Below are 72089 nucleotides of genomic sequence, written 5' to 3' on the forward strand. Positions count from 1 at the left end.
ATGTAAGTCTACAGTGAGGTGACTGGAGTTCCAGTGTGCTAAGGGGCCTGTAAAGATTCAGATGTAGATAATAGGTTTTGATTAGATATGTTGCAGAAAGGAGGACCCCTTCCAGGGCTGGAGAGTGGGCTCTTGTGCAACACTTGGAAATGAATTTTCTGAGAAGATACATGAGCTGACAAAGCAAGACACTTTATTGGGAAGGGGTGCCTAGGTGGAGAGAAGTAGGGTAAGGGAGCCCAGGGGGAACAGTTCTGCCACGTGGCTCGTAGTCTTGAGTTTTGTGGTGATAGGATGAGTTTCCCAGTTTTCTCTGGCCAGTCATTCTGACTCAGAGTCCTTTCTGGTGGCACATGCATTGCTCAGCCAAGATGGATGTCAGCAAGAAGGATTCTAGGAGCTGGTAAGACATGTGGCATCTCTTTTTAACCTTTCCTGAATTCTTCCAGTTGGTGGTGGCTTGTTAGTTCTGTGTTCCTTACTGAGACCTCCTTTTGTCATAAAATAATTCATGCAAATGATTACTATGGTTTCTGGCCACCGTGGGCAGTTTCAGCCCGTGTGCTTCCCCTAGCAGATGCAGATTTTGATAATTAGGTATGCAAGCACAAATGATTAGGGTAACCAATCAGAATACCAATATCACGTTTAATCTCCCAACAAATGGAAGACATGAGATAAGAAAGCAAGAAAAAATGACAAAAGAGGCATAGAAAAGGTGGGAGAAAAGAGTACAAAATAAGATGATAGTACTAATCCAAACACATACTTAATATAGCAGTAAGTACAAAAAGATGAAATATTCCAGCTAATTCATTGTTTTAGATTCAATATATAATAGCATCAGACATACAATTTCCTAGGAATAAATGTAGCAAAATATCTATAAAAGTTTTATAGAGAGATTTATGAAATTTTTCAAAATACATTAAATAAGGCTTTGTAAATGGAGAGATATACCTTGTTCATAGAATAAAATGAATATATGTGTATATATGTGTAAAAATTATATGTATATAATTACACATGTATATATAAAATGGGAGAATAACTATGGAATACAGCAGCTAAAAGCAACAATTTTTAATTTAATGTGACATCATAGATGACTCTCAACGCATAGGTTGAAAGAAAGACATAATTTATAGACATGTGGTGATATATTGTTTAGGGATACAAAAACATGTTCAAATACGTAAAGAAAGGTAGGAGGGAAAAACCAAAGCTTTTCAAGTGGTGATTAGCCTCTGAGAGGAAGGATGGAGATTGATGAGAAGGGTCCAAGAGACACCTCGAAGGAAATGGCAACATTCTGTACCTTAATCTGAATGGGAGCATACCAGAGCTCAATGTGTTATCTCCCTTCACTCCCTACATATATTTCATTAGCATTCTTTTTGCTTCTCAGTTGTCTTATTAAATAATAAAACAATGTCTTATGCACACGCACACATACACACCAGTCCTGCTAAGGACCAGTCACCTTATTGCATATATGCCTCCTCTGACTCATGTGAGATGCAGCATGACCAGAGTTCATCACCAGAGTCGTTTCAGTCATGTCCAACTCTTTGCAACCCTATGGACTGTGGCCTGTGGGGCTCCATGAAATTCTCCAGGCAGGAATACTGGAGAGGGTTTCCACGCCTTCCTCCAGGGGATCTTCCCAACCCAGGGATCAAATCCTCGTCTCTTATGTCTCTTGCATTGACAGGTGGGTTCTTTACCACTAGCGCCATCTAGGAAGCCCAGATTGGTATGAGGATTTGGGAAAACTGATAAAAGTCGTTACAGATCACCATCTTTTATCATCTACTGTTTCTTTTATGTTTTCTGTTGCTTACAATAACATCTTATAAAATCATATTTTCTGACTTACTCTGGAAATGGTACTGTTTTTTAAATTCATACCAAGGCCTATTTCATCAATGTGCATTGGACTCTTTGTTTTCCCATTACTGTAATTTTCAAGTACATTTTTATATTTAGTAGAGAAGAAATATCTTCATCATCAGCCTTAGATTCTATCATCTATACTATGAATACTTTCATATGATATTCAAAAATTTAAGAAGCACAATTATCACTATTATCATTAAGATACTATTAAATTTAAAAATAATATATTAACAGTATATTTCTAGTGTTTTCAACAAGAATTAAGAAATATCTCCCCATGTATTAAGATTTTCTGTTACATCTTTCTGTAAAGCTTCCTAACTTTCTCTCCCTATAGTTCTTTTTCTTAACAATTTAGTTAATTTATTTGGCTGCATCAGGTCTGAATCTGACATGTGGGATCTTTCCTTGTGGTACACTGGCTCTTCACTGTGGTGTGTGGGCGCCAGAACACCCAAGGATTGAGCTGGACTCCCCTGCATTGGAAGGCGTATTCTTAGTCATTGGACCATCAGGGAAGTACCCCATAATTATTTTAGAAGTTTTTTAAATATGTTTTCTGTTTTTATGTTGTTGCTGGTGGCATTTATGATGTTTTTTGTTGGTGGTTTTTCGTTTGTTTTTCTTTTTTTCTTTTTTTTTGGCACCTCATGGCTTGCGGGATCTTAGTTCCCTGGCCGGAGACTGAACTTGTGCTCTCAGCAGCGAAAGCAGTGGAGTCCTAACCCCTGGACCACCAGGGAATTCCTATGGAATGTAATATTCTTAAATCATCTATGCACTTCTGCAATAGAAGAAATGTTTGTACTTACTTTATGTCTGATCATTTTATTAATATTCTTATTATTTTTCAGAGTTTTTAATTCATTTTCTGTCTTTGCCAAGTGTGGTCTGAAGCAAAAATCATAAGTTCTGAATCACCTTTCTGGTTATATTTCATCTAATTTTCATATCTAATATCATAGATCTATATTTAGAGAAAAATTGAATATAACAATGACCATAAACACCAAATTCCTCATGCAAACAGGAATGTGTTTACTATCTCACCATTAACTATGGTACACCAAGGAAATACACTAGTTTTCCAACTTTCCTTTAAATACTTAAATCAGGAATGGATATTAAATGATATCAAATGCTTTCTCAAATATCTATTGAAATTATCTCATGGAAAATCTTATTCTATCCATTAATAGAATATACTAATAATTTTTTTTACTGCTAAGACATTTGGGCATTTCTAAGGAAAAACTTGATGGGTGGGAGTGACTGATTCTTTCATTTATAAATTCTAACATTTGCCACTCCTCTTAGGTAATGATAGTTTAGTATACAAATGGCTTTATGTTTGAAGCTATATTTATCAAATATTGTTATTAGGATTTTGCTAGCATTACAACATATAAACAATAGCTCTATCCTTTTATATTCATTGTAAGATATTAAAGAATATGAAAATTATTATTTCCTTCAGTAGTTTAGAATAATACACACTATCAGTTGAAAATAATTCTGGGCTGCTATATTTTTTTTCTTAGATAATTCCCTACCAGCTAGAATTTTCTTCATAGTTGGTGGTCTATTCAAATATTCTACTTCTATAATTAGTTAGAGTTCTAGAATAAGAACATTTACTTTATCAAGATTTTCAAATTGCTAAGTAGATCAAAGAGGTGGGTATATTTTCCTCCTATTTTATAAATATTCATTTGTCTCCTATTCCTGGAATATATTTGTCATATATTTTTCTATGTTGTTTCTGGCTTGTTGTCCATTTCTTTGTTAAAAAAAATCAGTTCTTGAAGTTTTTCAACATTTAGCCTGTGTAGAAATCAGTTCCTCCAAATTTTCCCACCCTGAAATATTTTTTAGCGCCTGGATAGTTATTAGTTCAGTTCAGTTCAGTTCAGTCGCTCAGTCGTGTCCGACTCTGCAACCCCATAGACTGCAGCATGCCAGGCCTCCCTGTCCATCACCAACTCCCAGAATTTACTCAAACTCATGTCCACTCAGTCGGTGATGCCATCCAACCATCTCATCCTCTGTTGTTCTTTTCTCTTCCTGCTCTCAATCTTTCCCAGCATCAGGGTCTTTTCAAATGAGTCAGCTCTTAGAATCAGGTGGCCAAAGTATTGGAGTTTCAGCTTCAGCATCAGTCCTTCCAATGAACATCCAGGACTGATCTCCTTTTGGATGGACTGGTTGGATCTCCTTGCAGTCCAAGGGACTCTCAAGAGTCTTCTCCAACACTACAGTTCAAAAGCATCAATTCTTCAGTGCTCAGCTTTCTTTATAGTCCAATTCTCACATCCATACATGACCACTGGAAAAACCATAGCCTTGAATAGACAGACCTTTGTTGGCAAAGTAATCTCTCTGCTTCTTAATATGATGTCTAGGCTGGTCATAACTTTGCTGCCAAAAGTAAGCTTTTTTAAATTTCATGGTTGCAGTCACCATCTGCAGTGATTTTTGAACCCCCCAAAATAAAGTCAGCCACTGTTTCCACTGTTTCCCCATCTATTTGCCATGAAGTGATGGGATTGGATGCCATGATCTTTGTTTTCTGAATGTTGAGCTTTAAGCCAACTTTTCACTCTCCTCTTTCACTTTCGTCAAGAGGCTCTTTAGTTCTTCTCTTTCTGCCATAAGGGTGGTGTCATCTGCATATCTGAGGTTATTGATATTTCTCCCAGCAATCTTGATTCCAGCTTGTGCTTCATTCAGCCCAGCGATTCTCGTGATGTCCTCTGCATACAGGATAAAATAAGCAGGTTGATGATATACAGCCTTGACTTATTCCTTTTCCAGTATGTCAGATTTGGAACCAATCTGTTGTTCCATGTCCAGTTCTAACTGTTGCTTCCTGACCTGCATACAGATTTCTCTAGAGGCAGGTCAGGTGGTCTGGTATTCCCATCTCTTTCAGAATTTTCCAGCTTATTGTGAGCCACACAGTCAAAGGCTTTGGCATAGTCAAAGTAGATGTTTTTCTGGAATTCCCTTGCTTTTTTGATGATCCAGCAGATGTTGGCAATTTGATCTCTGGTTCCTCTGCCTTTTCTAAAACCAGCTTGAACATCTGGAAGTTCACAGTTCATGTGTTGTTGAAGCCTGGCTTGGAGAATTTTGAGCGTTACTTTACTAGAGTGTGAGATGAGTGCAGTTGTGTGGTAGTTTGAGTATTCTTTGGCATTGTCTTTCTTAGGGATTGTGCTTCCCTGGTGGCTCAGACAGTAAAGCGTCTGTCTACAATGCGGGAGACCCGGGTTCGATCCCTGGGTTGGGAAGATCCTCTGGAGAAGGAAATGGCAATCCACTCCAGTACTATTGCCTGGAAAATCCCATGGACAGAGGAGCCTGGTAAGCTACAGTCCATGGGGTCGCAAAGATTCAGACACGACTGTGCGATTTCACTTTCACTTTCTTAAGGATTGGAATGAAAATTGACCTTTTCTAGTCCTGTGGCCACTGCTGAGTTTTCCAAATTTGCTGGCATATTGACTGCAGCACTTTCACAGCATCATCTTTTAGGATTTGAAATAGCTCAACTGGAATTCCATTCCCTCCACTAGCTTTGTTTGTAGTGATGCTCAGGATGGTAAAATTGATGAGATATTTTAATTGCTCAATTTGTATAACCTGTAATTAACCTAAGTTTACAAATAGTTATTAGCTAACCAATCTGGAGTAACTGTACTCTCTGGGACAATTAATCCACTGCTGTTTATAAACAACATATTCATTAACTTTATAACAACCCATAGACCAACTAACCTGTCAGATGTCATAGATCAATATTTTGGATTGTCGAAAATAAAAGCAATAGCTGGAAACACTGTTATTAAAACAGACACTAATAATTTAGGTATAATGTTAAAACAATCAAAATTATTCACCATGTAAACCACATATATAACACATCAGGTCTGAAATGGTTGGCCTGTCATAAATTTCTGTGCAGGAGGCCACAAGGGGCCCAGAGCTAGCAACCAGAATCAGCTAACATTTTACAAATGCTTATGTACCAGACTTTTTATGAAGTATTATTGAACTGCAACAAAAATTCTATGATAAAGATAACATTGTCATAGATGAAGAGATCCAGGCTCTTATTTATTAACTCAAGGTCAGAAAGTTCTAAGTGACAGAATTTAGGTTTGAATTCAAATTTACCTTTCAATAACATTCATTAGTACCTACTGTGTACCAAGATGTATACTAGGTACAGGGGATCCAGAGGAGCATAAGACACACAAAGCTTCTGTGAGATCATTTTTGTTTTAGTAGAGGGAAACAGATACTGAGTAACAGGCAACAGTTAGAACCGGACATGAAACAAGGACTGGTTCCAAAGTGAGAAAGGAGTACATCAAGGCTGTATATTGTTACCCTGTTAATTTAACTTATATGCAAAGTACATCATGCAAAATGCCAGGCTGGAGGAAGTACAAGCTGGAATCAAGGTTGCCCAGAGAAATATCAGCAACCTCAGATATGCAGATGACACCACTCTAGTGGTAGAAAGTGCAGAGGAACTAGAGCGGAAAAGTTGGCTTAAAACTCAACATTCAAAAAACGAAGATCATGGCATCATTTCCCATCACTTCACAGCAAATAGATGGGGAAACAATGGAAACTGTGACAGACTTTATTTCCTTCTGCTCCAAAATCACTGTGGATGGTGACTGTAGCCATGAAATTAAAAGATGCTTGCTCCTTGGAAGAAAAGCTATGATAAATTTAGCATATTAAAAAGCAGAGACATCATTTTGCTGACAAAGGTCCGTGGAGTCAAAGCTATGGTTTTTCCAGTAGTCATATATGGATGTGAAAATGAAAGTTACTCAGTAGTGTTCAACTGTTTGCAGTCATGTGGAGGCCCACCAGCCTCCTCTGTCCATGGAATTCTCCAGGCTAGAATACTGGAGTGGGTAGCCATTCCATTCTCCAGGGAATCTTCTCAATCCAGGGTTTGAACCCAGGTCTCCTGAATTGCAGGATTCTTTACTGTCTGAGCCACAAGAGAAGCCCAAGAATACTAGAGTGGGTATAGTCTATCCCATATCCAGTGGATCTTCCCAACCCATGAATCAAACCGGGGTCTCCTGCATTGCAGGCTGGACCATAAAGAAGGCTGAGCTCCAAAGAATTGATGCTTTTGAACTGTGGTGCTGGAGAAGATTGTTGAGAGTCCCTTGGACTGCAAGGAGATCAAACCAGTCAATCTTAAAGGAAATCAACCCTGAATATTCAATGAAAGGACTGATGCTGAAACTGAAGCTCCAATACTTTGGCCTCCTTATGTGAAGAGCTGACTCATTGGAAAAGACCTTGATGCTGGAAAGATTGAGGGCAGGAGGAGAAGGGGATGACAGAAGATAAGATGGTTGGAGGGCATCACCAATTCAATGGATATGAGTTTGAGCAAAGTCTGAGAGACAATGGAGGACAGAGAAATCCGGTGTGCTGCCAGTCCATGGGGTCACAAAGAGTCAGACATGACCTAGTAACTGAACAACGAACAGCAGGTAAATATTTCTATATATTTATATATAATTATTATATATATTTACCTATTAATAATGTAAATAATTTTATATATTTATATAATTCTTTCAGAAACTAAGAGAGTTATGAATAACTATCTCAGACATATTCCTTTAAAATGTAGGGAGAGAACCGGAATACAAATCCTTGACTAAACTAATACTTCTGGAGAGTTTAAAGGAACAGAGCTACTGAGCACAGAGGTTCTACTGCTTAAAAAACAAAAAAGAGACTGAAAGTATTTTGAGGTAGCAATATTAATTTAAATCACCTCCCAGAAACTGCTAACATTGTTACCAAACAAAAAGATACCAGCATGTCCTCTCAAAACTTCCAACCCAAAGCCTGAGGGACTTAGGAAAGCCTATGTAGTCTGTTCTGTTCATCTGTGGCTGCTTCCCTTCCCCGACCCCACTCCCTGTCTCTGCACCCCATTCATCACTTCACTATTGTTCAGCCAAAAGATACTGAGAGCAAAGATGGTTCTGGCAGGCTTTCCTGGCAAGGTGAGGGTAGGAAAATAATTCAACCATTGATGCTAACAGAAGTCAGGAGCTGGGAATGACTGGTAAAAATGTAAGGAACTTAAGTTTTCCATCTCAGCCTCATAATTTGGGGGTAAACTTCCTCAATCCACAATGACGTCCTTTTTCTTGCCAGCTAAAGTTTTTTCCCTTGTCAATCAATATCACTTTGGTAGACAGTAAAGCATGTGGATTTCATCAGGACGTTTATTTAAATAGAATCTCAGGGAAAGAGTTTTCTTTGGGTTTAGAATATATACACAGCATGCTTCTTTATAGAGTAACCTTACGATAGAGGTATGTATAAGAGAAATTTATGATACTCTAATTCTTCCATTGTTAAAAGTGAAATGGTACAATTGCATCAATAAGCTTTACAGTGAAAACAATTTCTGATTGTGATGCTCCTTTTACACCATTAAGACAGAAGCCACCACTGGCAGGGTCTAGCAAGAAGAGTGTGGTTTCCCCTCAAAGTAACTTTGCTTCTAGTAAGAGGTTGAAATTTACCGTATTTGGTTTTGAGAGTCTTTTCTTGTTTTAAATTTTATTGAAGTATAGTTGATTTACAATGTTGTGTTAATTTCTTCTGTACAGCAAAGTGACTCAGTTATACATATATATATTTTTTCATATTCTTTTCCTTTACAGTTTATCACAGGATACTGAAAATAGTGGTCTGTATAGTCAAAGGTCTATGTAGTCAAAACTATGGCTTCTCCAGTGGTTATGTACAGAGAATTGAGATCATAAAGAAGACTGAGTGTCAAGGAACTCATGATTTCCAATCGTGATTCTGGAGAAGACTCTTGAGAGTCCCTGGGACTGCAAGGATATCAAACAAATCAATCATAAAGGAATTTAATCCTGAATATTATTGGAAGGACTGTTGTTGGAGCTGAAGCTCCAATACTTTGGCTACCTGATGTGAAGAACTGACTCACTGGAAAAGACACTGATGCTGGAAAAAACTGAAGGCCAAAGGAGAAGGGAGCAACAGAAAACGAGATGGTTGGATGGCATTACTGACTCAACGGACATGAATTTGAGCAAACCCCAGGAGATAGTGGAAGACAGAGGAGCTTGGCGTGCTGTGTTCCGTGGGAGTCACAAAGAGTCAGACACAACTTAGCAATTAAACAACATTAACAATGACAACAACACTGAATATAGTTACCTGTGCTCTACAATAGGACCTTGTTGTTTATCCATCCTATTGATTCTTTTCTTGATGTATGGAATGACAGAATGCCTCCCACCTCTCTCTCACCAGATCACCCATGAACATCTCCTAAGAGAGGGCACAGCTAGGCCTTCTATGAGTCTCTGCGTAATTCTGAAGTGACACCCACTTCCCAACTTTAAGAAATTGTTGGTTTATCTAGATAAATCAAGACTGATCAATACAAATTAGCATAAACATACACAGTTCTTTGTTTGTTCTCTATTTCCAAAATTGATTTAAGGCAGCTTGAAATAAAAAGAACAGAAAACTTTGTGACGCTGACCTTGGTATCTTTCTTCTGTCCATGGAATTCTCCAGGCAAGAATACTGGAGTGGGTTGCCATTTCCTTTCCCAGGGGATATTCCTGACATAGGGATTGAACCTGAGTCTCCCACACCGCAGGCAGATTTTACCAGCTGAGTCCAGCTGAGTTTCTCATACTGCAGGCAGACTTTTTACCAACTGAGTCACAAGGGAAGCCCCTGGTATCCTAGCACTTTTATTCAATCCATGGCACTTGATTTCATCGAATGAACAGTTTCCTTTTTTCTGGATGATGTCATTATTTTTCCTCTTAAATTCAATTCATTTACTTAATTCATTAAATGTGTATTACTTTAACATCTTTCAGAAATAAAATAAACACTAAAAGGTCATACAGTGAAAAGTCTGTCTCTTACCTCTGTCCCATATGCACCTACTTCCACTTTCCTACTCTCAAACACCCTAGCAGGAGCCACTCCTGTGAATTTCTTTTGTATCCTTTGTGAGTTTCCTTAAGCATATTCAATGTACAGACAAACCTCAGAGATATTGTGAGTTCAGTTTCAGACCACTGCAATAAAGCCTCAATATTGAATAATGCAGTCAAATGAGTCACAGGAATTGTTTGTTTTCCCAGTGCATATAAAAGTCAGGTTTACCCTGTAACTCCTCTGTTAAATGTGCATAGCAGTTATCTTAAAAAATATGTACATATCTTGATTAAAAATACTTTATTGTTTAAAAATTGTAGCCATCATCTGTGTCTTCAGTAAGTCATATAATCTTTTTGCAATAGTTAACATCAAAGATTACTGATCACTGATCACAATAACAAGTATAATGGTAATGGAAAAGCTTAAAATACTGTGAGAATTGCCAAAAAATGACACAGAGACACAAAGTGAGCCACTGCTACTGGAAAAATGGTGCCAATAGTCTTGCTCCATGAAAGGTTGCCATAAGCCTTCAATTTGTAAAATACGCAGTATTTACAAAGAGCAGTAAAGTGAAGTGCAATAAAAGAGGTATGCCATGTAACACAGGGAGCCCAGCCTGGCTCTCTGTGATGATCTGGATGGGTGGGATGGGAGAGAGGAGAGAGGTTCTAGATGAAGGGGATATGTATACAACTGTGACTGATTCTCACTGTTGTATGGCAGAAACCAACACAAAGTTGTAAACGCTTATCTTCCGATAGAAAGAAAAGAGGTATGCCTGTACATGTAAATTATATACATGTATGTGTACATATATATGTATACACTCGAGTACACATACATACATACATACATACAATCTTTTTCACACTGTGCACTCAGTTTCATGCCTTACCTTTTTTTTTTTTAACAACAAATCAGAGCACACATCTTGCCTGTTTTTTACATAAGTATCTTAGAGATCTTCCTTCAGTACATAAGAAAGTGACATCATCCTTTTCTAAGCTGAGCAGTATTCCCATTATATGAATGTATTCTATTCATTGGACTAGTTTCTTTTATTTATTTACTTTTTTTGAACTAGTTTCTTTTAAATGAACATTAGGTCAGAAAGTCAATGTCCACAACTTTATATTTTCATATACTTAATATAATTTATGTCCTGAGAAATTTTAGATAGCTATTGCTGAGATGCTTTCCATAGGTGTTTATCAATTTACACCTCCACCAACAGGTGTGAGCATGCCTGTTCCCCACCCCCTCACCCCCAGCCTCCACAATAATGTAGTGTCGATTGCCTATTAGATTGTTGATCTTTTATTGATGATTTCTAGGAATTCTTGATATTTGGGGGAGATCAAGTGATAAGAAGTGTGTATATTTTTCCTGCTTTGGTTTTCTTTTCTTTTTTTGCTTAAGGGGTTGCTTTTGTTGTTGTTAATTCTTTTACCTTGCAGAATTCTGGTTTTTTTTTTTCTTTTCTAGGTACTCAGTCACTCAGTTGTGTCTGATTCTTTGGCGCCATTGCCTGTAGCCTGCCAGGCTCCTCTGTCTGTAAAATTTTCCTTTCAAGAATACTGGAGTGGGCTGCTATTCCCTACTTCAGGGTATCTTCCCGACCCAGAGATGGAACCAGCATCTCCTGTATTGGCAGATAGATTCTTTACCACTAGTGCACCCAGGAAGCCCTTTCTTTCTGTATGATCTAATTAGTTTATCAACCTTTCTTTTATGGCTTCTCGATCTTATCATAGTTACAAAGATCTTCCTTACTCTAAGGTCACAAATAACCTTCTATGCTTTCTTCTATTACTATTACAATTTCAGTTTTACATTTAAACTTTCTATCCATTTTGGAGTTTATACTGATATATGACATGAAATATGGATTCCACTTAATTTTTTTCCAGATGGTTACTCATATATCCCAATATCATTTAATGAAAAATTCTTCTTTTGTCTTTATTTGAGAGGCAACTTAGAATTTTTAATCTATTCCATTGGCCCATCTGTCTGTTCATGTGCCAGTACCATGTTTTAATGATTAAAGTTTTGATAATATATTATCTGGGAGGTATAATCCCCCTTATTTCTGTTTTCTTTTAAAATTTTCCAGGTTCTTCTTTTTTTTGTTTTATTTTCATTTAAACATTAGGATCACTTTTCAAATTAAAAAAAATCTACTGGCATAATTTTGGAAACATATTAAATATATGCATTAATTCAGTATGTGTTGATCTGTTTGTGTTTATTGAAGTTTTTCTGTCTAAGAACATGGCCTGCCTTTGCATTTATTTATGTCTTCTTTTGCACTTTTCAGAAGTATTTCAGTTTTCTTCATAGGTTTTTCATATTGATTTTTGAATTTATTCTTAAGGATTTTGTTCCTGTCTGTTGCTATAGAAAATGGGGTCTTTTATAGTAACTTCTAAATAGTTTTCATCAACTATTTTATGCCAGATACAGTGATAGGCACTAGAGTACAACACAGAACAAAAAAATCAAGATTCCTGCCCTCATGAATTCTAGAGGAGTGATCAAGCCATATAGTAAATAATCACACCAACAACCATAGCATTTCATAGTGATAAAGCCCATGAGGGAAAGGTACTATGATTGACTATAAATAGGAACATAATCTACACTGATCCAGAGAGGAAAATGACGACCCACTCAGTATTCTTGCCTGGGAAATTCCTTGGCCACAGGAGCCTGGCGGCTACAGTCCATGGGGACACAGAGGATGGACACAACTAAGCGTGCATGCACACAATCTAGACTGAAGGTCAGATAAGATTTCCCTAAAGACACATTAAGGGGAAAGGTTCAACCTGTACAATTAGTCAATCTTGAATAATATTGAGATCCACTGATGCTCAACATAGACCCAATTTGCTGTATGCTTTATATATTTAAGTCTGGGTGCTTAATACTGAGATCATCAGAGAAGAACAACCCTGCATTGTCAGTATTCTTCAATTTGCCAGTTTCCAGAAATAATAGTCTCAAAGGAAAGCGCCTCAATCCCTACTAGAGTTGCCAGATAAAATCCATATTTATACTAAAATAAGTAGTACCTGTTAATTATCACCCTATGCTGGTGGAGATAATCATAAAGAAAATTTCAATAATAGCTCGTAAGTTAAAAAGGAGATCCCTAAGATTTTGTTTTCTTTTGTGAAAGTATCAAGACTGGGGAGAAATATTCCATGATGAAAATGAGAATAAATTTCAAAGTAAGCAAATAAAAACACACTAAATTGATAAAAATTTGCTTCAGGTAGGTTCTTCTGTATTGAACCCTCACTAATTGTATCCAGGCTCATTAACAATACTTGCTGGAGATCGACACTGAGGGAAAGGCATGAGAATTAGATGTTTCAGGCTACTTCTGCTAAGGGCATGGTTACTTTCTGATTCATTTAGCGAAATGCCAATGTAGGCATCCTGAGAAATGGAGTGGAGGCTCCCCTGCTTCAAAGAAGTTAATGTTTCATTTGTAAAAGAGAAGATATGGAAGAGGAGAGGCAGAGACATTGATAAGGACAGAAGGTGAAGAAGGGAACAGAAGGGGACTAGATACAAGCTGGCTTAGAAAGGGGATTAGGGATCAGGCCTGTCAAACACAGAGAGCCTCAAGGATTATCTACAGCAAATGGGAAGTATTTTCTGCTAAGCCTGGAATGAGCCCTTTAAAGTTCTTCCAGGAAAAACAAATTCAGATCACCTGGGCAAAGGCTGGCATTAGTTATGGAAAAATCTGAATTAAAGCACATTTTTAATAAAATGCAATTTTTATGTTCTCAAGGATATGCAGTAACATGGGTTTCGATGTGTAAAACAATATGTTCTCTTATGCACAATAATCTTATTTGCCCTCCTAATTTACCTATAGTTTTTCATAGATAGGAGAGCAATGAGCTATAGTCCCTGCCTGGTCTAAACGATGAAAGGCATTTCATGAGTGAAATGCCATGAATGAGCTTTCCCTGCTGTGTGGCTCCTGCTTCCATTCCAAAAAGCAGCTCTAGTCTGTTTTGCTACCTCTCAGCAAATGATCCCCTTCTATAAACTCAGGTCATTATGGCAAGGGCATCCCAGGGCAGAGTTATATGTAGAGTCCTTCCAAGAGTGGAGAGAAGCGACGCTTAGTTAAACAAGAGTCTGTGCTAGTGTTACTGAATGGTGCGTGAGGGGTCCGGTTGCTCACCACTCTGAAGCCAATAAATAGGCCAGGTTGGTGGAAAGAAAAGTTTGCTTTATTTCAGATGCAGGCAACTGCAGAGGGTAGGGTGGCAGACAACTGTCCAAAGTCCATCTCTCCACCACTGGCAACCAATGGGACAAGAGCTTTTATAGACAGAAGGAGGGGGCTACAAGCAGAAACAGCACAGTCAGCAGCCATCTTCAAATTGGTCATTGGTGGTCTGATTAGCACCATCTTGGTTGTTTTAGATACAGTTAACCTTCAGTTCTAGGGTCCGTTTGTTCCCATTCCTTTGAGGCCAATTCTCAGAATTGTGGCAGCTTACGTCAAGGGTCTGGTCATCACGTAGTTAAATTCTCCCACCTGGGGTTACAGTATCTATAAGACAGCTCACAGGATATGACCCAGAATAGTATCTATAGGCCTTGAAAAGGAACTAAGGTCCTTGACTATGCTTAATGGCTACATTATTATTATTTGGTCTCCTTTTATTGTTTTCCTTTGTTTTTGCATGTTCTCATTTCTCTGGTTAAACTTATCCTTTGACTAAAGTTTTCCACAGGCAAAAGGCAGGCAGAGAACATGGGGCAGGGTTGGGGCAGGGGCAAGGACCAAAGGGTCCTGTGCTGTTTCAATAGCAACATCTACTGGGTTCTCATGCTGGTTATCTCCTCTTGGTTACTTAGAGTTGAAATTCCCTCTGGCTGGAAATGACTTCCCAGATGTTATTCTTACAAAATCCCTAAAGCCAGGTGCTGTTTTGATTCAGAAGGATCAGGAAAGAAATATTTTTGAAGTACCTTCCAGCAGGGGTTCACCTTGTTCCATCCATCAGAACTAGAGTAGAGCAAGTCTGCTGGGGCTGACAAGAATCACTGGAGCCAAAAACTGGCAAAGAAGAGTCCTTTCATGTACCAGCTCTGATTGATAGCGACTGTCTTGGCATGTCACTAAGAAAGATTCCGAAGGGCATGCAAAATCTGTGGGAAGGTGTACTACAATGGATTAGTCATGTCTGCAGTGGACAGTGAGGGAAAGTGGCAGAATATGACTGGTTCTGAGCAATTACAAGTCACAGCTGCCCCACAGATTACCTTCTGAAGAATACTTAACAAGCATCTAAGACTCTTCCGGTTGTAAAAATAATCAGGAGAATCTACAGTTCACACAGAAAATAGTAAGGAGCTACATCCTATTGAGATGGTATCTGCCCACCCTGAAAAGGGCCCTGCTTCTAAGGAAAGAAACACTGTGACTTGAGAGGAATATTCAATTAAAAGAGGAGAAAAAAAAATCCTTGTTTACAGATTCCTGGTGAAAAGAGGAAGAAAAGAAAACTAAGGAAGGGTGATTTTTTTTTTAGTTGCTAAAATTAAGGAAGCTTGCAGCAAGCCAAAGCATTTAAATCCTGCAGCAGTTTATGCTAATTATGTGTAGAAATCCACAATGGAAACCAGAATTCCCTAGTGGCCTATGTGTTGCCCTCCCTTGCCACCGCTGGAAGAAGAGTACAAATGTTTAGTTGTTGGTTTTTCACCTCTGTGGTATTTCCGTTCCTCTTGGTGCTGCTCCTTTTCTTATAACTCATATGACTTAATAAAAGAATCAATAAAATATTGAGAAAAATTTAAGAGTGGCAAACCTTAACAAAGGCAGATATTTCATCTCTGAAGGCAGTGCATTTTTTAATGAGGAATGGGGCCTCGGGTTTAGGAAGGATTTTATTTAAGTTCTGCGCTGCAATTTCAACACAAACTAGCTGCACAGGTCCAGCTGGTGTGATTTGTATTCCAACAATAATGCCAAGTACCAGACACTTCCCAGGAGCTCAGTGGTAAAGAATCCGCCTGCCAATGCAGGAGACTGGGATTTTGTCCCTGGGTCAGGAAGATCCCCTGGAGAAGGAAATGTCAACCCACTGCAGTATTCTTTCCTGGAGAATCCCACGGACAAAGGAGGTTGGTGGAGTACGGTCCATGGGGTTGCAAAGAGTCGGACCTCCGTACGCACCAGACACTTGGCCTGAATATTCTCACCACAGAGCATTGTGGCGTGAGGCATTTCTCTTGGCCAGTCAGGATGACTGACAAATCACTGCATCTTTTTTCCACCACAAGGTGCCAAATGGTACACTCAATGACTCAGAATTCATGTCCGTTTCCACACACTCTCTTACAAAAGGAAAATAAAGGCTATTAAGTGCCTTTTTTCATTTTAAGTCCTCCTTTGTTCTTTTGCATCCTTTTAGCATTTCAACATGTTTTGGGCTATGCGGCAGGAGACGGAACCAAGAGGAAGGGGCAGAAATTTCCCCTAGACACTGGAATCCATTATTGCTGAGTCAGCTACATGCTGCCAAAAGTGGGTTACACCAATCACAGTATGTTCCCTAGAGCCAAGACTGAGTTTGAAGCCTTGGACAGTGATCACTGCAAGACCCACTGCGCAGCAAGAAGGCTCTTCTGGGATCCACCCAGTAGGCTTAAGAGAGATGAGTGGAAACACGACAAGGTGCAACAAAGGATAAACGGGAAATACAGTCACCAATCCTGAACCATGTGTTTGTTTCACTGGATTGCTCCAAGTGTGTTGAGTGATTCTGGATGTTTGGGTTTTGCTGGTTACTTCTAAGGTTTCACAATTACCCAGTAATAATTTTCCAAGCCTAAAAAACCATAATTTTCCAAGCCTATTATTAAAGCATAATTTTCCAAGCCTACAGAAAAAAAATGCTTAAATACCTCAGATCTTTATGAACTCTAGGGGTTCAGGTTTCTTTAGGCTTGTAAATTAAATGTCGAATAGTGTCAAATGCCGATTCTCCATCAAAAAGCATGGGGGAGTGATCCTAACATCCACCACTCTTTCCACAGAGTAACTGATTCACTGAGGTGTCTGATTCACCAACTGTTCTTCAGATCATCAAACCAGAAATGGAATCCTGAACTTGACCTTATTGAAAGTAACACTTTTTGGCAACTTCAAAGATTTACCCAAGGCTTTATTCAACCATTACTTCCAGATTTCACTTAAAAATTTAGCAAGTGTGTTGCATAGCTCCATTCCCAATCAAATCAGAGAGAGTAAAAGGTATTTACCTGCCCTAAAGAAATGCTGAATATGGTTGTGATAGTATAAGACTGATTATTTTGTGAAAATGCTAGTATAGCTTGACAAGTCACCAGTACACCAGTTTCTTCATTGAGTTTTTTTTGTTGTTTTTTTTTTTTTGTTTGTTTGTTTTTAAGTCTGTTGTTCTTATAGTCTTGGCTCAAAAATAAATATTAGCCTACATGGCAGGGTGACCTATTCAGTGCTATTCAACCTCAGCAGTTGAAATTCATGTTACATTGTATGAAGTTGACTGATTCTACTGAACCAGAATCAGTGTTTGAAATGACAAGGCAGTGATAAGTGACCATACCAGCCCCTGGTGGCCCTCTCCCTAACCAAATGTGTCAGAATTGCTCAAGAATTCCTCTTGGCTATGGCTTCCCTGGTGGCTCAGCAGTAAAGAACCCACCTACCAATGCAGGAGACACAGATTTGATCCCTGGGTCAGGAAGATCTCTTGGAGTAGGAAATGGCAACCTACTTCAGTATTCTTGACTGGAAAACCCCATGGACAGAGGAGGCTCATGGAGTACAGTCCATGGGGTCGCACAGAGTCAGATATGACTTAGCTATTGAGCATCCACGCACCTCTTGGATAAGCACAAAATAAATAGAATTAGAATGGTGTCAGTGACTGCATCTATACAAACATGTCATCTGAATTTAAGAAAGCAGAATGACATCCAGATAGCAATGGAGTTGGGAGAGCCAGGGTACCTGAGGGCTGCCGCCTTACAGCAGAAGGCAACTTGCACATGAGCTGCCCTGCAGTGGAGCCGAAGGACAGGGCAGGGGGTCCCAAGTGTGGAGCCAGGCTCAGGCTCTCTGAAGGTGGGTGAACACGTCCACTAAAAGCACAGTCTCATTCTTAGTCACACCTTGGTCTCACTTTGCTTTAAGATATCTAAATGAAAACATAGATGGAGACTTTCTTCTCTTTACATTTGCCCAGAGCAGTCAGCAGGAATTCTCAGCCTGTCAAAGGAGCTCTGCTCGCAGAGACAATGCCACTCTGGCCAGCAGATTTCAGGCTTAGCTCACATTGAGAGCAGCAGAACTTCCTCTGAGCTGCGGCTGATAACGTGGCAACAGAGAGGAACAACTCAGACCAATTCTAGGCACTGAAGACCCTATCTGGGTCTCCGAGAAATACCGCGGAAAGTTTAGAGAAGGCAAAAGTTGTCATGCAATAGGATCTTTTAGATAGCAAGCGATAGAACTTGCGACTCAGTTCTAGTTCAAACTTGTTGAAGCAGGAGATTCATCAGCTCACAGTGATAAAGCCGGCAGTGATCCAAGCAGGGGGTGCTGACTTCCAGCGTGTTCCAGTGTCTTCAGTCTGTCTCTGCATGTCTGTCTCTATGCAGACTGGCTCTGGCTCTGTCTCCCTCTGTGTCCCTTTCCTTCTGGTTCTATCTTTTCATAAAAAATTAGTCTTTCCACATCAGGAAAATATCTACCTGACTCGTATCATTTTTGTAGCCAGTGTTTCTAAAAAAAAGAGTGTAATCTCCCAGCATCCACATCAGTTCTCAGAAGAACCCAGATCTGTTTGGACTGTGTAACTTGCCCATCCCAGAACCGATTACTGTGGCCAAGGGTCTGAAATACACTGATTCTCCTAACTGACTCATAGCCCCTACTCCAGGGTTGAAGGTAGTTGAGGCCTGTTGACTGAAGGTGCCCATGACAGGAAGTGCCCGTCCTCAGAAGGAAGAGAGAGAAAGTGACAGGGCCCCAAAGTAACAAATGACCTCTACACTGTATCACCAGACAGGGGCCTGGACTAAACAACTATAAGATAAACCACTAAGAGGATATCAATAAGAAATCTGAGTATATTTGGGATATATCTTATCATGATAATTGAGCCATTTTTACCATTTCATTGCTAATAGTCATCCTAGCTCAGCCTCTTCACCCCACCCTAAGTAACATCCATTTGGGTTTCTTGCTGTTGTTTCTACATCCAATACTCCTTTTTTTTTTTTTTTTTCTAAAATGTATGGACTTACCAAAGCACACCTGGATTGAACATATATAAGTCAATTTTCCTTTTCTGATTATCAGTAATGAAACAGCAAGCTGACCTTCCTGTCCTTAACATGAAGAGCAGTTTTTGCTGCAGGACCTTTGCACTGGCCACTCCCTCTGCCAGGCTCAGTCTTTCCCAGCTATCCATGTGGTAAGCTCCTCTCTTCTACAAGTCTTTGTTTATCCTGATAATCATATTTAAAATTGTAAACTATCCCCTTCAGCCCCTGCCTACCCACACTTCTGCTCGACTTTTTCTTCTTTTCCTCTATAGCACTTATTACCTTATAGAAGACTATAAAAATGACATACGTATTATTTTGCTTTTATACTGTTTGATCCTTATCCAAATTCAAGTTCCAAAGGACTGAGATCTCCGTTGTATCCCAAGCACCCAGCATGCCAGAATGGTACCTGGCACAGAGTAGATGCCAAGGGAACATCTGGTAAAGGACTGAATTCCCCTAAAGAAAAACATAAGCAGACTGTTGTTAAATTTTTGGAAGTTTTAGCACAAAACAAATAACAATGACTAATTAAATATTAAACATATGTTTTAAAAATTCATTAAGCAACTCCTGGCCACAGGCAATTTCTCTCCTTAGGCCCAAGTTTATTGCCCTCATCATGGACTTCTTTTTTTTTTTTTTAAGCCTTCTGTTTTTCCCTTTTTATCCTTTTCTCTACCTTAGGACCACCCCTGGAAAACTACAAAATTTCCTGTTTATTAGGAAAAACATTTAATTCCCCTCTTTTCTCATTTACTTGACTACGTTATGCCCAGAAAACCTCATCTCTATTAGCCAGAAGATCCCACTAAGAAACATGATGTGTTTTCCAGTAAGCTAATCCCCTACCTCTGAGATGACACTGCCCCTCCTCCAAACAGTGAAGTGAGTAGAGAGGTCTTTTATTGTTGTAAATAGGACTATTGTCTGTTACACATGTCAGTATATCAAGAATTTTCAATATTAGAATAGTAACCTTGCTTTATTCTTTCTGTTTATCTTACTTTCTACTTTTCCCAAAATAAACATATAGTACCTGTATAATATATGTCAAGGCTGTATATTGTCACCCTCCTTATTTAACTTATATGCAGAGTACACCATGAGAAATGCTGGACTGGAAGAAGCACAAGGTGGAATCAAGATTGCCGGGAGAAATATCAATAACCTCAGATATGCAGATGACACCACCCTTATGGCAGAAAATGAAGAGGAGCTAAAAAGCCTCTTGATGAAAGTGAAAGAGGAGAGTGAAAAAGTTGGCTTAAAGCTCAACAATCAGAAAACAAAGATCATGGTATCTGGTCCCATCAATTCATGGGAAATAGATGGGGAAACAGTGGAAACAGTGTCAGACTTTATTTTGGGGGGCTACAAAATCACTGCAGATGGTGATTGCAGCCATGAAATTAAAAGACGCTTACTCTTTAGAAGGAAAGTTATGACCAACCTAGATAGCATATTCAAAAGCAGAGACATTACTTTGCCAATAAAGGTCTGTCTAGTCAAGGCTATGGTTTTTCCTGTGGTCATGTAGGATGTGAGAGTTGGACTATGAAGAAAGCTGAGCACCGAAGAGTTGATGCTTTTCAACTGTGGTGTTGAAAAAGACTCTTGAGAGTCCCTTGGACTGCAAGGAGATCCATTCTGAAGGAGATCAGCCCTGGGATTTCTTTGGAAGGAATGATGCTAAAGCTGAAACTCCAGTACTTTGGCCATCTCACGCGAAGAGTTGACTCATTAGCAAAGACTCTGATGCTGGGAGGGATTGGGGGGAGGAGGAGAAGGGGACAACAGAGGATAAGATGGCTGGATGGCATCACTGACTCGATGGACGTGAGTCTGAGTGAACTCCTGGAGTTGGTGATGGACAGGGAGGCCTGGCATGCTGCAATTCAAGGGGTCACAAAGAGTCGGACACAACTGAGCGACTGAACTGAACTGAACTGAACTTGTATAATAAGAAAAACTTTTCAAAGTTTTCTGCTCTGGAATATGAGTTTCTACCTCTAGTAAGTAGGCAGGTAGTTCTTAAGACATCTTAATCACAGATTAAGTAAGTAGACGGAAGGAGCAAGTGACTACCCAAGATTAATGGACCAACTACCACTTCTGGTCAAGATGAAGGAACTAGACTTTCCTCTTTAAGCAATTAGAAGGCTGAACGAAACATGAATTAATGGTTTTCAGACACTGGACAACAGGCAGCACAGAGGAGTGATCCTTGGGTAAAAGAAATAAAATGTTGGACTTCCCTGGTGGTCCAGCGTTTAAGAATCTGTCTGCCTATGCAGGGGACACGGGTTCTACCCCTGTTTTGGGAAGATTCCAAGTGCTCTGGGGCAGCTAAGTCCATGGGCCACAACTACTGATGCCTTTACAGCCGAGAGCCCAAGATCTGCAACAGCCCTTGCAGTGAGAAGCGCACACACTGCAACTAGAGAATAGCTAGAGAGCAGTCCCAACTCTCCGCAACTAGGGGAAGCCCGCATGTAGCAATGAAGACCTAGCATAACAATTCATTAACTAATTAATTTTTTAAAAAGAAAGAAAGAAAATGTGGTAGGCCCTATACTGGATGGAATAACAGGAGACTGGAAGAGAGTTTATGGAGAGTTTTAGGCCACAGCGCCAGGAACTGAGGGAGATTCCTTAAGCTGAAGATACAGACTTGAAAACTGGGGGAAACCAAAGAAGCTCAGATTTTGAGGGCAGAGTACTAGCAAGGACAGAGCTTCAGGGAGAGGACTGAGTTTCATGAAGAAGAGAGAGTTAGGGAGAGGAAGAGGGAGAAAGAGAGAGAGAGAATGGGAGAGAGAATGACACAGAGTTCCTCTGCGCTTTCAGCTGAACTCTGGGCAGCATGCATGTGAGAAAGTTGCCTGATAATAGGGAAAGAACTTTAATAAAGAAACAGGCAAATAAATACTTAGAGCTCATCCAAGGTTAAGAAAAGTTTGTGTTCCAATCATTCATAGGGAAAAAGCTTCATAATATACAAGGAATCAGGTAGAGTACTCAGAAAGGAATTGCTTCATTAGTGGGTAAAAATTAGTTCTAGACTAAATGCTATTCTTTTCCCAACTAACAAAGCCTAAAAGCATGCTTTGAAAGGATCAGTTTCCAAGCAACTTAACTGCATCCTAGAACATAGCTCAAGAATATTCAGAGAGACAGAAAAATACCTAGGACCCAACAAAGTCACATTCACAATACCTGACATGGAACAAAAATTTACCAAACATGCAAAGAAGCAAAAGAATGTAACTCATAACTCAAAAAAAAAAAAAAACCCAAAAAACTATCAATAGAAAAAGACTCAGAAATTATACAAATGGCACAATTAGTAGGCAAAGACATTTAAAATATATTCCATTTGTTAAAGAAAATTGAGGAAAACATAGGCATGATAAGGACGGACATGGAAGATTTTTAAATTACCAAAATTGAAATTCTGAGTCTAAATGCCTGGATAGGATTAAAAGCAGATTAGACAGCGTAAAAGAAAAGGCTAGTAAACTTGAACACAAAGCAATAGAAACTATTCTAATTGAATTTTTTTAAAAAGAGAGAAACACGGACTATGGGACAGCAACCCAAAGTAGCCTAATATACATGTCATTGCAGCCCCCCCAAAAAGAGGAGAAACAGGAAAAGACAAAGATATTTGGAATAATAATGAATGAAATATTTCCAAAATTGACAAAATCTACAAATCCACACATCCAAAAGCTCAATGAACCACAAGCATAAAATGTTGATTAAAAACTATACCAATGAAAATAATAATAATCTAATTGCTTAAATAGTAATAAAGAGAACATCTTAAAAGCATTCAGAGGAAAAGGCATGTTATATAAAAAGTTGCAGCCACCATGGAAAACAGTGTGCCATGCGTGGGTGTGTGCTACGTCACTTCAGTTGTGTCCAACTCTTTGCGATGCTATGGACTGTAGCCTGCCAGCTCCTCTGTCCATGGGCTTCTCCAGGCAAGAATACTGGAGTGGGTTGCCATGCCCTCCTCCAGGGGAACTTGGAAACCCAGGGATGTAACTGGTGTCTCTTATATCTCCTGCATCAGCAGGAGCCCCACTAGTGCCACCTGGGAAGCCCTAGCAGATAATAACTAAACTTGAAATGTTCACTCTTTCTTCTTTCCTTCCCCCTGACTTTGCAACATTTCTGCTGAGTGGCTTTCCCTCTCTCTCATTTTAGCACTCCCAGCCTGCATTCCATCTGCATCATCTTCTGTCTCCAGTTAGCTGCCTCCTCCCCTCTGGGATGCTTTCATGGGTCACCCCACCCTTCACAGCCTCCAGCCAGGCAGGATGCTGCTTTTGTGGTCCAGACCCTTCTTTTCTAAGAGCACTAAGAAAGTGCACAGGCCCACCCTATCTGCTGGCTTCATTCCCACCCTCCTCTCCATCTATTGCTGAAGCAATTACAACTTGTGTTAAGGCAGGAATCATAGGTCTGTTACAGGCTCAGCCCAGAGGAACAACCATAGGAAAATAAATGATAGTTAAGGACCCTGATGTCAGTTCTTTCTGTATCACTCTGAGATGGTTTTCTCACAGATTCTCTAAAACTTCAGGTGTCCTGGAGTCACACACTTAGGATGTGTGACTCTCATTAAGTGAGAGAGAAATAAACTGAAGGAGAAATAGTAGGACAAAGTGGAGGAGGAGGAGGGGATAAGGGAAATTAAAAATATATGTGGAGGGAAACAATTGCCTTGGAAATCAGAGAAACATATTTTCAAGTTCTTTGGGCATTCTTTTAAATTTTCAGGCTACCTTTGGACACTTAAGCCCTCAAAGACCGTAACTGTCCACATACTAGAAAGCTATTTCTATACTGTTCTTTTCATTCATTGGATGAACCATTTACCTGAGCCTCTAGACTCAAAGTAAAAGGTTCCAAGTATTCTCGACATGATCAATCCAGTTCAGGTTGTGTATCAGAAAACTTTTTGAATACACACACACAGAGACACACACACATTTTTTCTATGTGGAAAATGACAGGTTTCCTAAGCTATGTAGTTTCTGATAAAAACTTGAGCAAAACCTGAAATACAAAAATTAGCATAATCATCTCTTTAAATACCTCCCTGTTTATATCAATTTAAATCAAAGTCAGAAAAATAAAATAATACATTATAAAGCAAACCTGTGAAACCTGTGCGTCATATTCTTTAACTTGTGGGTAATAAAACGATTTTACTTAATTTAACTTGACTATGTCCTTCCAGATGAACTGTGAAATATGTTTGGCAATCAGCTCTCAGATTAGGAAACTTGAAGTTTTTTTCACTTTTCCCACTTTTCACTTTTTTTCTTTTTCTTTCTCTTCAAGTAAGACTGTTTGCTGAGCTGCATTTCAGGACAGACTAAGTTGCCTCCGGCATGGGAATTAGATGAGCTAGGAATCCACTCCGATCTAGAGAAGTCTGCAGCGGATCTTCAGTTTCATATATCAGTGATGTAGAGTACAATGGTGATAGGGGCCAATGCTCCTGGGCTTAAATAGAAAGAAGTTACAGGAATAATGCTCTGTCTTTCAGTTGTCTACATCCACCCAGCTCTGTTCTTCCTTCCCTGAGCAGAGAGGAAGCAGGATCACAGAATGAAAACAAAGAGGACAACAGGGACCTGTGACAATAGTCTTTCCCCAGCCGACTGCAGACTTAGCATCCCAGAGTTTGGAAGCCAGACTGCATCAGTGAGCCATAAAATCAGATTATTGTTTTGGTAAACTGAATCCTTGAATTCCCACTACTGATTTCGGAGAGCCAGCAAGTCATGACAATCCTGATGTTATCAAGTTTAGCCCATTAGAGCTGGTATCTCTGTGGGGTTTTTTTTTGTTGTTGTTGTTGTTTGTTTTGCTTGTTTGTTTTAGATAGGCAGAGACTGAAATCTTTTTAAAGCTTTCTTTTTAAATTTTATTTTTGGTCGCGCTGGGTCTTCGTTACTGCCGCTGGGTTTTCTCTAGTTTTTCTAGGTGGGACTACTCTTCCATTACAGCATACGCGCTTCTCATTAGGGTGGCTTCCCTTGTGGCATAGGTTCTAGGCACTGGGGCTTCAGCAGTGGCTGAGAGTGGGCTCAGTAGTTCTAGCTCGTGGGCTGTAGAGCTCAGGCTCTGTAGTTGTGGAGCATGGGCTTTGTTGTTCTGCAGCAGGTGAAATCTTCCTGGACCAGGGATCGAAAACCGTGTCTCCTGCATTGGCAGGTGATTCTTATCCACTGTACCACCAGAGAAGTCCTGAAAAATTTTAAACTGTTAAAAAAATTAATACTCATGACTTTATCAAGGTGAGGGTACAACACTGTCAGAAAGATTGGATTAAAGGTGAGAAATCCATTGTGTAAGTGCATCCTTTATGTTTGATCGCCATTCTAGATGCCAACTGCTTTCAGTTACTTTTTGCTTTTTCCCCTAGGGAAAGTCCAGGGAAAGAATAGAGATCAGTGAAGGTACGCCCTGGGAATCACAAAAATTCATTGTTCTAGTTTGTTATTCGAAGGAAAAATGCCAACAGTGAGAAACACTGCATAATTGTAAAAACAAATAAAGTGATGTCTAAAATAATCTCAGCGTAGACTGCATTTTCCTATTTTATACACCCAGAGCAACTTTCTCTTAGCTTCCAACAATTGGAGGACAAGTTGAGAGAGACAAGTACAGCTGGCAAATATGATAAAGGACAATGAAGTATTTTAAAACTGTGATAAGACAAATGAAAAACTGCAATAAACCTGTGAAAGAGTAGTTATTTGAAAAACATAATTCAAAGGTTGAAACATGCATGGCACAGGGATTTACTTTTTCTCTTCTAAGTAATTTTAGTTTTTCTTAATTCTCTTGACAATTGAATAAAATTCTTAAAGCTGAGATGGGCTTAGGGGGAAAAAACCTGGAAAATGATGTGAAACACTCTTTCTGGTTGCTTGGAGGGATTTCATGAAAAATTAAAAACATAAGCCTATTTTCAACATACTGATTTTTATTTAGTATGTTTCTATATTACTTTTCGACACAAATAAAGGTACTTTCTCTTTTCTTGGAGTTAACTGACAGTCTTTTTAACACTTTCAGTGTATGTTAGGCACATTTTATATTCAAGCTCAATTTATATAAATTTTTAGAGGTTTTTAAAGGATTAACGTTTTAAAGGTGTCCATTCTTACAAATAATATTGATGACAAAAATAATTTTCACCAAATAATTTTCATCATTAATCTCAGACTGCTTTTGAGCACTTGAGAAAAAAGCATAACTTTGTAATAGGCTTAACAAATTTTTATTATTTCTAGCCACTTTTCAGGTCTTATTCACCTGGTGGCATTCATTCTTTCTAAACTCTTCCATTTCATTTTTAATGAATGTTGATTTGAATCCAAAGCACATTTCCTAAAGAAAGGATGTCATTTCAAGTGACTTCACCTCACTGCATCACACATCCTATCCTGTTTCAGCCTGCATTTCCCTGGGTGACTTCCTTCTATTGGGAGCCATGCCTTGGTTGTTCTGATTACCAAGCAGCATCTTAAGTGGGCTTCTCTTTAAGAAAATGTAAATTTCTTCAATTTTAAAGGAAAGACAAATTCAAGATTCCAAATTCTATTATGAGATTTCATTTCAAAAAATAAAACATGGTATTTCTTTGCTTTTATATGAGAAAAAAAAAGCTATTGAAAAAGTAAGCATATGACTAAAAGCAAGACAATTTTAGCCACTTAAAAATAACAAACTGTGCAATTATAATCAATAGAATGTCAGCTGTACTTGTGTTTGTGGGTAGATTTTCATTGTTAATTTGATGCTGCTTTCCAAATTGTTTTTAATATGTTAGCCCTACTCTTATGATGAAAAACACCCATAAGGATTCAAATAAACATTAACCTAACAAGTTAACTGTTAAACTTCCTTAAGTTTTTGCTATAACCTTTATTCATAATTCAGATCCAGTAAAACATATCAATTTATACTAATAAATGTGAAAACGCCCTTCTCTGAAAGGTTTTGTGGGTTTTCTTCAATTTAACTAAGATTTTTTAAAATAAAAACTTTATATAATCAGGAATACTAGCTTCTCAACATCATCGAGGAAAGTATGAGCTGTCTTGGAAGAAAATATCCTAGTGGAATCTGTAGAGTAGAGCTGGACACCGGAAATGCTCCCAGTTTCCACAGGAAATGCGTTCTCCCAAGAACACAGGCTGGATGGGGCGGGGGTGGGGCGGGGGTGGGGCGGGGGTGGGGCGGGGGTGGGGCGGGGGTGGGGCGGGGGTGGGGCGGGGGTGGGGCGGTGGGGCGGGGGTGGGGCGGTGGGGCTGGGGCTGCAAGTCATCCTGGCATTCTCCTAGCCTTCTATCACTGTTGGAAGTATCAGAAGCAGCACAGGCATTTTTCCCATTTCCCCCAGTGGTCTGCTCTAACGGGAGGCGGGAGATACAGTATCCATTATCCATGAGGATACACGGAGAAGGCAATGGCACCCCACTCCAGTACTCTTGCCTGGAAAATCCCATGGATGGAGGAGCCTAGTGGGCTGCAGTCCACGGGGTAGCTAAGAGTCGGACACGACTGAGCGACTTCACTTTCACTTTTCACTTTCATGCATTGGAGAAGGAAATGGCAACCCACTCCAGTGTTCTTGCCTGGAGAATCCCAGGGACGGGGGAGCCTGGCGGGCTGCCGTCTATGGGGTCGCACAGAGTCGGGTACGACTGAAGCGACTTAGCAGCAGCAGCAGCATGAGGATACAAGTTCCAGGACTGCTCTCACTGATGACCATAAAGTACTGGCATCAGTACTTTACAAATGTGTGTTGAATGAATACATGACATGGAAGAAAAATGCAATATTTCATTCAGGGTTTTTGGTTTCTGTTTTGTTTGTTTTTTTGTCTATCTGTGTCCCTTGCAAAGTAAACCTTCTCAGGGGCAAGAACACGGTCTTCTCAGTATCTAGTATAGTATCCATACATAACTAATTTTTTTGTTTTGTTTTCGTTTTAATTTATTCTGTGTAGTTTAAACTGAAAGTTAAACATCAGACAGACAAACCACAGAAGTTTTAGATATAGTAACAGTTTTAAAACAAGAACAGTGAATAATCATTTACACAGAACCTATTTATGAACCTATTTGTAGTGTCCAAAGTTCTTAAGTTACAGGATAACACTATGGAAACGGGAAGTACCATATAGTGGTTAAATGTTAAGCCACAGCAACCTAGTCTGCCTGGTTACAAATCTAGCTTCACCCTTATGTTCTGTATAATTTGGAGGCAGGTGACATGACTTTTAAAGTAGAGATAGTAATAGTACCTTATATAGTAGTTGCAGGAATTAAATAAATGGAAACACCAAAAATTCTTAGAACAAACCAAGTGCACAGTGAGTATGATATGTGTCTTCTGTTTTATTATTAATTTTAACATTTAGCCTAGGTTTGAAGTCTTCTAACCACCTCTAGCTTGTAGGTTTTTTAGTTCATTTACTCTCAGAAAAACACAACTTCCTGTTTCTAAGGAGGGAGAAAAGCTTTTAGAAGTTATAAAAAGACTCAAAGCCTCTTGGACATCAAATAGTTCTTACAAAACAACATTTTGATGAGTTAAGTGTAAAGGAATCAAAAACATACGGATTAAATTTCCTTTATAATACACATGGGCTTAAAATGAAGAGAAAAGTGCTTAGCAAAACACACTTTGGGTTTGCCAAACCCAAAACATTGAAAAACACTTCAAGACATTCTGCAGACCCACAACAGAATGAGATCCCCCACCATTCACAGTTAAAAATCCCCTCATCTGGACCCCTGAGCTCTAAACGGGTCCACAGCTTGTCACCTCTTGATCCATATTCTCAAAGGATAACCTTCCCCCAGTTTAAGAGGAAGTATGCTACACCTCAGAAGCAGTATAAGCAATTTATATATTAGAAGGTGCAAATAGGTTATCAGTGGCATATGATTCTCATTTTCATATTTTATTGAAGATCTCTACTGCATGTGAATGCAATAATATGTGTTGCATATACTAAAACTAAGATGTAGCCAAACATAATTTTTCTATTCCTTTTTCTATAATTTTTGCATCATAACCATGAGTAAGATATAACTTGGACATTTTGAAGTATTATTCAGGATCAAATAATATTCTAAAACTTGTCTTTTGCATAAAAGTAAGTTTTTTCTAGTTGATTTTCACTTTGAGAGTCTTTTAAAATTTGTACTTATTTATTTATTTATTTGGCTGTACCAGGTCATAACTGTGGCATGTGGGATCTAGTTCCCTGACCAGAAATCAAATCCAGACCCCTTGCATTGGGAGCACAGAGTCTTAACCACTGGACCACCTGAGAAGTCCCATTTGGAGAGTCTTGATTCCACTCTGCATGTTATCAGGATTGGAAAACGTTTAATTATCTAATCCAGTCTTTTCCTCATGTATTAAGTCCAGGAGATGTGCTGCAGCTCTAGTTTAAGAAAATAAAAAAGTTTCAGGTTTTAGATTTCTTCTGAAATACTTTCTTACACTGAACCCATTTACATGTTTTCATAGAGGAGTAAAGAAAAACAGCCTGGAAAACTAACTGATACCCTAGAAAAGTTGACAAGAATACAAAACAAAACAAAACAAAATGAAACAATGTTGTAATATTCATGAATTAATGACCTGGTCATATATAAAGAAGCAATTTTTTAATAACAGGCAGATATGATTATCTGTCATTTTTTCCTGCTAAGCCCTGCTACACAAAGTCTGTTCTGTAGTAAACTGGATCCAAAGACTTAATGCTTCAGTTAATATGTCTCTTGGAAAATAAAATATTAGGATAAAATAGAAGTTAATATTTCTGAATATATATCTTGAGAGATTGAGATTGGAGGGTGGCAAAACTAATGTAAAACACATTTATTTATTCTGAAATGTATTACTTTAATTTTTTCTATTTTTTTCTTAATGGCTTAACTAAAAAGGTCTCAAAAGTATGTTTTTCTGTTTAAAAGCAATGTGGGTGGCCCCTTCCTTAGGGACATCAGATTCTCTTTGAGTAGGAAGTTTGCCACTAAAAGAAGCCACTATCTTCAGCACAAAATGTTGATCTGATATGCACATGTAGTGTCTTCTTTTTAGAACTAATTTAAAAATTGATGACTAGCTTGCATTTCATTTGGTTTAAAGAAATATCACAGAAGATCTCTGTACAGAACCTATTTAATCTCCACCAATTCCCTACCCACTGGTCCAGTTTGCCTAAAAATCTTCCTTTTGATGACTTTATAATCAGATTTTCTGCAGACAGTTTATTGCGACTCACTAGAAACAGAGATGGGGAAGCCCTTGATCAGCCATGGAAAGTGTTTCTGCTATAAAATATGAATAATCACTCTGAAAATAAAATATTATGATGACCATTGTACTTTATTTACATTTGATATCTTTTGACCAAAAAGGATAAACTAACTCAGATATCTACAATTTTTGCTATTAGTAAAATGTCAAAATGTTGAAAAATTTCATCTTTAGACAGGAGGACCAGTCAAAATTAGTGAAAAGACTATATTATGGATTATTTTCAAGAATATGCATTTAAATTAATTTAAAGTGACTCAAATAGAGTCAAAGTCTGATAGAGTTACCAATATTTCAGTGATTGGTTTTTCTGTATTTATTATTATTGATATATAAATGAGAATTTCTGGAATAACTAATAATATATAATACAAAATGAATAATTAATAATGCAGGCTAATCATTAATAGTATAAACATTTCCCAGAAATCTTGATTATGACATCACTTAAGAAAGAAGTGGAAAAAAAATTCAGCCCAACCATAAACATCAAGCCATCAAAAATATCAAATAAATGAAAAATCAAATTAATGAAGCTTTAGTACAACTAACATACATTATACAAAATGAAATGACCCCAGGAGCTTACTACTTGACATATTTCATACCTCATGAACTGGACAGACTTTTAAAATCAATAGCTATAAGAACAACTGTGACCTCTAACTACTTATAGTCATTGAAATACGCAATTATAATGGTTATTTGATCACATAGAGATATTTAAAAAGCATGACAGCCCTCATTAAAATAAAATCTGTAGGAGTGGCGTGTCTGTTGAAAATACTCTAATTAACCTCATCGCTCTCATGGAAGCTAATGAAAAGGACTCTAGGTTCATTTATTCCTCAAATATGTATCAGTAGATACTAGGCACTGAGAAATCTAAGAGAAATAAGATGTCAAAGTGTAACCGTAGGTTAAAATTTAGTTAAAATTAAGACTTAAAGCCTGAAAAATTCAGATCTGAAGGACACCTTGGAGATCATCTCATTCTAACCTCTTGGTTTAATCTTCAGAGCAGTCAAAAGCTTTGTCCCCTTGGTGTGTTTAAAAGTTAGAAAAGAATGACGCTTAATTTATGCTCTTTTGAGATGCGTCTAAAGTCTGCTGCATTAATTTATGTAGCAACCATTTTATCACTTTATTGCCTCATAATGTCTGTGCCATTCTTTGACTCAAACCAGGTTTGTTTGCTGTTTCCTTGAAGTAATCTCTCTGACTGAACATACACTTGGAAAGAGTGCTAATTAAATCAAGACTATATGCTGATTCTTCTTTGGGCCAATTAATTTGGTTATGCATCGTGGTCTTAAATCTGATTAGGCATCTCATAAATACACTTGAGGTAATGTAGGCAAGACATCGCAATTAATCAAACGAAATCCATTAGTCTTGCTAGAAACATACTCAGCCTAAATATCCTATTGAAAATGAATCTGTTGGTGGAACATGGACCTTGTTGACAGCTAGGCAAAACTGTTCCATCATCATTCAAGGATTTCATTTTTCTGTCTCTCTCTAATCATCTCCATATCAGCTTGCCCTGAAGCAGCAGCTAAAGTCCATTCTCTGCTCACATTCAGCTGAGTGTAACTATTTTGAAAAAGACATTAGCCATGGTGACTAGAAAATCTTGTTAATCTTCTTCCAGAGAACCTCAGTTTCATTCAAATAGTCATTACTCAGTCAGGGTAATTCTATAAGCAGCTGAAGGAGAAATCTGAATTAGTTTAAGCCAATCATAGTTTTCCCATTCTCCTTTCCGATGATTAGTGTGGCCATAGCTGTGTAAGCTGAATTTTACAGGCATCTCTTTGGGAAGACTTTCTGTAGCTAGATGGCTAGCTGACCTCCAATGTTTAATTTTTCCCTTTCATGGCAGGTTTCTAGGAAACAGCTGCCCATCCAGGTACCCTATTTCCAATCTTCCTTTCATACACAGAATCACGTGATTAGTTCTAGCCAATGGGATGTGATCAGAAGATACTCACATATGCAGCCTGCCTTCCCCACCATCTCTTCATTCTGCTGCAACCTTGGATGTCATATCTGAAGACGGTGGCATTATCTAACTCTCCAGTTTGAGGTTTGGCCAGAAATGGATGCACCGGACTTTGCACAAGTGAGAAATACTATGTGAAGATACTTCTCTAAATCTTACTTATTCAAGGACCAGAGAAAAGCTGTGGCACAGAAGAAAGAGTAAAGATATCTAGTCTACATCTATATATACAAGCACTGTAGATATTTTAGTATAGGTATTTTTTTCACTTTGGGCTTTGGTTTCTTCATCAGACAGGGTAAAGGACAAGCCTTATAGTCCTGTAATTCAATTGAATTCTTCATCGGTAAAACGACCATTGATTCAGATCAATGGTCTTTAAACATCCTGTAGGCATCACACATAATCATCTAGGATGCCACTATATCGGTTATCCATTGCCACAATATCCATTGGTATTGACTATAATCTACTTCTATCCTTGTGAACTCTCAAAGGTGACCAGGCAGATCTTTTTTAGGACAAGGCTTCATGGTGAGCAGAAACTGCTGGGAGTGGTACAAAATTCAAGCAGAATGGGACAATGGAGACAAAGGAAAGAAGACACAGATAAAGTGCAGGAGAGGAAGAGAACCAAGAAATCTCAAACACCAAGGCACCACATTTTTAATACCGCATGAAAACAATAGAAGAGGGCACTCTGTAAAGTTAGAAAATCCATCTGAGCCAAGCCTCCTTCTGAAATTCGGGAAAACTAAATTCACATAATAAGCAAGAGAAAACTATGAAGGTTAAATCCCATGGTAAGTTACTATAAGGAAAAAAAGAAATAGAATCACAGTCCCTTAAATAATTATCGATTATTACAGGTTTAAAAAGATCAAAATTATAACGTAGCATTTTAAAATGAGATAACATTAAGAAAAGGATGGCGCAAGACATGAATAACTGACCTAAATCAGAATTCGAAAAATTCAGAAATGAGTGATATATTGAAAGAAAAATTGAAAATAAAAGAAAAAATCACTTTAGAAATGAAGACTCACAAAATAGAAGTGTCACCAAAGTAAATAAACACAATGAAAAAAATGCCTCAAGGAATAGATGAAAAGAATGAAATGTTTGAAAATCAAAACTAAATGAAGAGGCTTGCGAAAAGATGGCGGAGGAATAGGACGGGAAGACCACTTTCTCCCTCACAAATTCCTCAAAAGAACATTTCAACTCCGAGCAAACTCCACAAAACAACTTCGGTAGGCTGGCAGAGGTCATCAGGCATCCAGAAAAGCAGACCATTGTCTTCAAAAACAGGTAGGAAAAAATATAAAAGACGAAAAAGGAGACAAAGGAGGTGGGGAGGGAGCTCCGTCCCGGGAAGGGAAGCCCGTCCCGGGAAGGGAATTTTAAGAAGAGAGGTTTCCAAACACCAGGAAACACTCTCCCTGCCGAGTCAGTGGCGAATCTTGGAAACACAGAGGGCAACATAACAGGAAGGAAAAATAAAGAAATAATTAAGACCAAGAGATTACAAGCCCAACAGTAACTCCCCCAGCGGAAAAGCGGCACAAACGCCTGCATCCGCCATTGGGAAGTGGGGGCAGGGCAGGGACGCGCGGGAGGCGCGGGCTGCAGTGCTTTGTAAGAATCGGGCAGGAACGCCCCACGCGCAACCAGAACGATCTAACTTGCGTTAGCAAACCAGACTGTGGGATAGCTACCACGCGAAAAGCTCGAACATAAGACACCGCCAGGACCGCGCACAGAACAAAGGACGGAACGGAAAAAGCCGGCTGCAGACCATCCCCCGCCGGGGACAGGCAGCCAGAGCCATAAGGGCTGGAAAGGGGCAATTGCAGACCCGGAGAGACTTTACTTACCTAACTGCAAGCAGGCCTCTTTGCTAAGACTTCTGGGGGTGCTGGACACTCACAATCTGCCTCACGGGGGACGCCAGCGGTCCACCCAGAAAGCTGAGCAGCAGCAGCAGAAAAGGTGACACGCCACGGCGATCGCGCTCGCCAAACTCCTGAGCTACTCGGACCTGGGAAGGGCACAAAACGCAGTCCCAGCCGAATCTGTGCCTCTGAGGGCGGCCTGAGCGGCTTGGACCGGGGAAGTGCACGCAGCCTAGGGCCGGCCCCAGACGGTTCCCGGCAGAGCATCGTAGAGCCGGAGCGGTTTGTACGCCGCAAGAAGGGACAAGTCAGGCGGGGCTGAGACACTGTGCACACGACAGTGCTATTTGTTTGCAGCATCCCCCCTCCCCACAGCGCGACTGAACTAGTGAGCCTAAAAAACCAGCAAACAGAAGAAGTTAAACAGAGGGAACCACCTTGGAAGTGATCCCACACGGCCCAAAACATCAGAGAACGGCCAGATATATTTTTAATAATTTTAAAATCATTCCTTTTTTTTTTTCCTTTTTTTTCTTCTTTTTTTTTTCTAACTATTTTTTTAATTGTTAAGTCTTCTATTTATCCTCTAATTTTTATTTCTATAACCTACTATTAATATTTTAAAAAAAAAGACTTTTTTTTTTTTTTTTTTTAAGGCAAACACCATATATAGCCTTTGGATGGTTGTTGGTGGTTTTTTGTTTTTTTTTTGGTTTGTTTTGTTTTTTTGTTTGTTTGTTTTTTAAATAATTCTTGTGTGTTTTTTTTCTTTCTTCCTTTTTCCTTCTGCTTCTTTTCTTTAATATTGTATTTTTTAAAATCCAACCTCTACTCTAGATTTTTAATCTTTGCTCTTAGGTTTCTGTTGTCAATTTTGTACACCTAAAAACCCAAACTTCACTACCCAAATTTACCTGAGAGCGAGATTACTGGCTTGACCACTCTCTCCTCCTTTGGACTCTCCTTTTTCTCCACCAGGTGGCCTCTGCCTCTTTTCTCCCCCATCTCTTCTCTATCCAACTCTGTGAATCTCTGTGTGTTCCAGCCAGTGGAGAACACCTAAGGAACTGGTTACAGGCAGGATTTGTCTCTCTCCTTCTCATTCCTCTCTCTTATCCCCCTGGTCACCTCTGTCTACTTCCTCCCTCTCCTCTTCCCCGTATAACTCCGTAAATACCTCTGAGCGGTCCAGACTATAGAACACACATAAGGAAGTGACTACTGGCTAGCTTGCTCTCTCCTCTTTTGATCTCACCACATCTAATTCCAGTTACCTCTAACTACCCCCTCCATCTTCTCTTCTCCTTGTAACTCAGTGAACCTCTCTGAGTGTCCCTCAATGTGGAGAAACTTTTCATCTTTAACCTAGATGTTTTATCATCGGTGCTGTATAGTTGGAGAAGTCTAGAGGCTACTGTAAAAATAAAACTGAAAACCAGAAGCAGGAGGCTTATGTCCAAAGCCTGAAAACATTAGAGAACTCTTGAATTCAGGGAACATTAAGCAATAGGAGCTCATCAAATGCCTTCATACCTACACTGAAACCAAGCTCCACCCAAAGGCCAACAAGTTCCAAAACAAGACATACCACTCAAATTCTCCAGCAACACAGGAACACTCCCCTGAGCTTCAATATACAGGCAGCTCAAAATTATTCCAAAACCCTTGATGTCTCATAACCCATTACTGGTCACTCCACTGCACTCCAGAGAGAAGAAACCCAGCTCCACCCACCAGAACTCCAACACAAGCCTCCCTAACCAGGAAACCTTGACAAGCCACTGATAGAACCCCACCCACAGTGAGGAAGCTCCATAATAAAGAAAACTCCACAAACTACCAGAATACAAAAAGGCCACCCCAAACGCAGCAATATAACCAAAATGAAGAGACAGAGGAATACTCAGCAGGTAAAGGAACAGGAGAGTTGCCCACCAAACCAAACAAAAGAGGAAGAAGTAGGGAATCTACCTGAGAAGGAATTCCGAATATTGATAGTGAAAATGATCCAAAATCTTGAAATCAAAATAGAATCACAGATAAATAGTCTAGAGACAAGGATTGAGAAGATGCAAGAAAGGTTTAACAAGGACCTAGATGAAATAAAAAAGAGTCAAAATATAATGAATAACGCAATAAATGAGATCAGAAACACTCTGGAGGCAACAAATAGTAGAATAACGGAGGCAGAAGATAGGATTAGTGAAATAGAAGATAGAATGGTAGAAATAAATGAATCAGAGAGGAAACAAGAAAAACGAATTAAAAGAAACGAGGACAATCTCAGAGACCTCCAGGACAATATGAAACGCTCCAACATTCGAATTATAGGAGTCCCAGAAGAAGAAGACAGAAAGAAAGACCATGAGAAAATCCTTGAGGAGATAATAGTTGAAAACTTCCCTAAAATGGGGAAGGAAATAATCACCCAAGTCCAAGAAACACAGAGAGTTCCAAATAGGATAAACCCAAGGCGAAACACCCCAAGACACATATTAATCAAATTAACAAAGATCAAACACAAAGAACAAATATTAAAAGCAGCAAGGGAAAAACAACAAATAACACACAAGGGGATTCCCATAAGGATAACAGCTGATCTTTCAATAGAAACTCTTCAGGCCAGGAGGGAATGGCAAGACATACTTAAAGTGATGAAAGACAATAACCTACATCCCAGATTACTGTACCCAGCAAGGATCTCATTCAAATACGAAGGAGAAATCAAAAGCTTTACAGAGAAGCAAAAGCTGAGAGAATTCAGCACCACCAAACCAGCTCTCCAACAAATTCTAAAGGATATTCTCTAGACAGGAAACACGAAAAGGGTGTATAAACCCGAACCCAAAACAATAAAGTAAATGATAACGGGTTCATACTTATCAATAATTACCTTAAACGTAAATGGGTTGAACGCCCCAACCAAAAGGCAAAGACTGGCCGAATGGATACAAAAACAAGACCCCTCTATATGCTGCTTACAAGAGACCCACTTCAAAACAAGGGACACATACAGACTGAAAGTGAAGGGCTGGAAAAAGATATACCACGCAAATAGAGACCAAAAGAAAGCAGGAGTGGCAATACTCATATCCGATAAAATAGACTTTAAAACAAAGGCTGTGAAAAGAGACAAAGAAGGCCACTACATAATGATCAAAGGATCAATCCAAGAAGAAGATATAACAATTATAAATATATATGCACCCAACATAGGAGCACCGCAATATGTAAGACAAATGCTAACAAGTATGAAAGGGGAAATCAACAATAACACAATAATAGTGGGAGACTTTAATACCCCACTCACACCTATGGACAGATCAACTAAACAGAAAATTAACAAAGAAACGCAAACTTTAAATGATACATTAGATCAATTAGACCTAATTGATATCTATAGGACATTTCACCCCAAAACAATGAATTTCACCTTTTTCTCAAGTGCTCATGGAACCTTCTCCAGGATAGATCACATCCTGGGCCATAAATCTAAACTTGATAAATTCAAAAAAATCGAAATCATTCCAAGCATCTTTTCTGACCATAATGCATTAAGATTAGATCTCAATTACAGGAGAAAAACTACTAAAAATTCCAACATATGGAGGTTGAACAACACACTTCTGAATAACCAACAAATCATAGAAGAAATCAAAAAAGAAATCAAAATATGCATAGAAACTAATGAAAATGAAAACACAACAACCCAAAACCTGTGGGACACTATAAAAGCAGTGCTAAGAGGAAAGTTCATAGCAATACAGGCATACCTCAAGAAACAAGAAAAAAGTCAAATAAATAACCTAACTCTACAACTAAAGCAACTAGAAAAGGAAGAATTGGAGAACCCCAGAGTTAGTAGAAGGAAAGAAATCTTAAAAATTAGGGCAGAAATAAATGCAAAAGAAACAAAAGAGACCATAGCAAAAATCAACAAAGCCAAAAGCTGGTTCTTTGAAAGGATAAATAAAATTGACAAACCATTAGCCAGACTCATCAAGAAGCAAAGAGAGAAAAATCAAATCAATAAAATTAGAAATGAAAATGGAGAGATCACAACAGACAACACAGAAATACAAAGGATCATAAGAGACTACTATCAGCAGTTGTATACCAATAAAATGGACAACATGGAAGAAATGGACAAATTCTTAGAAAAGTACAATTTTCCAAAACTGAACCAGGAAGAAATAGAAAATCTTAACAGACCCATCACAAGCACGGAAATTGAAACTGTAATCAGAAATCTTCCAGGAAACAAAAGCCCAGGTCCAGACGGCTTCACAGCTGAATTCTACCAAAAATTTCGAGAAGAGCTAACACCTATCCTACTCAAACTCTTCCAGAAAATTGCAGAGGAAGGTAAACTTCCAAACTCATTCTATGAGGCCACCATCACTCTAATACCAAAACCTGACAAAGATGTCACAAAAAAAGAAAACTACAGGCCAATATCACTGATGAACATAGATGCAAAAATCCTCAACAAAATTCTAGCAATCAGAATCCAACAACACATTAAAAAGATCATACACCATGACCAAGTGGGCTTTATCCCAGGGATGCAAGGATTCTTCAATATCCGCAAATCAATCAATGTAATTCACCACATTAACAAACTGAAAAATAAAAACCATATGATTATCTCAATAGATGCAGAGAAGGCCTTTGACAAAATTCAACATCCATTTATGATTAAAACTCTCCAGAAAGCAGGAATAGAAGGAACATACCTCAACATAATAAAAGCTATATATGACAAACCCACAGCAAACATTATCCTCAATGGTGAAAAATTGAAAGCATTTCCCCTAAAGTCAGGAACAAGACAAGGGTGTCCACTTTCACCGCTACTATTCAACATAGTTCTGGAAGTTTTGGCCACAGCAATCAGAGCAGAAAAAGAAATAAAAGGAATCCAAATTGGAAAAGAAGAAGTAAAACTCTCACTGTTTGCAGATGACATGATCCTCTACATAGAAAACCCTAAAGACTCCACCAGAAAATTACTAGAGCTCATCAATGAATATAGTAAAGTTGCAGGATATAAAATCAACACACAGAAATCCCTTGCATTCCTATACACCAATAATGAGAAAGTAGAAAAAGCAATTAAGGAAACAATTCCATTCACCATTGCAACGAAAAGAATAAAATACTTAGGAATATATCTACCCAAAGAAACTAAAGACCTATATACAGAAAACTATAAAACACTGATGAAAGAAATCAAAGAGGACACTAATAGATGGAGAAATATACCATGTTCATGGATCGGAAGAATCAATATAGTGAAAATGAGTATACTACCCAAAGCAATTTACAAATTCAATGCAATCCCTATCAAGCTACCGGCCATATTTTTCACAGAACTAGAACAAATAATTTCAAGATTTGTATGGAAATACAAAAAACCTCGAATTGCCAAAGCAATCTTGAGAAAGAAGAATGGAACTGGAGGAATCAACTTGCCTGACTTCAGGCTCTACTACAAAGCCACAGTCATCAAAACAGTATGGTACTGGCACAAAGACAGACATATAGATCAATGGAACAAAATAGAAAGCCCAGAGATAAATCCACACACATATGGACACCTTATCTTTGACAAAGGAGGCAAGAATATACAATGGAGTAAAGACAATCTCTTTAACAAGTGGTGCTGGGAAAACTGGTCAACCACTTGTAAAAGAATGAAACTAGATCACTTTCTAACACCACACACAAAAATAAACTCAAAATGGATTAAAGATCTAAATGTAAGACCAGAAACTATAAAACTCCTAGAGGAGAACATAGGCAAAACACTCTCAGACATAAATCACAGCAGGATCCTCTATGATCCACCCCCCAGAATTCTGGAAATAAAAGCAAAAATAAACAAATGGGATCTAATTAAAATTAAAAGCTTCTGCACAACAAAGGAAAATATCAGCAAGGTGAAAAGACAGCCTTCTGAATGGGAGAAAATAATAGCAAATGAAGCAACTGACAAACAACTAATCTCAAAAATACACAAGCAACTTACGCAGATCAATTCCAGAAAAATAAATGACCCAATCAAAAAATGGGCCAAAGAACTAAATAGACACATCTCCAAAGAAGACATACAGATGGCTAACAAACACATGAAAAGATGCTCAACATCACTCATTATCAGAGAAATGCAAATCAAAACCACAATGAGGTACCACTTCACACCAGTCAGAATGGCTGCGATCCAAAAATCTGCAAGCAATAAATGCTGGAGAGGGTGTGGAGAAAAGGGAACCCTCCTACACTGTTGGTGGGAATGCAAACTAGTACAGCCACTATGGAGAACAGTGTGGAGATTCCTTAAAAAATTGCAAATAGAACTCCCTTATGACCCAGCAATCCCACTGCTGGGCATACACACCGAGGAAACCAGAATTGAAAGAGACACATGTACCCCAATGTTCATCGCAGCACTGTTTACAATAGCCAGGACATGGAAACAACCTAGATGTCCATCAGCAGATGAATGGATAAGAAAGCTGTGGTACATATACACAATGGAGTATTACTCAGCCGTTAAAAAGAATTCATTTGAATCAGTTCTGATGAGATGGACGAAACTGGAGCCGATTATACAGAGTGAAGTAAGCCAGAAAGAAAAACACCAATACAGTATACTAACACATATATATGGAATTTAGAAAGATGGCAATGACGACCCTGTATGCAAGACAGGAAAAAGACGCAGCTGTCTATAACGGACTTTTGGACTCAGAGGGAGAGGGAGAGGGTGGGATGATATGGGAGAATGGCATTCTATCATGTATACTATCATGTAAGAATTGAATCGCTAGTCTATGTCTGACGCAGGATACAGCATGCTTGGGGCTGGTGCATGGGGATGACCCACAGAGATGTTATGGGGAGGGAGGTGGGAGGGGGGTTCATGTTTGGGAACACATGTAAGAATTAAAGATTTTAAAATTAAAAAAAAAAAAAACTAAATGAAGAGGGAGGAGGCAATGGAGAGTTATGATTGAATGGGCAGAGAATTTCAGTTTAGGAAGATGAAAAAGTTCTGGAGATAGCAGTGATGGTTGCACAACATTGTGAATGTGTTTAATATAATCAGGTTCACTTAAAATGATGAAATGATATATCTTATTTTATGTATATTTTACCTCCATTTATAAAGACAAATGAAGAAAGGGATTGAAAAGTAAAAGAGAAAAGTAACAAATATTATTGATAGTCAAAAAGCTCCTGAAAAAGATTTAAAAAAGAAAAGGAAAAAAAAAAACAAACATAATGCTATGATTCAAGAAAACCTTCCTAAAATTGAAAAAAAAAAAAAAATGGAACAATATGTTAGAAGAACACATGTACCTGAGAATACTGACTCAGAACAACCAATATCAACAGACATTACTTTGCCAACAAAGGTCCGTCTAGTCAAGGCTATGGTTTTTCCAGTGGTCATGTATGGATGTGAGAGTTGGACTATAAAGAAAGCTGAGCGCCGAAGAATTGATGCTTTTGAACTGTGGTGTTGGAGAAGACTCTTGAGAGTCCCTTGGACTGCAAGGAGATACAACCAGTCCATCCTAAGGGAGATCAGTCCTGGATGTTTTTTGGAAGGACAGATGCTGAAGCTGAAACTCCAATACTTTGGCCACCTCATGCAAAGAGTTGACTCATTGGAAAAGACCCTGATGCTGGGAGGGATTGGGGGTAGGAGGTGAAGGGGACGACAGAGGATGAGATGGCTGGATGGCATCACCAACTCGATGGACATGAGTTTGAGTGAACTCTGGGAATTGGTGATGGACAGGGAGGCCTGGCATGCTGTGATTCATGGAGTCACAGAGTCGGACAGGACTGAGTGACTGAACTGAACTGAACACACAATTTAGTGAAACCAACAGGTTTTTGAAAACAGAAGGAAAAGTTCTTTTTGAATCTATGCTAACATAGCACATGGTTTATAAGGGGGAAAAAGAGGTTATCAGAGATGTTTTGACAGCAGCACATAATACCGGGCTGGGGGAGGGTGGGGATGAAGTAACACATTGAAGACACTCAAGGGAAGAGAATGTAAAATGTATAAAGACCATTGACAAATTGCTGTCAACATGTAGGAACTCTAGGAATTTTATTCCCTTAGGTGTTCTCTTTGAGATTTATGAGAGAACGAGCTTCAGATAACTAAAAGGACTAGAAGGACATGGACATAAGGACTGGGGTTGAGTTCTAAACATGTTTTTATTTACAGAATTAAAATTACATGGGAAAAGGTGTTCTAGACAGTGAAGAACATATAAGTTGATAACATAAATACAACAATCATGAGAAAGGTAGGGGAAGAATAGGGTGAGCAGATGGAAACAAACTTAACTACTTCCAGTAATTATGACAGTGATCTCAATAGAGGCTTTGCTATTCTGAGACTGTCCATGTGTCACATGGGATAAAGGAAGTGAGTAGTTCTGGGACATTCTAATTTGATTATCCCCTAAGTCGTTGAGAACTAGGATTCTCATTATACACAGAAGAAAATACAGACGGAATATAGACAGGGTAAAGGACAAGCCCTGTAGTCCTGTAATTGAATTGGAAACATTAGAGTACATTTTCTGATAAAGCCTAGAAACAATGATAAGCACAGTTTCAATGATAAGCCCATGGTGATCCTAAAACCTAGATTGTGGTCTTGCTATTTCCTGTAAAAAGACATCTTGGAGAAATGGCTGATTCCAGGTCAAGGGCAAGAAAAATACAAAATGACCTGAAATATCTTGACATACCAGAGAGCAAGGAAAGACCATTCTATAACATCAGAAAACTTTGAAACCAACTTGGAGGAATCTCCCATTGGTCAAAGATAGGACAATGAATTTCAAGTAGGACAAAAGTAACAATTAACAGAAATGCATCAAATATGTTTATATTTTGTAGTCAAATTTGAGATAAACTAATTGATCATCTCAGAACAACAATGAACTGCTTCATTAGCTTGAAAATTGTGTAAATTTAAAAAAGAGTCAAATGCTTATACTGCCATTCTTATCTGACTTGTAGTATCAGGTAACCAATTAGTAGATGAGAATAAGCATCTCCTTAGAAAATGATGCCAACTAATAAATGAAAAAGAAGTCACAGAGTTAAATATTACATTTTTCACAAGCTCAATGAATTAATATATATAAACATTGAATATCAGCTGCTATAAACACCACAAAAGAACAAAAATCAGACATTACAAACCTCTTGATGAAAACCATAGTGCTACCGTAGAGACTGAGGTGAAGTGCAAGTCGCTCAGTCGTGTCCAACTCTTGGTGACCCCAGGGACTATACAGTCCATGGAATTCTCCAGGCCAGAATACTGGAGTGGGCAGGCTTTCTCTCATCCATGGGATCTTCCCACCCCAGGGATGGAACCCAAGTCTACTCGAATTGTAGACAAATTCTTTACCAGTTGAGCCACAAGGGAAACCCAAGAATACTGGAGTGAGTAGCCTATCCCTTCTCCAGCGGATCTTCCCGACCCAGGAATCGAACCAGGGTCTCCTGTGTTGCAGGTAGATTCTTTAACAACTGAGCTATCAGGGGAGCCTGAGTCTAATTATTGGGATACAGCGACCAATCTGCAGGGAATACAAAGGTCAGAGGAACATGATGAATCATACCATGAGTATGCAGTTAGCCAAATCCAGACAGGTCAGATGCTCTGGGTTCTTCACAGATATATTGTAAGAAGAAGAAGAAGAAAATGCTCCAGGAACCTGTGGATTAAAAGAGGCATAAAGGGAGAAGGTTAGGGAAGGGAAGGATTGGGAGTTTGGGATTAGCAAAAGCAAATTATGTATAGGATGGATCAACAAGCAGGCTACAGTCCACAGGGTCACAAAGAGTCAGACACAATTGTGCAACTGAGCACGAGCACTGTATAGTGCAGGGAACTATGTTCTATATCCTGTGACAAATCACAATAGAAAAGAATATGAAAAAGAATGTGTGTGTGTGACAGACACTTCGATGTAACCGAGAAGCTCTATACAGTCAGCAAAACAAGACCGGGAGCTGACTTGGCTGAGCTGAGCTTATTGCCAAATTCAGACTTAAATTGAAGAAAGTAGGGAAAACCACTAGACCATTCAGGTAGGGCCTAAATCAAATCCCTTACGATTATACAGTGGAAGTGAGAAGCAGATTTAAGGGACTAGATCTGATAGACAGAGTGCCTGATGAACTATGGACGGAGGTTCATGGCATTGTACAGGAGAGAAGGATCAAGACCATCCCCAAGAAAAATAAATGCAGAAAAGCAAAATGGCTGTCTGAGAAGGCCTTACAAATAGCTGTGAAAAGAAGAGGAAGTGAAAGTGAAGGGAAAAGCAAAGGAGAATAAATTAATACAAGATTGTAAATCAATTATTGGTTGATAAAATTTAAATAAATAAAAGAGGTATAAAAGATGTTTCCATTTTATAAAAAGAGCAAGGCTGAACTAAAGGTGCTTATTTGGGTGATAAAGCTATAAAGAAATGCAAAGAAGTGCTTACTATATACAATGGGGTTGTGGTTACTTTGGGAAGGAGGAAGGCACTGTGATTGGAATATGTTCCTGAAGGTATGTGTGGAAAGGGTGCTGTATGAGTCAGGGTTCTCCAGAGAAACAGAATCAGTAGGATATTAAGAGCAATAGAGATGGAGATGTACATAGGGATGGAGGTGGAGACATAGGTACATATGTCCATTGCAATTACGGAGGCTAAGTCACACAATCTGACCTGCGGTCTTAAAATGGAGGCCCAGGAGAGCCCATTTTATGGGACTGTGTAAAACCCAGTCCAAGGATCAGAAGAACATATGATGAGATACTGCAGCTCAGCAGTGAGGCAGGAGCAAAGGGGCAAGTACAGCTTTTCTCCACTTTTTCTTCTGTTCATACCCTCAGTGGATTAGATGACAGTCACTCACACTGAAGAGCAATTTACCTTACTGAGTCCACAGATTCAAATGTAATCTCATCTGGACACCCTTGCAACCTCACAGACATGCCCAGAAAGCACTGTTTAATCTGGGCATTCTCTAGCCTGTCAAGTTAATGCACAAAATTAGCCATCACAACTGGCAATATTCTATTTCTTAGAATGAGGTTGTTTGCCTCATAATAATTCCTAAACTATACATTGTGTGTGTGTGTGTGTTTCTGTACCTGTGTCTAATTTTACAGTTAAATGTAATACAATAAATACCAGCATGAAGTGAAATGAAGTCGCTCAGTCGTGTCTGACTCTTTGAGACCCCATGGACTGTAGCCCACCATGTTCCTCCATCCATGGGATTTTCCAAGCAGGAGTACTGGAGTGGGTTACCATTTCCTTCTCCAAAATACCAGCATATCCTATATCAAATATAATTTATACACTTACATGAATAGTATATTTTGTAGGCAGGATTATTTTAATTTGAATTATCTATAACATTCCAATGTGCTGCACAGAGCCCAGAATTCTTAATATAAAAGAGAAAGTATTATTAATAGTGTAGCCTCTTTAAACACAGGCAGTGTCTCAAATATCTTTTGTTATTCCATGGGCCTAGCACAGTGGTGAGAATATAATAGATATTATTTACTGAGAGTTCACCAAGTGGTAAGCACTTTGCCAATTACTCCATTGGTTGGTACAAAAGTAATTGTGGTTTTGGACCACATATTTTATATCATTATAACCAGGCTCAAACACATCTTTGTTAATCAAAATAGGAGCTACTATAATCAACACATTTTTGCTAGCAAGAAATGTTTGTTTATACCTATAGTATAAAAATCTGTGCTTTGGGAGTCAAGGAATTCTTGGAAAGCATTTTTCGCCTCCTGTTGGTTGTGGAAGTCTTTTCCCTGCAAAGAGTTGTCGAGATGCTTGAAGAAGTAGTAGTTAGTTGGCAAGAGATCACCGCAGAAGGAATTGGCAATCCACTCCAGTACTCTTGCCTGGAAACTCCCATGGATGGAGGAGCCTGGTAGGCTGCAGTCCACGGGGTCGCTAAGGGTTGGACACGACTGAGTGACTTCACTTTCACTTTTCACTTTCATGCATTGGAGAAGGAAATGGTAACCCACTCCAGTGTTCCTGCCTGGAGAATCCCAGGGACAGGGGAGCCTGGTGGGCTACTGTCTATGGGGTCGCACAGAGTCGGGTACGACTGAAGTGACTTAGCAGCAGCAGCAGCGGCACCTGAATATGGCTGAGGAGGCAAAACTTCATAGCCCAATTCATTCAACTTTTGAAGCGCTGGTTACACAGTGTGTGGTTGGGAGTTGCTGGGCAGAAGAATCGGCCCTTTCTGTTGACCAATGCCTGTTACTGGTGTTGCAGTTTTTGGTGCATCTCATCAGTTTGCCAAGCATACTTCTCAGATGAAATGGTTTCACTGGGATTCAGAAAGCTGTAGAGGACCAGCTCAGCAGCAGATCACTAAACAGTGACCATGACTTTTTTTGGTGCACGTTTGGCTTTTGGAAGTGCTTTGGAGCTTCTTCTCAGTCCAACCATGGAGCTGGTCATTGCAGGTTGTCATATAAAATCTACTTGTTGTCACACGTCACAATCTGATCAAGAAGTGGTTTGTTGCTGTTGCATAGAATATGGGAAGACAACATGTCAAACAGACAATTTTTTGGATGTTTGGTCAGCTCATGAGGCACCCACTTATTGGGCTTTTTAACCTTTCCAATTTGCTTCAAATGCCATGCTGAATGACCACAGAATGGTCGACACTGAGTTCTTCAGCAACTTCGTGTGTAATTGTAAGTGGATCAGCTTCGATGATTGCTCTCAACTGGTTGTTGTCAACTTCCTATGGCTGGCTACTATGCTCTTCATATTCAAGCCTCTCGTCTCCTTTGCAAAACTTCTTGAACCACCACAGCACTGTGGCTTGTAAAAGTTCCTGGGCCAAATACGTTGTTGATGCTACAAGTTGTCTCTGCTGCTTTATGACCCATTTTGAACTTGAAAAAGAAAATCACTCTAGTTACTTTTTGTCTAACAACATTTGCATAGTCTAAAATAAATATAAAATAGAAAGTAATGTCATTAGCAAAAACCATAGAGTAAGAAAGTCACATTAAAAAGATTATTTAAGAATGTATTCCAATATCAAGCGGCAAATTTCAACAATGCAAAAACCACAATTACATTTGCACCAACCTAATACATGAATTATTTCATTTAATCCTCCTAAACTTTAAAAATAATGATAGTAATTTTTTTAAACAATATTCTCAATAAGGAGACTGAAGTGTAGAGAGGTTAAAAGTCCCAAACCTGAGGTCCTCCAATTTTAAATGGCAGCTGGAATTGGAAACCCCAGCAATTCAACTCTATAGCAAGTTCTGCCTCCAAAGTAGATGTTCAACAAATCCTTTTCCAATTAAATTTTTTAAGCTTTTTATTTTGTTGGGTATAGCCTATAAACAATATTGTGATAGTTTCAGGTGAACAGTGAAAGAACTCAGCCATACATATACATGTACCCATTCTCGCCAAACTCCCCTCCCATCCAGGCTGCCACATAACATCGAGCAGAGCTCCATGCACTGTACAGGTCTTTGTTGCTGGGGATTGACATGTACACACTGCTAGATTCAAAATGGATGACCAGCTGAATCTTTTACACTTGATCTTAGCCAAAAGGCTGAGAAGCGATTAGCTGAATCTTTTAATGGAAAACATTTTGTCCACCTACTTTCCACTTTCTCACTTTCTGTTCATTGCATCACTCTAGTCATAACAAATCAGACAATTGTATTTGTGTGTTAGTTGAAAATGTTACACCAATTAATGTAAATAATATATAAAATCAATAAAACACAATACATTAAACCACATTTGGTAATTTGCACAAAGCATATTGTTTGGGCCTGAATTTAAAAAAAAAAAAAAAAAGAGCAAAAAAAGGAAATCCATCCTCAGATTTAAATCCACTGGAAAATCACTTTTTGTCCCAAAGACTACTTCCTTATAGTTTCCTTAAATTTTTAAGGGATTCTGTTAATCAACACTAAATACAGTAAAATGGACACAAGAGTGCTTCAAAAAAATCAATGATCATGTTGATCAGGTTTTCAATTTTTTTAATTAAAACAACATTGTTAAAATATTAAAAATAAAATAGCATTCCATTTTGGTTGCCTTGTATACACTGTTTTACAGTCAAGATGAATCTTTGACTCAGGCGATTTTTGTAGTTTAAACTTCCTATTTAGGTAAATATAGGAAGTCAGTACTGGATAAAAAATATATTTATTTTTATCAAATGACTAAACATGAAACTTTCAAGTGGGGGCATCTTTAAAAGTTGTTCCACTCAAAACAGCATTTATGTCATCCCATTTAACCTTTTATGTTTTAAGGACTATTTAAATGGACTAGATTATTGGGTAATGAACTATCCAGAAGAATGAAATTCTCAAAATACCCTTCTTCGTAGTTATCTGATGATAAGGAAAGTTTATAGTATGACTTGAAAGGTAACCCCAGAAATTTTGAGTTTGAACATCTGAACTAACCTCCTCAACTAACAACATTCTGGTGCTTTATTAAGAAAGGAAGAGGGAGTGGTAAAAAAAATTCCACTCAACTGAGAGCTACAGTGGGGATTATGAGTTGACGGTGCCATATCTGAATTTCAGGAAGATGAACAATTTTAATCTGGAATACTACATTCCATAACCTCACTTTTAAGAATACTTTTACGCTATGCAATTAAACTTTGAAATCCATATAAAATATTAAATAATCTTTATTTCACATTGAAGTGGTTATGGTCACATTCCATATTCCCTATTACATATTGCTATCACTAACCTCATTAGAAACAACTTGCTTTCTGTTGTTATCATCTGTATTGGGTTGTACCCAGTAAGGTTCCCTGTGAGTTTTGTTACTGTTGTTATTTCCAGATTCAGGGGCAGTTTAAAAGTTCACTTGCACTATAATGTCAAGCTATCGTTCTGTGACACTTTTCCTTCCACCTTCCTTCTTTTCCTTCTGTCATTCATTGAGCAAATAATTATTAATTGCCTACTGCTGTTGTTTAGTCTCTATATCAGGTCTGACTGCTTTGTGATCTCATGGACTGTAGCCTGCCAGGCTCCCCTGTTCATGGGATTTCCCATGCAAGAATATTGCAGTGAGTTGCCATTTCCTTCTTCAGGGGATCTTCTCAACCCAGGGATCCAACCTGGGTCTCGTGCATTGCAGGCGAACTCTTTACTGACTGAGCCACTAGGGAAGTATACCAAACCCTATGCTAGACGAATGCAACGTGATTCTGCCTTCACTTACCTTAGTGTAGCAGAGGATATAACAAATACCCACATGAATATCACAAAATGTGATATTTGCAAAGTAAAAATAAACTCTGAGTGGTTTGGGAGTATAAGGAAGAAGCACTGAGCTCAGCCTGGAAGGAGAGGTAGAAAATGATGCACTTCTTTGAACATCACCACCCTCAACCACAAGGGCAGCAGTTTCAAAATCAGTAGATAGAAGTGATATTTTCCCCCATGGGATTGTCTGCAACTAGACCCCGTTTCCTTCCATAGCCCCCAACTCACTGCTCTCTGGAGCTTACATACCCTATTTAAAGCACCACTTAAAAAAATGTTGCCCTTAAAGGACTAAGATCAGGAAACTGACAGCTCACAAAGCGGTCTGCTGGCACCAGAGCTCAAACGAACAGCCCCTAAAAGCAGAGGCTCCACTCATTAGCCCAAACACAAGTTGTTATAATCCCTTTCGGCCTTCTGTGCTTATATAATACAGGCCTTCTTCGATTACAAGACACTTTGAAGATCTCACCTTCTCCCATTACTTGTCTTCTACATAAAATGCCCACAGATGTGAGTCTGTTAGAATGTGTGAGAACTGAAGTTTGATAATTTATAAACCAATACTTCCTAAGGTTTGAAATTGGTTAGGATGCCGTGGCACTGAAAGAGGGACGGTTGCTGCGGGAGCGCCCCCTACTGACCATAAGGAGAAGTGTTGTAAACCTAGAAGGGGAAGCTAACAAGTCTGTGCCTGTGTGCTAAGTCCCTTCAGCCCTGTCGGATTCTTTTCCACCTTAAGGACTGCTGCTGCTAAGTCGCTTCAGTCATGTCCGACTCTGTGCGACCCCATAGACGGTAGCCCACCAGGTTCCCCCGTCCCTGGGATTCTCCAGGTAAGAACACTGGAGTGGGTTGCCATTTCCTTCTCCAATGCATGAAAGTGAGAAGTGAAAGTGAAGTCGCTCAGTCGTCTCCAACTCTTAGCGACCCCATGGACTGCAACCTACCAGGCTCCTCCGCCCACGGGATTTTCCAGGCGCCCCCAAAGCTCTTCTGTCCATGGGATTATCCAGGCAAGAATACTGGAGTGGGTTGCCATGCCCTTCTTCAGGGATCGAACCTGCATCTCTTAATATCCTGCTTTGGCAGGCAAGTTCTGTACCCCTAGCACCACCTGGGAAGCCCACTGACCAGTCTGGAAATAATGCAAAAATCGCTCGGTAAATACTTGTTAATATCCCATACTTCCTGTCTAATAACAAGTATTTACTGAGTGATATTTTTGCAGTACAAGAGGACTGAGACTGTGTGTGCCAGTGGCCAAAGCAATTCTGTATATCTTTTAATTTAAAAAACCAATATATTTAATAATTTGACCTCTTCTAGAACAATAATCACCAAAGAAACTTGTGGTTTGGCCAAATTCAAGCATCATGGATGTGCTTTGTTTCTCCTTTGTTTCTTTTCTAAATGCAATCAGGTCAGGTACCAACTGAACAAGAATAGAAAGACACAAGAAGGCATGTTCTTGTACCTATAAATGGACCATGTTCTTGCAGGGGGACATTCAACAGTATGAAACTGCCAATGGCCTCAGGTACAAATAAATTCAACATATTCTTAGCCAGGACCTAAATAAGATTCTTTAATAAATATGGCAAGTTGACTGTAACATTCGTCTCTAAAAGAACAGGCAAGAGAGCTTTTATTTGATATACCAAGTATCAGAACACAATAGAAAAATACAGTAACTAAAACATCATGGTTCTGGCAAGTGGTGTACCAGAAACAGACCCAGGTATTTGAGGGAATTTAAAATATCTTTTAAATTAATTGGAAGAGGATTCAATAACTGATGTTGAGATAATCAGTCATAATGCCTATCTTAAGACATGCACCAGGATATATTACAGCTAGCTTAACAATCAATGCCAAAAAAAAAAAAATGACAAAAGCAACAGAAGAAAATATGGAATGACATTTTTATAATCCTAGGAGGAAGTAGGCATTCCTAAACCAAACGTAAGTAAGCCATAGTTTCTAGCTCCAAGAAATATGTGTTATCTTACAATGTGCCACAGTATTTAACATACACATAGTTTATTTTCCCTCCTGCTCTCTTCTGTTCCTTACTCTTAACGCATATTTTGCTATTGTTACTGATTGGCCACCTTTTTTTAAAATTTTGAGATAAAATAAAGCACAAGGACATGAACTTGGCTTATAAGTATGGAACCATGCATAGAGTTTCAAGAATTCAAAGACACAAGTTGTGCTTTTAAATACTTGAAAAGTGAAACTGTTAGTCACTCAGTCACGTCTGACTGTTCGTGACCCCTTGGACGAGCATGTAGCCCACCATGCTCCTCTGTCCAGGGAATTCTCCAGGCAAGAGTACTGGAGTAGGTTTCCATTTCCTTTTCCAGGGGATCTTCCCAACCCAGGGATTGAACTCGAGTCTCCCCCATTGCAGGCAGACTCTTTACCAACTGAGTCACCAGGGAAGTCCTTTAAATACTTGGACTTCCTCAAACTAGTTCAAAACTCCCTGGTGCTAACTGGAGTATCTAGGTGTTTGGGACTTGTTTGAATAGTCTGTTTTTCCCCCAAAACTTTTATCCCAGTCAAGAAAACAAATTACCCCACCACTCCCCACAAGCAAGGAAAAATAAATAAATCCTTTTCATTTCTAGAGAGAGAACAGGTAAGAGGTAAAAGGTTTCAGCTGCCAGAAAACTCACTTTAAAGCTACTATGTACGGATGCATTAACAACACACTAATCTGTGGAAGAAATTTACTTATAACACAACTGTCAGGACTGGGTAAAGAACCAGCTGAAGAAGCCACTACCCGAAAAGTAACATTCCAGTAACCGCTTCATAAAAAGATGTTTGAGCCGCTGTGCGAAGGAAACGGTCTAGACAGCCACTCTCCAAGAATGTGCCATTGTGTGTGTAGCGGATTGAGTTCACACTCCACTCCTGATTCACAAAGGGAAGCCAGTGTGCCATGGGGCCCCCAGCCAGGATGTGGGTGGTGGAATAAGTGCTCTTGGAGGGAGCTGTGTTCTTCTGGGAACAGAATCAGCACACTAGCTGAGCAACAAATGCAGAAGTCTTGAATGAAGTTAGACAAGAAGATAAATTGGATGCGATTTTTCCAATGCATAAAGGGTGGGCATCCACCACATTTCAAAAATTTTCCAGACCATCAAATTTCCAGGTAATTCTGCATAATGATGGGTGTTTCTCTGTGAGATTCATGGGAGGAAGACTTGTCTGTGCCAGTTACATATGGAAATTCTGTGACTATGCCTGCTGCTGCTAAGTCACTTCAGTCGTGTCCGACCCTGTGTGACCCTATCAACGGCAGCCCACCAGGCTCCCCCATCCCTGGGATCCTCCAGGCAAGAACACTGGAGTGGGATGCCATTTCCTTCTCCAATGCATGAAAGTGAAAAGTGAAAGTGAAGTCGCTCAATCGTGTCCGACTCTTAGCAACCCCATGGACTGCAGCCCACCAGGCTCCTCCGCCCATGGGATTTTCCAGGCAAGAATACTGGAGTGGGGTGCCAGTGACTATGCCTACATTACTGTATTTTTGACGCTACCTGCATGATTTGATTGCAGTTGTACGTCTATGACTATATTCCATTTATATTCAGATGGGGGGACAGAAAATAGGGACAAGAATTAATCTAGATGTTTCTAAGTGAATTTGCAATACATGATGGGGGGGAACAAAAACCTCCTGCCAAAACCAATTATTTTTCTTAATTCATTACCAAAGAACCTTAAATCCCACCTCTTTCCTGAAGAATTTCATTGCTTAGTAAAAAAAAAAAAAAGAAGAGGTTGGTAATTTCATTCAGGCCTCAAGCTGTATAAATTCACTTCCCGTGATTATATATTTACTTAATACTTAAGGGGATATATTATTTGCTTACAACTAATATACTTTTATAATCACAGTGTTTAACAGATAGTTTTCTTATATTTTTCATTTTGCTGCCTGGATTTTAAAAAAGAAAATCTTGAAAAAGTGTTTATAATAAAAATTTCCCTACAATTTACCTTTTTCCAGCTTTAACAGAAATCAGGCTGCTGTCACGGGCTTCACGAATGCAAAGTTGTTTTCCCCATCAGAATAAACACGGAATTGAATAAAAGGCCTTGATTTTATGCCACTGAGATACATGTCAGACGTCTAATCTACAGAAAAGTAAGATAAGACACCGTTTTAAGGTTCTGTGTTTGTGATCATTTGTTACATCAACAATAGAAAACAAATACTAATACTTGCAGAAATTGAGGCCCTTAGTCACAGAGCTAAAGAGACACACCAGGCTCAAGAGTCAGAGGAGCAAAGGAAGACCCAGGGAGCCTGGGTGCTGCTTCATTTCAGGGTGAGTCAGCATATCAGCTGTACTGTGTGTATGTATGTGTGTGTATGTATGTGTGTGTATGCATGCTACGAAACAGCTGCTGTTTCCTTTCTCTTTCAAATCATGCCATACAAGAAAGAGGATTCTGGGAAATTTAGTTCAACCTCGCCAAACTGACACATCACAAAGTCCATGTCATAGACTTCTCCTCTGATTTTTCTTCCTTTTTTCCTTCCTTCCCTTTGAGGAAATTAATATCAAACTGATTGATTTCCAAAAATTTTTATCTTAAAATGTTTAAATGCTTTCAGGCTATAAAGAGACAAAGAAAGTACTTGCATGAGTCTAGAGTACTATGCATATGTATTAATGTATATTTTACATACTAATTTACTTATCTAATGACTCACACAAGGTGAGCTTCTTCTAAACTAACAACAAGCTCCTAACTGAGATCTAAGCAGTTTCAAAATGAGTATTTTATGAAGACATATGGTTTTCCTGCAAATTGTCACTACCGTAAAAAATTGTATTCCAAGATGCAACGCATAGAACATGGGAAAATGAATAAAATTATAAAAGGCAGAAAGAATATATAGATTCCAGCCTCTTCTTCACTCTGTCCGAGCTGGGCAGGCTTATAAAAAAAATTACCTACTTCTCTGAAATTTAATTGCCTCATCTGCAAAACAAGAATGAACTCTTCAGCTTCCTTCAGTTATAGGAAACTGATAACTTTGAGTTATCTGTGATTTTCTGAAGTCGAAGGGTATGTAGTAGAAAGAATGGTTACTATGAGGTGGCTGTTCTAAACGGGTTTCTTAACTTCTTGATATAATCAGCCTCTGTCCATGAAGAAAACAGGTGAAGAGTAACTAAGATACATTAAGTCTCCTACACATGAATCTTGAAGTATCAAACTTTCAAAGATGCAAACTTGCCAGCTGTTGTAGTGTACTGCTGTACTTTTCAAGGTACTCTGTGTGTGTGTGAGTGTGTGTGTGTGTGTGTGTGTGTGTGTTAGTCACTCAAGTCATGTCCAACTCTGCTATCCCATGGACTATAGCCCACCAGGCTCCCCTTCCAAACCCAGGGACTGAACCCGGATCTCCTGCACTGCAATCAGACTCTTTATCATCTGAACCACCAGGGAAGTCCCAAGGTAATGTACTGAAAGGTCAAAAATGTTTTCTTTATTTTATGTATTTGTTAGCTTTTTTATGTATTATTTGTGTGAAAAGGTATTATAAACCTATTTCAGTATGGTATAATATAGTCATTTGTTTTAGTTGGGTACCTAAGCTAACTTTGTTGGACTTATAAACCATGTACTCTCCGAACAGAGCTCATTCATATGTAGGGGACTTACTGTATATAGTAGCTATCAAGATATGTTTATCAAAAAACTTAACTGAATAGAACAGTAAGATCACTGGATATGCTAAAGTTGTAGTCCCTCTCTGTGGGGGCAATTATCAGCCTTTGAAACACATGGAAAGGAAACTGACCTTACCTTACCCTGAAAAATAGCACAGCAGCATTAAAAAGAACCACAAGTATGCAGTCGATCAAAACAGTGAACCTTTTGAATCTCTATTGTTTTACAATGAGTTTTAGTGACCTTAATAGAGTATGTGCTTTTCTGATCCACAACTCTAAAAAAAGCAAATTTCAGCTGTAAAATATATTAAAAATGTAACTTATTTGCCATATGTGTTATCTGAAAGGGGGTGGGGAACCTGCTGTGAAAACATTAAAAAAAGTTTGACCACATTAAAAGAGTAAGGCACACAAGGACACAAGGAGGATAATGATTTTTTTCCCCGTAAACTCCTGGCCTGAACATAAGTCTTACCAAAGTCCCCCTTACCAGATGGCTAACCCAGCTAGGGAAGACAGCCAACTTGATTTCAAATGTGAGAGTGATCTTTTTTATTTAAATGAAAGATAGAAACTGTCTCAACTTCATTATATCCAAGAGGAGAGTTCCAGTGTTCAGCATGTGGGTCTGGTTTGAGTAAAGCGTTTGTCTTTTGTTGAATAGAAATCATATGTAAGCCCAGCAGTGGCCTGAACCATTTGCTAATACTAATTGTTGTTGGTGGAAAGCGGAGTAGGAGATTGTTAAAGTCTTCCCTGGAAGTAACCTGATCTGTGGAAATGGGCTTCACAAGAACTGTGATGAGGTTTGCAGCTGGCAGAGGAGGACGACAGTGTAGACGCCTGCGTCCCCATCTTTCCTTTGGCAGGGCAATCGAGACCCTGAAACAGCTCTGGGAAGTAGCCAATGGCCCAAAACGCAGCTTTGGCATTCTTCTCCTCAGCCCAGGATCTGACAACAAAAACTGAAGGGAGTATATTTCTAAGAACCTATATTTTCAAAAAATTATTATTTTAGGATGTGGCTATTTTGAACTATGATGAATATAAGTACATTTAAGATATACCATTGGCAAGTTAGAAAACCACCAAGTAAGGCCAGATGTATAAACTGACTTGATGTTTTAATTTAAAACACCAGCATTCAGTTGAAAAGGTCTGTTATGATATGAGTCAAGTCACAGAGAATTCGTACACAAATGAGGCTGACCTCTTGTTCTTGGAACCTAGAAACAGTTGCCTTTTAAAATGATTATTGGGGGTGCAGTAGGGGGGAGGCTCAAGAAGGAGATATATATATGCTTAAAGCTGATTCATCTTGTTGTACAGCAGAAACCAACACAACAATGTAAAGCAATTATATTCCAACTAATTTTTTTTAATTTTTAATAATAAAAGTTGAATGAATGAAAAAAATTATAGTGACAAATGCTGAATTGTCAAACTTGTGATTTGTGTTGTTATATGGCAGAAACCAACACAATATTGTAAACATTTTAAAAAATTTGAAAAAGTGATGATGATAATAATGAGATAAGCATCTGTTCTCTCTGTTTTTCCAGGAGTAAATAATAAATTTGTAAAAAATAAATAAAATGATTATTAACCTATACATCATCAAGATAAGAGGACTTCGTTAGTTAAGACATTGGATTATAAAAGTGAACATTTGATTTTATGGTAGTTATGACAATATTTGAGAATCCAGTTGTGTTGTATAACAAATACTATAAGTCATCTTGTGTTTTAAATTGTTATTTGACATGTAAAAATTTTGCTAAACTATGATTACATTCCTTTCTGGTTTAGCAATTGTTCACTAATACCTAGAAATCTTTCCCCTACTCCCACCCCAATCAACACTACAGGAACTATGTAGGAATCTGTTGTTTCAGTTTAGTTGGACATGGAGCTACTTAAGACCGCAATATTTTGTATTTTAGTCTGGGGTCATTTGGATGCAAGTAACAGAGATTCACATAAAGTACCTCAGGCAAAATTGACAAACTTATTGAAAGGCTGTAGGGGCTTGCCTGGGCTTTCCTGGTTGCCCAGACGGAAAAGAATCTGCTGGCAATGCGAGAGCCCTGGGTGTGACCCCTGGGTTGGGAAGACCCCCTGGAGGAGGGCATGGCAACCCACTCCAGTATTCTTGCTGGAGAATCCCTGTGGACAGAGGAACCTGGGGTGCTATAGTCATGGGGTCTCAAAGAGTCAGACACAACTGAATGACGAAGCACACACAGGGGCTTGCCTGGGGCTTCCCTGGTGGCTCAGTGGTAAAGAATCCACCCGCAATGCAAAAGATGCGGGTTTGATCCGTGGGTCAGGAAGATTCCCTGGAGAAGGAAATGGCAATCCACCCTGGTATTCTTTCCTGGAGAATTCCATGGTCAGAGGAGCATGGCGGGCTACAGTCCATGCAGTCGCAAAGAGAGACTGAGAGTCTAAACAACAACAACAGCAACCATGGCTGCTTCTGCTTGATGGGGAAAGATACCTTAGCACAGCTGGTTAAGGAAAACACATAATAATATCAAGTAGATATTCTAAATGTACTTTTGAGAATAAAGAGTGCTGCATGTCCTCAGTGCTCATACATTTATCAGCCTTTATTTAATAAATATAAAACCCTGCATATGGTTCTTTCACATTTGCTAAAGTTAATACTTTAACTTTTCAGCCAAATGTTTATAATCACCATTTTACAGACAAGGAAACACAGTCCCAGAGTCCTGAGCAGACGTGGGACTCAAAATCCATCTCTTTCCATACATCCACTCATCTAAAAAAGAGAAAAGAAAGTGCAATTACTGATCTTACTTTGGGAAAAATGTAGAATGGCCCACTCCATTGGGACAAAAAAAAAAGTAAAAGAAGTAAGAATCAATGTGGTTTTCACTCAGTTTATCATATATCTGTCAAAAAATGTCTTAATATCATTGAAATATTAAAGATTATAACCACATATGAGAATGCTGTCTTTGGTTTATAAAATAAAATCTTGTCCTGCTGCCTGGCAGAGCTCTTTAGTTCTAAACAGTTAAAGGAGAAACACTGGAGTGTTGTTTTTTTTTAAGTGTGTTGTTTTTATAGTATATTTTAAACAAATTATATTATCCAGAAACAGATTGTTGTTTTTAAGCAATTCTTTAAGAAAGCTTCCTTGATTTGGAGAATTCCCTGGCAGTCCAGCAGTTAAGACCCTGCACTTCCAATGCAGGGACCCAGGTGCTGCATGGTGTAGCCAAAAATAAAAAATAAGCCTCTTTGGTATGTTTTTGGATTTTGTTTTGCTTAAAAATCCTTAGTGGAGACTGGAGTAGATAGGCAAAAGTAACAGTGTGCTATACACAAGGATGAAGCCAGTTTCTTGGCTTCTCATTTTCATTTAAGAAAAAATTTTTTCTCTAATAAGTTCTTCTAGATTTATGTTCCAGTTTCTCCAGCTACAAAACAAGACTGTTATCAAGTGTTTACCAGGATGTTGCCCAGTTCCTTTCACTGGTGCACACTGAACCAGCTTCCATACCCAGTCTCCAGCTCCTTGCCAATCACCTCCTCCAGCCTTCTCCCATAGCTTGGCACAGTGTCTGGCACGTGAAAGAAGTGATTCTAGTTGATTAATTGGAACTTGTTCTTTCCATATACTTGGTAAATCTGTCTAACAGACCAGTGCTTCTCAAACTGGGGTGTGAATTGAAATCACTTGGGGAGCTTTAAAAATGCTGGTACATGCACCCCACTACCTGAGATTCTGATTTAATTTGTCCAATGGTGTGATCTGAGCATCCAAATGGTTTAAAACTCTCCACACAGTCCTAACTAGAAGCCAAGAGTGAGAATCACTCTAATGATTAGATGCTTCCCGAACTGACAAATACTCCAAATGATCCCATGTTTATTGCATAACTTCAATGTCTTAGGTTATACTAGACAGTTATTTCCCCTTCCTTTATGATCCCATTCCCTGGGGGTTTGAAATAAGCAAAGTGACTGCTTTTTAGTTATGGCTAAACCAGTATTTGGGGCTTCCCAGGTGGCACCCACTTGCCATGCAGGAGACAGAAGAGACCCAGGTTCAGTCCTTAAGTCAGGAAGATCCTGTAGAGAAGAGCATGACAACCCACTTCAGTATTCTTGCCTGAAGAATCCCATGGACAGAGGAGCCTGGTGGGCTACAGTTCAGAGGATTGAAGAGTCTAACATGACTGAAGCTACTTAGCATGTAGCACAAACCAGTCTTTGGCTGCTAAACCAGTATTTAAATCAATGCAATATGAAATAACCCTAAACTTCCAGTGGAATGCATTTTGATTGTATTTTAAATTGGTTTTGAGCAACTATTCTTCTGGGAAAAAAACAATCATTTTACAAGCCTAGGCCCAGGGGACACAGGGAACATAATTTGCAACTCTCACTGCCTCTGATATATAGATATCTTCCATGCCAGTAATCTGAAAAATGTTCGTATGCTCCAGAAGACACACACATGCATTGTGTTAATATAATTTTATAGATAAGACCACACAGATGTTTGGGGAAACCATTTTTACAAATAAATTGGCAAGATTCTGAAATCAATAGACAACATTCCTCTGAGCTCCCTCGGCTTGCGCACCAGAGTGAAATTAACTCTCAATCAACAATAGGATAGAATGACTGTCCTATTCTGGCTCCCATTCTGGCTCCTGCCTATTCTCAACTCTGTTTCTAAGCAACTCCTCCCTTTCATCTTCTCTCCTCAGCCTACACTCTCAGCACTTCCTTCCTCTGTGGAGCCATCATCCCTTGAACATGCCCCCAGCGCTGCACTAATCTTTGATATTCTTTGTCTCCACCGCTAGACTGTAAGCTTTTTGTGGGGCCATTCTGCATCTTATCTCTGACATCCAGAACAAAGCAGAGAACAGGGAACACCTTTGACCTGTTAAGTGATTAACAGAGAAGGTTAGGCAGTAGATATCTTGAACTAATTAACCACAGCTCTGGGCATGACTTGAATATGCAGACCTTGAGTCAGCATATTAATTCACAGAAAGGAAAGAACAACATGAAAAGTGGCTGTGTATTTTCAGACAGTGCCAATACATTGAAATAGCAAAAGTTCATTTATATTATCAAGTTTGGCATTGTTTTCAGCACTTTTTTTGGTGGAGGAACATCAAAGAATTATCATCTCTATGTTTTCATCTATTTTGAAAACTGGTTAGTATTGATATGTTTCATTTCCTTCATTGCTGCCAGAGAAGGAAAACTAGTGTACATGCCAAGGTTTACCCCCAAAGTACTCAGGCCATTATCTTTGGAGAATGCTCTGGTATTCTTCGGAGAATGTTTTGGTATTCACTCAGCTTGACTTTTCTTCAGGTGATTTTTTTTTTTTTTTTTTTACTTGTAGCTACTCACTTGCAAACAATTTGTACCTAGGAGATACTCAGGACCCTGTCCTCATCTGCGGCAGACACTACTAGCTGACTACCAGGCCATTTCTTTGTCTTTCTGGACAAATTAACAAGGATGCACTTTCCAAAGCTTTGCGATCCTATGCGGTCACCTGACACCACAAATGATATATAAGTGGGAGTGATGTATATCCCCTCTCAGGCTTGGCCCATAAAAATCTCCAATGCACATCATCTGATGATGCTTGTTTCTTTCCTCTTTTACCAGCATGATGGCAAGTGGTGAAGACTGGCAGAACCACCAGATTAGAAAGAATATAAATCACAGAAACCTTGAGGAGGAAAATTGCCTGCAGGACTTCGCATGAGTGTGACTAAGCACTAAACTTCCACTATGATAAGCAACTGATATTTGGGAGTATGTCGGTTACAGTGATGACACACACCCCAGCCCTGATTCCCTTCCTGATGGAACTAACACAATAATGATGCAGAAATAGGCACTGCAGCTGCCGCTAGTGTCTGGGAGACTTGGCACGCTGGAGCCCTCACTGATCCCCCTCCAGGAACTGAACCCACCTAGGCTATACCCACCTGTTCCCCCAACCCAGAGCTTCTCCCCGGTTCCTATCATCTAGTTCATCAGAGGATGAGATCACCACAGGAGCCTCTCTTTGCCCTCTCGGCTTCAGAGTTTAGTGATGGTGGGCAGGTGGGAGAGACTAGAGAGAACATTCCTGAGCATCTGTTATGTATCAAGTACCTTGTGATGGGGCTTCCCAGGTGGCATAGTTGTAAAGAACCCACCTGCCAGTGCAGGGGGACACAAGAGACTCAGGTTTGATCCCTGGGCTGAGAAGATCCCCTGGAAGAGGGTATGGCAACCCACTTCCATATTGTTGCCTGGAGAATCCCACAGGCAGAGGAGCCTGGCTCTTATGGACTGCAGCCTAGTCTATGGCTACAGTCCATAGGGTTGCAAAGAATCAGACATGACTGAAGTAGCTTAGCTCGCACACATGGACCATGTGATGCACTCCTTCACACAGGATTTCATCTTCAGTGTCACAAAACCCCATGAGGAAGGCATCACTATTTCCCCATTCCCCATCTGAAAACTAAACACCCACACAAGGTTACCAGCTGTTAGTGACAGAATCTAGATACCAATTGGCTCTTCTGCCTAGAGGTTTGGTGATCACCCTATTCCCTGTGAGCCCCACACAGAAACACACTCACCCTGCTTCCCTGTCTCGGGGTCTCACTTGGAGCATACGCCTCTGGGAAGGGCAGTGTGGGAGCCTCTCCATGGAAGCCAAGCCGTTTCACAGAGACCAGAGTGGGTGGAGAATGTGTTACTAGCCTTCTCATTTAAAACTTGGAACACATTTTTCAATGGAAAAAAATATTATGCAGAGACATTCTGTTTTTTAAATGTATGCAAAAGCACTTTGCAAACCATCAAGAAGTATGTGATTTTCCTGCAAGGTATTACTACTCTCCAGTCCATTAGCACTATAATTCCGACACTTTGTGGATTAAATAGCCTTTTGTGAAGTATTTGGAAAATTTAACCATTGACTGTTACATTGTCTCAAAGGAAAAATACATCTGATAGCCAAACAGCTGACTTACAACAGACATTTGGAACCAAACCCATTCATAAACTGAGAGCTGCCTGGATTAACATGAAGAGGACACATCATCACATCTTCATCAAGTATTATTTATTAAGAGCAGTGTATGGGGTGAAGGCTTTGGGTTAATGGAAAAAAAAGAAGTGAAGTGTTAATCTAATTTTTTAGTGGCTAAAATTCCACATCCCCAGTTGTGAATGAACTCAAGCCGTTCCCAAACATCCCTCTCATCTCTCTCTTTACCGTCTTCCCCTCATTTTGCACTTGTCTCTGACTTCTCTCTCTTTTTCTTGTCCTCTTGCCATTCCATGTTTTGTCCACCTTCCCCATTTATTCTTACACAACACAAACTTTTTCCTAAAGCTGACATCTCAGACTTTGTGATAAAGTCTGTGCTGTGCTGTGCGTAGCCACTCAGTCCTGTCAGACTCTTATGACCTCATGGACTGCGGCACGCCAGGCTCCTCTGTCCATGAAGTGGGTTGCCATGCCCTTCTCCAGGGGATCTTCCCACCCAGGGATTGAACCCAGGTCTCTCGCATTGCAGGTGGATTGTTTACCGTCTGCGTCACCAGGGAAGCTCAAGAATACTGGGGTGGGTAGCCTATCCCTTCTCCAGGGGATCTTCCCGACCCAGGAATTGAACTGGGGTCTCCTGCATTGCAAGCGGATTCTTTACTATCTGAGCTATCAGGGAAGCCATGGTAAAGTCTAGAAATACCATCATGAGTAAAACACAGTTCTCAGCAAACTCCCTGACCAGTAGAGGAGGTGATTCTACAAAGAAGAATTCTGTCTAGTGTGAACAACACAGAGACAAGCAGGGAGAAGAGAGGGTGTTGTCTAGGTAGGTTTAAGGAAAATTCCAGTCCCTTCTTGCTCATCTCACGCATGCATACCCTCTCCCCTGCCACACTAGTTTAAATCTTCATTACTTCTCTCTTCTGAACTACTCTACAGTGGTTCTAAGCCATCTCCTGAACTCTGCCTCTTCCCACTGTAATTTAATGCATGTTTTGCTACCAGAAATGTGTTTCTTTGGGACAACTCCCATTATACAATTTCCCCTACTTATCTCACTGATACTTTTTGCTCTCAGAAATTGATGATAACTCCTCACATTAAGTTGCAAGGCTGTCCATGGCTATATCTATAGCCCATGCCTACACAGAGCTCCCCTATTATTTATTCAAATTGAACTGCATGTTACTCCCCAGATGTGTTTCCTTCCTTATGCTATTCTGTCTCCCTGAACAGTTCTTCAAATCACTGGCATGAAATTCTATTTATCTGTCAATACCCTGCTTAAAGCCTAGCTGCTTGCAGAGCATCCCCTAATCCCCTTGGCTATGGATCCTTTATTCCTTGTTTGGAAGAAGGAACCAACATTTGTTGAGCATCTTTTATGTATGCAGCTCAGTATTAGGCAGTTTTCATGAACTATCCTAGTCAGGGTTCACAACATCCCTATGAAACCACACTGTCAGTTTGCTCACTACTCAGAAAAGGAAAGCAAGGCTCTAAGAAGAAACGTGGGGTGCTCTAGGTAAGTAAGTGGCAGAACCAGAATTCGAACAGGTAAACATCCATCTTCAAAGCCTATGTTTGTCTCTTTTCATCAAGCCTCATTGCCTCCTTCTCTTAGAGCAATAGATTTGAAAAGTGGTGTTTGTACTCACCACTATCTCGAAAATTTTGTGAATGCTCTCAGTTTGGAAACTTGGTTTAAACATCTTTGCATACTAGAGTGCCAACCACTGTGCGTGGGATAGTAGAAACTTTACCGCAGCATTGATGAAAGTAGCATGAGGTTGTAGGGGTGGAGGTGGGGGATGAAATACAAGCCCTATCTTGTTGCCATATCCAACTTAACTCATTAAGTTACATTATGACATTACATCATTAACCACGGAATCATACGTCCACAGACACATTAATACAAAACATCAGATATGGGATTCTTATCAGTGTAATTCTCTAAAGAGGTTCTAAATAGAACAGAAACTAGAGAAATTAGCCCCCCAATGTTTGCATCTGGCAAAGTTTGAGAAGGAAAGGATAGTGAGTGTCAGCAAATACTGAAAATGCTTTGTTTGCTTAGATAGTCAAAGTGAGCCATTTGCCAAATTTACAGACCCACCATAAGACGGAGAAACAAACCAGTGCTTCTTCTCAGCCAATAATAGCTTCTAATACCATCTGGAAACCTACACCAGTCAAGAAAGAAACAAATAGACCTTTTTTTCCCCTTTTCTTCTAAGACCTCAAAGCTTATAAATCTGGAATCTCTGGGGTAGGGAAAAGAAGAGAGTTCCAAAAATGGGGGCCCTCCATAAAACTCAAGCCCCCTGGCAACCAAGACTTTGGATCATAGAGGCAGTCAGAGATCATGTTTATTTTGATCTCAGGGGCTCAGGAACAAAATAGAGGTCACTGCTATCTCTGTCCATACTGAAAGAGCTTCACCATGACCCAATTTGGAGTTCAGTTCAACCCTGTAAATTACTATGATATTTTTATTGATACCATGAAAATGTACCCTCGTTTCTCTATTGTCACAAAAGCATGTTGTTGAAACACTTAAAATATCTTGGCACACTTTAAAAGTGCTTTTTACTAAAGAGACATGAAATTAATGGTGCATTTCAGTCAACACGTCCCTCACAGTGCTTTCTTTCCCCTTGCTCAAAGCCACAGAATAAAACAAGATGGATCCAAACAAGACCTCTGAACATTTCTGTGATGGTAATAACATGTGGGCATCCGGGAATAGGAATCAGCGTTACAATCTCCTCTCATACTCTAATGTACACATGAATAGCATTAAGCTAGCTTTATCACCAGATTTCACTCTTCAGTGAAGCTTTAATTACCCACCCTTGTAATGTCATTTCTGCGAGGGAGTCTTATTCTTCGCCTCCCATTTTCTTGCTTTCCAAATCTGTCTCTTGGCAGACTCCAGCCTGCTCCTTGTCCTGCCTGCTCTTTTCATGCCCTCATTCAGAAAGTTTCAGCTCTGAAGTGACCACTCAGCACTCCCTCGGCGTGACTCTTTTTTTTTTTTTCTCATTTGAACCCTGTATGATCCTAACCACACAACAGTTTCCAGCCATCAGGCACATAATCTGAGTTGCACATTAGCCTGGAAATGGGCTTTTCCCCCATTTGGTTATCTTATCCACAACATGTGCAACGATTACCTCATTCATCCTTGTGCTGGTTCCAGAGATTAACCCCCAAACTGTCATGATAAATGTATAATTTAAAAAATAGTCAGTTTCCTCAGACTTTATTTTGTCAGTCTCGTTTTAAATTTCATCCCCTGTTATGACGTGGCTACTAGAACCTGTCATCTTTTATACGGTCTCGTTTCCAAACACGGGAGCCAAAGGTGATGTCATATAATCTAGTAGCACTGCACTTATCTAAAGGAAAAAGAATACCCAGAACTTCTTCTAATGTTTTTATTTGCTATAATAACACACAGTGCAAGTTGGAAAACATATTTTTAAGGGAAATCCATGAGACAAGCTTTAACCTTTAACCATGGAAAGGATTCCTTAAGTATTTCAAAGGAAAGACAAATTCTGTTCCTGAGTTGGATTAGGCACTGGCTGGCAGAGGTTTCTGTTTTTGTTTTTCCATGACCATTCAGTATGAGCGGAATCATTTATAAATCAAGCAGCAATTTTGTCATAAGCATCGTGCTGGTATTATGGAGAGTGTTAAGAAGTGAGGGCTAGAGTTCATATCCGAAAGAATTTAACATTTTATCTTTTTAAGTTGGAAAATAAAAGAATACAACGATTCTCCCATTTTCTGATTAGCACCAGTAGCATCATATTTAATCAGCATAAATGGAAGATGGTGTCATGGGAAACAGAAGATCAGGGCATGGACCTCAGAACGTGATACTGGGCAAGTCTCTTACTTTTCCTTATTTATTAGAGATAATCTCTTTTATCTCAAAGTGCTTGAGGAAGATTAAACAAGTAATTCACGCACAAGTGCTTTGAAACTATAAAGCACTAAACAAATATATGACATCATCTCTGCCAATTTTTAGTTCCCACTCTTAATTTTTAAAATTAGCAGCATTAGGGGACTTCCCTGGAGATCCAGTGGCTATGACTCTGTGCTCCCAATGCAGGGGACCCGTGTTCAATCCCTAATTGGGGAACTGAATCCTGTATACCAAAGCTAAGACCCAGCTCAGCCAAATAAATAAATACAAGTAAAATATTTAAAAAATTATCAGAGTTGGCACTCAACCCCGTTTACACTTATACATTTTTCTCTCCCATTGGTGACCACCCTGTCTTGTAACCACATCAATGTAATTATTCTTCCCGCTAGCCTGCGTGCATGCATGTGTGTGCTCAGTCATGTCCAACTCTTTGCAACCTTATGGACTGTAGCCCACTAGGTGCCTCTGTTCATGGAATTTTCCAGGCAAGAATACTGGAGTGGGTTGCATTTTCTTACTCCAGGAGATCTTCCTGACCCCAGGGGTGGATCCTGTGTCTCCTGTGTTTTATGCATTGGCAGGCAATTCTTTACCACTGTGCCCCCTAGGAAGTCCCTATTAGCCTGCAAGATCCTTCAATTCATCTTTACAGCTCCAGTGCCCAGGGCGGTCCAGGTAGGTGTCTGTTGAATAATTTACTTGCCAAATGAATCTTTATGTACACGTTACCAATTTTCATTTCAGCTTTCTCATTTTCCATTTTTCCATTAAAGCCTTGAGCTCTTGTCTTTGCCTCATTACTATATCAACTATACAGAATAATGTTTAATTTTTGTTTTGCTTCCTAAACCTTCCTCTTCTTCTTCTTTATTTTTCTTCGGAATTTTCCCTATGGCCAAGAATAGAGAATTAGCATAATAACTGAAGTCACCACATGTGAGAAACTTAGGAGTTACTTTTTAAAATTCATGGAAAATTTGAATGGAAATTCATGACTTAACTGAATTTATTTTAAGAAAGATGATATTTCCTCCTAAATATTTGGGTAAAATTGGTATTTCAAAAAGATGGGTCTATGCACTCAAAGACCCAATATCTTGGCCACACAAAGCACAGAAATAATCTACATTAAAGGTTGTATTAACACAGAAAGATTAAGGAGGAAATTTGACCTCACAAGTAAAGGTAATTTAACTGTATATTCTGAGCATACCATTAGCACCAAACAAATTAACTAAAAAGTCCAGAGAATGTAAGTAAGCTGACTTTTTTTTTATCACCTGAGAAGGTTTTTGTTTGTTGATCAGTAGAATGTACAAGCCTACTCTCGCAATCTCATTTAATTGGTCTGTTAATTGGTCTGTTACACTTCATGAGAGTATTTTTTAAGCTTCCAAGATGTTTCTACTGCACAGCCAAGGTGGGTAATTTCTGAAATACACTCAGAATTGAGAAACACAAGAGGAAAATATAAACCAAGAACCTGGGAATAAGTAATAAACATCTACAGGTTTAACTCCAGAATCAGAATTCAAAATTGCAGAGTACAGATATTTAACTTAGATGGAGAAAATGGCTCACGGGTGCAGAATTTATGATTAGGGTGTTGATAAGCATTGGAGAAGGAAATGGCAACCCACTCCAGTGTTCTTGCCTGAAGAATCCCAGGGATGAGGGAGCCTGGTGGGCTGCCGTCTATGGGCTCACACAGCGTCGGACATGACTGAAGCGACTTAGCAGCAGCAGCACGTACAAATAAAGGATATTTCAGTCAGAAGAAGATGCTAATTACCCATGGGAACATGAAATAAAAATCAGAAGTGGGGCAGAATGAGGACAGCATTGTTCTAGGGAGATAAAGTTTGACCTTCAAGTATAACCTCCAGTGGAGGAGGCAACCCCATCTTTGGGTGAGACACAGAGGTCTTAGATTCAAAATGACCTTCTGGCTAAATCCTGGCTTTAATCGCTTATCACCTGTGTGATCTTATATAAGTCGCCTGATCTCTCTGATCTTGTATCCTTATCTATAAAGTAGTTTTATCATATTGAAATGTAAATCCATGTGAATCAGCATAATGTCTCGTATGCAGTGAAACTCAATACTGGTGCCTATTAGTGTTATTATTAGCTATTGTAGCTTGATGACCCAGTTATGGAAATCACTCAATTAAAACTCCTTGGAGAAGGAAATTCCAACCACTCCAGTATTCTTGCATGGAGAATTCCTTGGACAGATGAGCCTGGTGGGCCACAGTCCGTAGGGTCGCAAAGAGATACAACTGAAATGACTTAGCATGCCATTATAACCTTGTTTTTCCATAAATATTTATCTATTGGGAAAGAATGTAATGATCAATGATCAGAAGAGGCTGATCTACTGAATAGCTCAATGTCTCATTAGAAATTAATACATTGGAATTTTTGTTTTTATACAGCAGTCTTTTGTGACTGTGGTTACTGAGTTCTTTGGAATAAAGTTACCTATACTTAATTTTGCTTACCTAGTGGCTCAGATGGTAAAGAATCTCCCTGCAATGCAGGAGACCTGGATTCGATCCCTGAGTTGGGAAGATCCCCTGGAGGAGGGCACAGCAACTCACTCCAGTATTCTTGCCTGCAGAATCCCATGGACAGAGAGCCTGGCGGGCTGCAGTCCATGGAGTCACAAAGAGTTGGATATGACTGAGCAACTAAGCACACATACTTAATTTTAACATCACACATTTTAACTTTAGCCTAGCTGATGTTGAGAACTAGCCCCTGGGCTGTAAAAACCCAGCCAGAGACTTCCTTGGATGCCAATGGACCTTACCCAAACAAGGACCCTTCTTCTAGCTGTCTACTGCTCCAAACTTCAATGCACAGGCTTAGAGAAAGAAAAGAAAAAATTTTTTTCTTTTAAAAAAAGTTTTAAATATTTTATATTTTAATTTTATTGGAGTATAGTTGATTTACAATGTTGTGTTAGTTTCAGGTGTACACCAAACTGATTCTGTTATACATATATTCATTCTTTTGTAGATTCTTTTCTCATATAGGTTATCACAGAATATTGAGTAGAGTTCCCTGTGCTATATAGTCAGTTATCTATAAAAGCATTTTTCCTATTTTTTTTAAAGTACATCCTTGGGTTTCTCACTTATAGGGTGAAGATAACATCTTTTCTACTTAGAGAAGACCATTTAACATTTTGTTTGTTGTTGTGCTCAGTTGCCCAGTCGTGTCTGACTCTTTGTGACCCCATGGACAGTGGTCCACCAAGATCCTCTTTCCATGGAATTCTCCAGGCAAGAATACTGGAGTGGGTTGCCATTTCCTCCTGCAGGGGATCTTCCTGACCCAGCAATGGAACTAGCGTCTCCTGTATTTTCTCCATTGGTAGACAGATTCTTTACCACTGAACCCAACATTTCTTTTAGGGAGGGTTTAGTACTGATGAGCTCTTTTCAGTTTTGCTTATCTGAGACATTTTTCTCTCTCCTTCAGTTCTAAATGACAGTCTTGCTAAGTAGAGTATCCTAGGTGTAAGTGGTCTCAAGCAGCAGGGAAGGAGGAAGGGGAGAGTACAAGTAGATGCCAGCTGCTTGTGACAGACAGAGAAGAGAATTCAGGCTCCAGGTTTGCTGCTTCTGAGTAGATGTTCTTTAATGCATGTCAGGTACAGATTATCTGCATTATAATATTTTAGTGTTTTTTCTATTAATATAATGCCACGGAGAGAGGGAATTTCTTATATATTAATCTTTAAATTCTGTTTTTGCTATATTTTTTATCTCTATCCTAAAGAACACAAACAGCATTTTCTTATTCCCATATGAAAAATCACTCCCAGAATTTGATTTAATTTTGTGACCTCCAGTAGCTATTTACAAATGATGTGTGAATAATTTGAAATTTTTTTTCTAGACATGTCATTGAATTTGTTTCATTGCCAGTTAAGAAACAACTGAAAGATATTATGCATACAGCATACTTATTTTATGTATTATTTGCAGAATTTTATGTCAACCTCTGCACATCAAAAAGCAGCAGCCCTCCTCATACTCATCCACGACACGCTCTGCACACAGAAAGAGTAACCTTATTGATGAGGAAGCAGTAAAATGGAAGTGTGCATATGTGTTGTTTTTATTGTTGTGTTGCTTTCATCACCTCTGTTTCTAACCAAGAGACAGAAAGCAATGCTAGCGGAATTTCCATGTATATCACACTTATCCTGTTACCGAACCAAACTTGGATCTACTTGCCCTCACGTAGTAAAGCCAACCTACCGACACCATTGCAGTGAAGGAGCGTGTAGAGTTTATTGCAGCTGCCAAGCAAGGAGTCCAGGGCAGCTAGTGCTTAAAAGGCCTGAACTCTTTGCTTGGGATAAATACTGCACTTTCCTTCATCACAACCCTGGCGTCAGCACATTGGCTTTACTTCCTGAGGGTAAGTGGACCCCAGTTTGATTCAGTAACAGTCTTTTCTGTGGACTGTTAAAACTTTACAGACTCTGATGAATTTCATGGTACTTTCTCCCCAGTTAACAGACACAAACTTTTACTTTCTATTTCAGGGCCTTACAGATCTACTGAAGTCTATTTGTACCCCAGAGGGCCAAGGTTAAGAACTTCAGTTCTAAGAGATTTCAGAATCCGGCCACGGTAGGCTCATGGTCTCATGGTACAGTGAGCCAGATTCACATAATTTATTTTCCTTTACAGGATTCAATTTGCAGATGAAATTACATTCATCTCAGGTGACGGCACCCCACTCCAGTACTCTTGCCTGGAAAATCCCATGGACAGAGGAGCTTGGTAGGCTGTGGTCCATGGGGTCGCCAAGAGTCGGACATAACTGAGCGACTGCCCTTTCACTTTTCACTCTCATGCACTGGAGAAGGAAATGGCAACCCACTCCAGTGTTCTTGCCTGGAGAATCCCAGGGACGGTGGAGCCTGGTGGGCTGCCGTCTATGGGGTCACACAGAGTCAGACACGACTGAAGTGACTTAGCAGCAGCAGCAGCTACTTTGTAAAAGAGGAAAGGCTAGACACTCAGTATCTGAGCTGATTCGTCCTAAGAAGTATAGTTGCAGGCACACACCTTTTGATGCCCATGAATTTGGAAAATAATGTAAACAAGCAGGACCATATTGACAATGTGTGTATTTGTATTCACAAAACAATACGAAGAGTAGTAGTTCTAGTATGTATTTTATTATATTTGATCATTTTAATCTCCCAAATTAATAGGAAGCCCCATAATACAAAAATATACATTTACACAGATAGCAATTATTGAAATTTTATTTCTATATGAGTTGAACATGAAGCACTGAAATACCCTGCCTTTTCTCTTTAACCCATTGCCATAGGAACAGGGTAATATTTTCTGCACTGGCCTCTACTTGTGGCCTCTTATCTTGTAAGTATTTAAGTCTGAAGAGATATAGTTAGAATGA

The sequence above is a fragment of the Budorcas taxicolor genome, chromosome 9, assembly GCF_023091745.1.
Source record: "Budorcas taxicolor isolate Tak-1 chromosome 9, Takin1.1, whole genome shotgun sequence".
In the NCBI taxonomy this organism is placed as follows: domain Eukaryota; kingdom Metazoa; phylum Chordata; class Mammalia; order Artiodactyla; family Bovidae; genus Budorcas; species Budorcas taxicolor.